A 72089-nucleotide genomic window follows, 5' to 3' on the forward strand; every position below is an offset into this window, starting at 1 on the left:
TTTCCGTATTTTCAGAGGCTTATAGAACCAATATTGGTCAAACGTAGTCATAAAATTCATCCATTCTAACAGTAAACACATGGAAGTAGAACGAAAAAGAGGTTATCTTCTATTTTAATTCATCGAAAGATGTTTCAAACAAGCACACCGTTTTATAGTAACCATCAGACAACACATACGTGCAAAAGAAAAAACTGAAATTCGGGAAACGATTGATAAACTTGATAACAGTAAACCGGGTTGCCTTATTAGGTAACGCGCAGTGTCATTACTGAAAGTACACGTCGTTCACCTGCAAATTTACTCGTGATTTACAGATGTGCTGATTGAATACTGTTTTATGCCACGTAACGCACTTGGGTAACCTTCTTTTGATTATTTGCGAGTTGGGCCAGAACAGAAGCGTGTTAATATTTAAGTAATCGGCGACCCCAAACAAGTTACGGCTCACCAGCTAAATTACGCGTTGAACACACAAATGTATAAACAACAAAGATTTAATAACTTTACAATATTTAAATGATAATATCTTGTATGATAATAGTTCCGTCAAAGTGTTATGTTCACTGCATAGCAGCAGAGACCATAAAATAGAATATATTTTATTGTCTCTGTTGACAGTGAAATATCATGTGTCATGTCACTGAAAATTCAGAAAACTCAGGACCGCCTCCATGGTAATTGTTGTTACCCTGTCTGGCGTTCGGCATTAAGTGGCTTAAACAAGGACTGGTCGGCTCGGAGTCAGTATACTGTGTCTGAGTGGGGTATTCATGTTGAACTGCGACATTGTATCTCAGTGAGCTAGCACTATAAATCGGCATCAGTCCGGACTAGTACAAGCAGCCACACACACCCGTGCATGCACGTCGCTATAGGAGTGCAATAGTCTTGGACCCGACGTTAAACCCCATTTCACCTCATCTCACCTCAGAAAACTCAGTCTTTCACGCTGAAGTATATGATAAACCACGTTTCTTTCTTCATTGTTCTTTGCGATTTATTGCTGAGCTATATCATATTTACATAATATAAATACATTCTCTCTGCAGATTTCTGTGTGCAGAAAACACGATAGAAATCTGCAGAGAGAATGTATTTATTTTTATATTATATTGCTACACATCCTTTGAATAGTGTAGTAACCGCAACTTTGCATTTTGTTGCCTATAAATGTACAGATGTTTTGTTTAATATGCCTACCGACAATGACTGAAACAAATACCATTCTTTGAATATTAGCTTGCGGTGGTGCGGCCGTCAAACCAGCTGTTTGAATCAGGGGGGATTTATTGTGATATATAAGATAGACGAAGCGTGGTATATTATTATTTTTATTATTATTATCATTATTATTATTATTTCACACTAAAACATTGTTCTTTCATGACGTCATTTCTGGAAATTCGAACGTGCGCTCGCAACTTGATGACGTCGTAAATGGACGACGAAATTTTTGCGAGAGAGAAGTGTCTAGTGAGTTCCCCATAGTTACAGCTGGGCAAGGTAGCTAAACGCAATGGCCGAACGATCGCATCCGAAAACGGCAGAGATATGACGCTCGGGATTGGAAGAAGAGGTACAGATAAACGACGTGCAAAATGTGAGGATATGGGGGAAAGAACAAAGTTAAGTTTGTTCATAAAATGAACTTGTCCGACATTTCCGAGGATTCTATTCAGGGAGTCATCATTATGTAAAGACGGGAACATATTTTTGAAGCTTGTACATTTTAATTAATACCCTTTAAGAGGCAGTACATAATATTGATATCTCATATTGTAAATAAACAACTCCCACTCGTTTATTTCTTAAGTAATAGCCTCTGATTGACCAATCAGAATCGAGTAATTTCCATATTTATGGTAGAATGTTGTTACTGACTTCTCAAATAATTTGACTGTATAAATCATGAAGCATTGTTCAAGAGACTTTCGAAACGTGTTGGTAAAGGTAAATTCCTCCACCTTTTCTTGATCATGAACCCATCACTGTGTGCATGCGTGAGCATTGATAATCGCTAATAATTGGATCCGTTCAGACTTAAACCACCAGATTTTCAGCGATGTCATCAGTCAGCTGACTTCAATGTTGGGAGAGGAATATGGAAGAGCTGTTATATGTCTTGTCTTGAAATATTTTATTGATGCGTCTTAATCATTCACCGATGATGCCATCTGTATCTGACACTGTCTTGCAGCATTAAAAGAAAGTTAATGTTTTGAAAACAATTGTAAAGAAACTGGAATTAAGTTTAATCTCATCTAAATAAGTTTGTCGTGAAGAAGACCTCTTCTTCTTCAAAACTCGGCACTCTATCTGAATGTATTTACTATTCTCAGTTCAAATCTCAAAAAAAGGTTGAAACCATTATAACCAGTGTCCTTCTCCTTCATCAACGGTAAGCAACAACCATGTTTCGTTGTAAGGACTAATCGTCTTTAATCTGCGGCTGAATGTGGTCGCCATGCTTTATATAACAAACGCTTTTGATCTGCCATGCTAGAGGCCTTTGCAAAGTGATCAACTCTAACAAGCTACACTCGCTGTAAATAATATAATATCATTGATATACTTCAGCGTGTACAGTAAACGACAACTTCATTATGCTTGTAATATGGACCTATGTTTTAAAGTACAGAATAATTTCTGTCTGTCTGATTTAGTTTAAGTTGTCCTCTTTCTTCAATTAATATGGTTAGAACAGCATAGTTTACATAGTGCAATCCTATAAACCGACACCTTAACTCACCATAAAATATTCCTCCATTTTATTATCTAAATTAACATGATTTAACAAACTTATCATCAATACAAAATATCTAAAAAGGCTAAAAATGGTTCTGCCAAACCCAGACTAAACAAACAATAATTCAATTATAACAATTTACTCGTCAAGTCCATAAACGTAGACGCTCTCTTACATGCAACGTTAACTTGGCGGTTACGTCAGGGAAAACCAGACTGCAAAACTCTCGAAGCCGTTACTAGCTTTCACATTCGTGTTGATATCTTCTTAACGTCTTTTTTCATGGGGTAACATGGTTCTGAATAACGAGACATCACAGTGTGGAAATTCAGCACTCATTGTTAACTAAACCAGGAAGAAAATAGCTTCCCCTTTGGCTATCAGAGTTAAATGACAGGATATATTCACCCTTGTGTAAAACGTGTTAAGTGGAACATTAGGCTTTTGGAAATAAACGTTTGTCAGAGAGATCGGTCTTCGGTCTCTGTTTGCCGAAATACAAACCAACCTACTCTTGTAATACATGGACGTTTCAGCTTAGAGGAACACTTCCCTATGTGGCGGCAGACAGGCCACTTGAAGCAAAGAGACGGTGTTGGAAGAAGAGACTCTCTAGCGGGAACTTGATGTGATGTAGAACAGGAGCGATCATGTAGCGTTTCCGATTCTACTGTGGTCGCGTGGACAGAGGCATAAACGGGGAGTTAAAAGTGATGTTGGGACTGACGGAGGATCGGGGGGTGGGGGGATTCGGTGGGGATGGGGGGAATAAGAAGGAGGGATAAGGAGAGAGTAAGAAAGTAGATCGGATGGAGAGAAAATAAGATCGCAGATAGTGCGAATTATGATTTGTGTCGCTGTTTGGACCTTCTAGATGTATCACGGCGGCCAGTGGTACGATGACACAAACAGTGAGTGAGTGAGTGAATTAGGTTTAACGCCGCTTTTAACAGTATTCCAGTTTTATCGCGGCGTGTCAGCTTAATGTGGGAGGAAAGCCCGAAGTAATGCAGGTCTCATACGTTTACCACTTCGGTGAAACCCACGAGCACGGGTATGGTGCAGACAAACCTAGAAACATAATTGAGTCGAACTGGGATTCGAACTCACAATCATAGGTTTCTGGCGTGCCCAAGGGACGCAAATCTGCACAGCGAATCGCGTCGCCTTAGAGTACAGACTCACCCGTGCCCCGTAGAACTTTAACAGAAAATCGGATTTGCAAGCTATGCGATTTCAGTGATACTGGAGATAAGTATCCAAAAACGGCAGAGATATGACGCTCGGTATTGGAAGAAGAGGTACAGATAATCGACGTGCAAAATGTGAGGATATGGGGGAAAGAACAAAGTTAAGTTTGTTCATAAAATGGACTTGTCGGACATGTCCGAGGTCGGTTTCTTTTCAGGGAGTCATCATTATGTAAAGACGGGAACATATTTTTGAAGCTTGTACATTTTAATTAATACCCTTTAAGAAGCAGTACATAATATTGATATCTCATATTGTAAATAAACAACTCCCACTTGTTTATTTCTTAAGTAATAGCCTCTGATTGACCAATCAGAATCGAGTAATTTCCAAATTTATGACAGAATGTTGTTACTGACTTCTCAAATAATTTGACTGTATAAATCATGAAGCATTGTTCAAGAGACTTTCGAAACGTGTTGGTAAAGGTAAATTCCTCCACCTTTTCTTGATCATGAACCCATCACTGTGTGCATGCGTGAGCACTGATAATCGCTAATAATTGGATCCGTTCAGACTTAAACCACCAGATTTTCAGCGATGTCATCAGTCAGCTGACTTCAATGTTGGGAGAGGAATATGGAAGAGCTGTTATATGTCTTGTCTTGAAATATTTTATTGATGCGTTTTAATCATTCACCGATGATGTCATCTGTATCTGACACTGTCTTGCAGCTTTGAATGTTTTGAAAACAATTGTAAAGAAACTGGAATTAAGTTTAATCTCATCTAAATAAGTCTGTCGTGAAGAGAACCTCTTCTTCTCCTAAACTGGGCATCACTTTCTCGACACTCTATCTGAATGTATTTACTATTCTCAGTTCAAATCTCAATAAAGGTTGAAGCCAGTATAACCAGTGACCCTTTTCTTCATCAACGGTAAGCAACAACCATGTTTCGTTGTAAGGACTTTAATCTGCGGCTGAATGTGGTCGCCATGCTTTATATATCTCCCTCCTCCACCCGTGCCCCGTGGAACTTTAAAAGAAAATCGGATTTGCAAGCTATGCGATTTCAATGATACTGGAGATAAGTATCACATTTTACTTGTTTTTCCATTGTATGTTAATATAAGAAATAATGTATCAATGATCAATCTTTTGGTTTTTTTATTCCAGTGTTCATATATTTTACTTATTAATGTCAACCAGCTGCGGTAGTTTTAGGGAATCTAGCTATGTACAGTTTTCATTCCATTGAAGATAATATTTTTGCAATCTTGATTACTGTCTATACTTGAATGTACCCCGAGTAAAATGGATACTATCTACCACATGCAATAGTTATGAAACGTAGGCTCATGACCTCCTTTGTATCATGAATAAAGATTGATTGATTGATTGAAAAGCGAGGAGTACAGAGAACCTATTCATCCACGGATTCTGATACATATTCTGGATACAACAGCAGTTGTAAAGTCGGAAGACGAGTAGTTATCTAGGAAATGTGTAGCTTTAAACTGTTTATATAACTACATTACCTTCACACGGAGTACAATCATGCTTCCGATGATTTGTAACCATTGTGCAAGATTAGGGAATCCCTTTAATAGCCTACTTGGCTACATTAGTGAGTGAGTGAGTGAGTATGGATTTACGCCGCCTTTAGTGATATTCCAGCAATATCACGGCGGAGGACACCAGAAATGGGCTTCACACATTGTACCCTTTGGCTATATTAAGATGAATTGCGATGCACTATCATATATAATTTTAAAAAAACAATTTACAGAAGTATATCAAACCTGGTCTTTCCTTCGGAAAAGACCCTTAACAAAAACGTATACATTCCTCTATTAAACTTTAGAACTTGTAATCATAGATTTCCGGTAGAAAGCGACAGATGGAATAAAATAGCAAGAGAAGATGGAACATACCACCTATGTACTTCCCCTGTAGTAGCTGATAAAACCATTAATTATTTAAATGTGAATTCTTTTCTTTCCATAAATCTCTATACATCCCTTAATATCATTATGAGTTCCCCAATCATAAATTGGCAAGACTATTTTCCATCAACAGCACTGAACAATTGTGAAACTTATGTAACTTGAAATGTTTATAAATGAGTTCTAATACCCTTCATCCTGATGTTAATTTAAACAAGCAATGTATGCATATAATTTATATTAAATCTAATGCTAATTATATAGTATACTCTTATACCACTGTAGGTGTATTTTCAATAAATGAATGAATCTAACGATCGCAGTGGTTCTTCCACTTTGCTCCAACATTTGCCTATAATGAAAGGAGGCACCCTACTGAGAGATTATGCACTGTGTTTTTCTTATCTACATATGAGCTTGCGCTTGTATGAGAGAGTGATCATCCGAATGATACACTTGTGTCAGTCAGTAACACACAACGCGAGCTGGCAGCCAATGAGGATGGTTTGAATGGTGTCATACACTATCATGTCAAGTGTACTGATCCTCCCATGAGACAACCCATCGCGCGAGTGACACTATATATGGGATATGTAGGAGGAAGCGAACTGTCCTTCACCAAGAAGCTTGGAGACAGGGAAGTAAACAGCAGCTGTCTTTCAGAAGGTATGTTTATGTTCCACTGGTATGTGTCAGTTGAGGTCATGCATGTTGTGCCTTTAAGCAGTAAGAGTGTGCACAAAGTTATTATTTATGTACTTGTGGCATGTAGCATTTGAGGTCATGCATTGAGTGCCTTTAAGCAGTAAGAGTGTCACAAAGTAATGATTTATGTACTTGTGGCGTGTGTCATTTCAAGTCATCCATGGAGTCCCTTTGAGAAGCAGTGGTCTATACAAAGTTATGAATTATGTACTTGTGGCAGGTGTCTTTTAAAGTCATGCATTAGGTGTCTTTACGCAGTAAGCGACTGAACAAGGTTATTATTTATATACTTGTGGCATGTGTCATTTGAGGTCATGCAAAGAGTGCCTTTAAGCAGTAAGAAAGTGTACAAAGTTATGATTTATGTACTTGTGGCATGTGTCATTTGAAGTCATGCATGTAGTGCCTTTAAGCAGTAAGAGTGTGCACAAACTAATAATTTATGTACTTGTGGCATGTGGCTTTTGAGGTCATGCATAGAGTGCCTCTAAGCAGTAAGAGAGTGTACAAAGTTATGATTTATGTACTTGTGGTGTGTGTCAGTTGAAGTCATGCATGTAGTGCCTTTAAGCAGTAAGAGTGTGCACAAACTTATTATTTATGTACTTGTGGCATGTGGCTTTTGAGGTCATGCATAGAGTGCCTCTAAGCAGTAAGAGAGTGTACAAAGTTATGATTTATGTACTTGTGGTGTGTGTCAGTTGAAGTCATGCATGGAGTGCCTATAAGTAGCAGTAGCGTATACAAAGTTATGATTAAAGCTCTGCACGCTAACGTCGAACCCATTCGACAGAGGTGTCTCTTCCCGTGCATCTGATGTCGAACCCATTCGACAGGCGAATAGGATCACGACACCCCAAAATAAAAACTCGCCATATCTATTTACCAAGAAGGCTTATCGTAACATTTAAATTACGCATGACATGCATAAGTGCTCAGCTTGCTCAGTATTAAAACTTTCAGTAGTTTATTTACCTCAAAAAGAAAATATCACGAGTTAAAAACGTTTCGGCCAAACTTCGCGGCACACAACTACCAGAAACGGCCATTGTTGACTTTTGGCACTTCACGGTGAGCGGCATGCAGTCCGATATTTTCTTTATAATTTCATATTTTTTTCTATTCGATCATATTTTTTTGTTTGCTGACGAAAGGAAAACACTCATGATCCTTAATTTCTAAAAATTAGCAACCTTCGGTGTAACTAATTGTAACAAAAACAATCTGGATCGTAACATCATCGATTGGATGGAACTTGTGCGATCATGGCAACAAACAACTCCACATGCATAATTATCCCGTTAGACTATTACAATCACTTTGTTATATCTAACTTAATTTTCTAGAATTATTGACACGCATGTAGAAATCTTTGTAAGAAAATCTTTTTTAAAGAGTTTGCAAATGATTTCGTTTGATAAACTTTCGGACACATTGACAAGCCGACAAACGTCAGTGCCACGTTTGACACTCGCAATTTGTTGAGTTGAACAAAGTCAACAAACACTGCGAAAAATGACAAATATTGGATGATAGGCAAAATCTGAACTGATGTACATTCTAGGTAAACCATTCAATAGCACATGTACAATAGTGCAGATTACGAGAAATAATCAAAATACTTGCAATTTTAGCTATCATTTCTGAAACCGGAAGCACGTACCGCATGTGACGCATGGAAGCAAAATATGCAAAAGTTGGTAAGCTATCATAAAGAAATTCCGAAATAGATTCAAATCAAAAGAAAATACACAATTTACTATTTTTCGTGAACTATTTACTATTTATTGATCTGGAGAGCAGTCTTCACTCATATTTGTTTCATATTTCTTCGTGATTATCGCCATCAAATGTGTCAGTCTAAATCCGAAACCGTAATGGATTTCACGCTCGATGAATTTAATTTAAAATTATTTTCTGAAAACGAACGCAACCGAGAGCGATATAATGTATTGATATGCCATAATAATAACAACAACATAATATTGTTTTTGGTCTAACATTACAAAAAGAACAATTTAGAGTATTAAAGATGTTGTTGAAAACTTTCTGGGACCCCCCCTCCCCGTCCTCTGAACCGATTAAAATTTTGGTACACGACGACTGTATGGAGGTAGTGTAAATATATATAGGCTCCTATATATGTGATTTTGTACCCAAAACAAATTAAATTGTGCCCAAAATACTTTGTGAATTTGTACCTAAGAAAATAAGACAATAGATCTATAATTATATTTACGTGTATGTTTTCATGTAGATGAACGGAACACACAATACAATATTTCATCAAGTTTATAATATATGATTATGACTGTGATCCTTGAAATTGATTGTTTAGTTTTGATAGAAAATTGACATCTTGTCACTGAAGAAGAGGCCAACTAAGTTGGTTAAACCTAAGTTAGAATGTATTGTTTTGATAGTATGTTAAGTTTAAGACACCAAAATTCATGTATATCTTTAAAAAAGTTATAGGTAGATCTACAAAATCACATACCCATTTGGGTACCAAATCACTAGAAATTTTGGGTACAAAAGTCTCTAGATCTAATGTGCATTTCAACTGGTTTTCGGGAAACAATGGGATAAAAAAAACCTTTTGTCTGAATGATTCCTTTTCTCATTTTAAGACAAGAATTTGTTTTACGTAACATAACAGTCAGAACTACACGGCTCACATTTTGTCCTAAAAATATATACAAAATGTGAAAAGTATGGACACCTCAAAAATGAGGGCTTTTAAAGTTATAAGTCTACCTAACTTGTCACATGGTTTGACTTAGGCTTATCTGAGGAAAGTCCTTATGAAAACCTTTTTTTAATTTTTTTTATGACACTGACAATTTCTGGCACTTAGAGAAAGAGTATTCAAAGGAAAGACAGATATGTGTTTAATTGTAAATATGGCTTTCCTTTATAATTCTTGTTTCATGATGACAGGGGAACTTTAACACACCAGCTGAGGAAGTTGTGATAATGTGATTGCATACAAAGGAAATCAGGTTTGCAGCAGTACCTGTATGTGTAAAATAGACCACATAAGCTGAACTAAAGTCATGGGGAGTGCCTTTGAGAAGCAGTAGTGTATACAAAGTTATCTTGGTCTTGGGATTTATATATTAAAATATTATTGCACTATAGATTATTATTGGCAAAAAACAATGTTTCACAATGAACTTGCCTTTGCATGTGATTATCACAGGGCAGGATATGCTCACCTTTTCGCGAAAACTATTTGACAGCAACTCATAAATATGGTGGCCGAGAGGGAACATCGCTTTCTCGCTTTATCGCTTTCTCGCTCTATCGCTTTATCGCTTTATCGCTTTATCGCTTTATCGCTCTATCGCTTTCTCGCTTTCTCGCTTTATCGCTTTCTCGCTCTATCGCTTTCTCGCTCTATCGCTCTATCGCTTTCTCGCTTTATCGCTCTATCGCTTTCTCGCTTTATCGCTCTATCGCTTTCTCGCCCTATTGCTTCTTCTAATGACTAACCATAGTCATATGAAGGAATCGTGTGTTCTTGAAATCTTGAAATTAACGTTAATTATTGATGCAAAAAAATTAGCGTAGACATAATAATCGTATTCGACGTAATAAGTGCCCAGGGCGCTCTCAAGAATAATATTTTGGCGAAAAAAAAGAGTTGAGTTGAAAGATAAATTTCGTGGTTTATGCTGACAGCCTGAAATGTTTATGTACGACAGATATATTTTTCCCGAATTTAATTGCCCATAATTAAGTGTGCATAAAACGCACGAGTGCGTATTATACGCGAATAAATAAGTCTGGTGTACATTAATCAATCGCAAGGGTGCTATTTGGGATTGTTCAATAGCCAATATTTTAGCAAATATCGCCGTGGGCGTTGATTAGAGCGGGGCGCTTATTACTTTCGAATAAGGTTGATTATACTTTGCATTTATGTCTCAGAAATGACTGTTGATAAGACGGCCTCACTGAACACTTTGAATAGCGGAAATACCAACTTGAATATAAAACCAATCAACCATCTATTTCCACATTACGGTTACTGAGAACAATATGTCATCCCAAAACTAGAAATTACATAAAGGACATCCGGTAGTATTAACCATTGCTTGGGTGAGGACTTCCACTTTGATGACATCTACTCCGCAAACAGAATAAACGTTGATATAAGCGTTGTTTTTAGGAAAACACTATTGCTTTTTAGGAAATACGTACTACTCAGCGCTATTGAGCGGTGTTATTTGCTATTTGTTTTGATAACTTGGCCTGGGGGCGGGGGATCCAATAGCTAAATAGGGTCATAAATCAATCAAATTCTTTTTTTTCGCAGACATAAGTGGATTGTTATATAAGCACATATGTCTGTACTGTTAAATTATATTTCAGTAGATAGTGAGAAAATTTCAACATTCCGTTTATGATTAAAACCCACAAGAGGGAATATTGCTATACCGCGAGAAAGCGATAGAGCGAGAAAGCGATAAAGCGATAAAGCGATAGAGCGATAAAGCGATAGAGCGATAAAGCGATAGAGCGAGAAAGCGAGAAAGCGATAGAGCGATAAAGCGATAGAGCGAGAAAGCGATATTTCCCATAATGCCGTACATTAAAACGGTTTTTGCTGATATTTAGTGATCCTGTAATTCTCACCGCTATTTTGCCTCTTATGATTATATTTTTCAAACATCATGTAGTAGATAAATATGTCGTTTAGCTTGCATATTTTCTTGTAGTGTAATAAATAAGCAAGATTCAAAGAATACAGATAGTCACTGTTCATATTTTCATTTTGTTCATAGTACACAATGATAGCTGATTTAATATATGTTATAGATAATCATAGTAATGCATTTCATATTGTTATCAACCTTAACTATGTGGCCACACTAATTATGTCTCTCCATATGTGTAGTTTACACCAGTACACATATCAACTGTGGTGACGCCACAGCGATGGGGGCAGTGGGATAGCCTAGTGGTTAAAGCGTTCGATCGTCAAGCCGAAGACCCAGTTCGATTCCCCACATAGGTACAATGTGTGAAGCCCATTTCTGGTGTTACCCGTGATATAACTGGATTATTGTTAAAAGCGACGTGAAACCATTCTCACTCACTCACAGCGGTGTTTATCAAATTACTATATGCAAGTGCATATATTTGTAGATTTGCACAAGACAAGAAACACAATTTAAGTTAAACATACATCAAATGTCAAAAAGAACATTTACGGACAGCCTTATGACACACTGTAACATCATATCCTACCGAAAACAAGTTATAGAACACCCACAATTTAAGATTGTATTTTTGCAAAACAATCAGCCATGACTAATTAACCATAGTCTTCTTAACTTCTTTTGAAAAGTATATATTGAGATTTTAACCTGATTTATTTAGAGCGTATTGCCATGATTTGCCACGCGCTTTCGGCGTGATGGTCACATACAACTGAATAGGGCCATAAATAAATCAATTACATTTTACGCAAAAATCGGTGGATTGTTTTAAAATTACCTACGTCTGTACAGTTAAATTATGTTTTAAGTAAATAGTGAGAAAAGTTCAACACTACCTCCCAATCGCAGCAGATATCACATGCGGCCCCTGTAGTGGTCAAGAGGGGATACTGCTTAACCGCGAGAAAGCGAGAAAGCGATAAAGCGATAAAGCGATAGAGCGAGAAAGCGAGAAAGCGATAAAGCGAGAAAGCGATAGAGCGAGAAAGCGATGTCCCCTCTCGGCCACCATACATAAACACACGCTCATGATTAAAACCATTATGCTGACGTAACGCGAATGTTCTTCCGTAGATTGTGAACCAGGATCTCACTGGCCCTTTTCAACACGTATAACAGAGGACACTCCATACATAGGTCATAATTCAAAATTGTAAAGAAATTATACACGAACCATAACATGATCAGGGAAATCACTCAAATCTGATTCCTAAGTTATAATTCTATTCTACTTCCGGAATCGACAAATTGTCATGGTTTCTCCATCACGAAAACATACAATGGACTCTGTTTTTAGAAGAGATTTCTTATGATTATGGAATTTCAAAGTATTTTGGTTTTAACTAAAAATGTAGCTATTGTTTCAGACGCTATACTCACGGAATGAGGTGGTCCGGCGTCCTGTTTGGGGTGCTTTTGGCCATGCTACTAGCCACGCTTGCCCACAGCTGCAACAGGAGCAGATCTGTGAGGTACACCAGGAGTTATCGATATCGAGGTAGGCCTTGCCCTTCAGTTGTGTCCATAAGTGACTGAAATTCAAACTCGACAAAAAGCTGCAGTGACATGTACTTAGCCTTTATTCCGCCTTTATCCCGCCTGGCGAAACATTAGTGACTGTGCTTGTGTTTGATTTGAAAAAACCGAACGAACCAAGTGAACCCGTGTTGACCATGGTCCAACCCAAGGATGACCACTGTCAGCTCATGTTCACTGATTTACGTCATATTTCGGTTGACCTAAGTTGCCTGTACCTACTAAACCCCTGGGTGCTGTACTCTTGTTAGAAGCCACCGAGTGACGTCATCGGTGAAGCTTGATAGTTTCAATCTTAAATAAAAGCATTTAGCTGAAAACAATTAACCAGATATTGATTATATGTGTATTCTGATATGCGTCATGGAAATTTTACTTTCGATTGTTGATATATATCTCGTTTGATGTGTTATACGTTTTTTTGAATTTAAGTGTCGTTTTACATGCATTAAATATAATAGTACAATGGCAGCATTGTCATGCAATAAAACCTTTCATAGTTGTGTGTTATAGCAATACACATGGCTGTATTTTTCCTTCTCCTGGCAGCAATTTTGTTTTATTTCTAACTTAAGGTTGTATTTATGCGTATTATTTCTAGTACTGCCCTAAATTATCCTTGTTTAACATGGTCAGCACAGGTTGGATCTAGTCAACCCCGTTTGTAGAAACTTAGTAACCTCAGTTGACTCAGATCACTCAATGTATAATATTCGAACGCACGAAGTGACAGTCAATAGGCGGGTGGAGTAGCAGATGTAGCGTTGTAGAGCTCATAGTGTTCTGCCTCCTTTCCCACTGTAATAAATAGCAATACCTTCTTGATGTTGGAATAAATCCATAAATATATATGATGCACTTTTAAAGGAACTTTTCCGCGATCACGACCTTTTGCCAGAATCTCGTGATATAGCATACTCGCTGGTTTCCAAAGGTCGAAATCGTGTGATCGCGGGATGGCGTGAATGTCCCTTACAGTATTCCATAAATATGTAACGTAAAATACTCTCTATATTGTAGCAAATAGACGCCCAAGGATCAGTTGCGACTACAAAAGCGCTACCTTCACAGCCGCGTATGATGATTCTTCAGTGTACGTCTACTGGCCTACTCCCAGTGTTTCCGATGACCGGACTGGATACACGTGAGTGTGTGTAATGAATGGTGAAGCCCCGTCAGTTCAAACACCTCTTATCCCAGAACCACGATTTCCGGATGATTCCTTTTGGAACTATACATATACAAAGGACATTCAATAGCAGCAATGATTCGTTAATTTGAAATTGTAATCATGTCAATAGATATTGGGAGCAGTATTGTCCGGATTAACAAGGGTTCCTGTACCCACGACCAAAGGCCTAATCAATAAAACCTGAAGCCCGTTAACCTATCATACCAGCTTCTAAATAACACCAGGGCGGTCGGGTAGCCTAGTGGTTAAAGCGTTCGCTCGTCACGCCTAAAGACCCGCGTTCGATTCCCGACATGGGTACAATGTGTGACGCCCATTTCTGGTGTCCCCCGCCGTGATATTGCTGGAATATTGCTAAAAGCGGCGTAAAACCGTACTCACTCACTCACTAAATAACACCACCATGGTAATATTGCTCGCGATATTCGATAGTTTTTTATGCGTTTCATCAGCATTTATTATCTTTTAATCATAAACTTGTCTGCAATCGTACACATCCGCTTCTTCTTTCACCCATTGACATTCAGCATTAAAGAATATCCATTGACAAAACTTCCTGTATTTGAATAGTCCGCAACACACGATTCATGAAAATGAACATTATATATAATCAGCTACTACAACACAGCCATAAACTGTTAAAATCAGTTAAACTAAAACCGTAATTTGTTACAGGGTTAACCGGATTTATGGCCAAGGACCCTACAGCTATTTTCGCGCCGGACGTCACAGGATAACCTACAAGGTGACAGACACCGGAGGACTTACCGACACGTGCAGCTTCTACATCACTATCATTGGTCAGTTCCATTCTCCCTTTGGGTAGCAGTAAGCTAGACATGATGTGGTGTTGGAATGAGGGTAGAAGTATGGTAGGTGTTTTGTGGTGTTGCGATGGGGTAGGAGTAAGGTAGACATGATGTGGTGTTAATATCGGGGTATATGTAGGGCAGGAGTGATGTAGTGATGAGATGGGTTTAGTACTACGGTTGGAGTGAGGTGGTGTTGGAAGGGGTTAGTACTACGGTAGGAGTGATGTGGTGTTGAGATGGGGTTAGTACTACGGTAAGAATGTTGTTATTAGGGTTCATGTGTTGGGATGGGGGTAGAAGTAAGGTAAGAGTAGTTGGGTGATGGGATTGGTGGGGGGGTGGGTGGGGGGGTGGGGTGGGTGGAAGGTAGGAGTAGCGGTGTGTTGGGATTGAGGTAGAAGTAAGGTAGGAGTGATGTGCTTTTGGGATGGAGGTAGAAGTAAGGTAGGAGTGATGTGCTGTTGGGACGGTGGTAGAAGTAAGGTAGGAGTGTTTTGGTGATGGGATGGAGGTAGAAGTAAGGTAGGAGTGATCTGGTGTTGGGATGGAGGTAGAAGTAAGGTAGGAGTGTTTTGGTGTTGGGATGGAGGTAGAAGGAAGGTAGGAGAGATGTGGTGTTGAGATGGGGGCAGAAGTACGGTAGGAGTGTTTTGGTGTTGGAATGGGGGTAGAAGTAAGGTAGGAGTGATGTGCTGTTGGGATGGGGTAGAAGTAAGGTAGGAGTGTTTTGGTGTTGGTATGGAGGTAGAAGTAAGGTAGGAGTGATGTGATGTTTGGTAGGGGGATGGAAGTAAGGTAGGAGGAATGTGGTGTTGGGATGGAGGTAGAAGTAAGGTAGGAGTGTTTTGGTGATGGGATGGAGGTAGAAGTAAGGTAGGAGTGATCTGGTGTTGGGATGGAGGTAGAAGTAAGGTGGGAGTGATGTGGTGTTGGGGTAGGGGTAGAAGTAAGATAGGAGTGATGTGCTTTGGGGATGGAGGTAGAAGTAAGGTAGGAGTGTTTTGGTAATGGGATGGAGGTAGAAGTAAGGTAGGAGTGATCCGGTGTTGGGATGGAGGTAGAAGTAAGGTGGGAGTGATGTGGTGTTGGGATGGGGGTAGATGTAAGGTAGGAGTGATGTGCTTTTGGGATGGAGGTAGAAGTACGGTAGGAGAGATGTGGTTTTGGGAAGGAGGTGGAAGTAAGGTAGGAGAAATGTAATGTTGGGACGGTGGTAGAAGTAAGGTAGGAGTGTTTTGGTGATGGGATGGAGGTAGAAGTAAGGTAGGAGTGATGTGGTGTTGGGATGGAGATAGAAGTAAGGTGGCAGTGATGTGCTGTTGGGAAGAGGGTGGAAGTAAGGTAGGAGTGTTTTGGTGTTGGGATGGAGGTAGAAGGAAGGTAGGAGAGATGTGGTGTTGAGATGGGGGCAGAAGTACGGTAGGAGTGTTTTGGTGTTGGTATGGAGGTAGAAGTAAGGTTTGAGTGATGTGCTGTTTGGAAGGGGGTGGCAGTAAGGTAGGAGGAATGTGGTGTTGGGATGGAGGTAGAGGTAAGGTAGGAGTGATGTGCTGTTGGGATGGAGGTAGAAGTAAGGTAGAAGTGATGTGATGTTGGGATGGGGAGAAAAGTAAGGTAGGAGTGATGTGATGATGGGATGGGAGTAAAAGTAAGGTAGGAGTGCTGTGGTGTTGGGATGGGGAGAAAGGTAAGGTAGGAGTGATGTGCTGTTAAGATGGGGGTAGAAGTAAGGTAAGAGTTCTGTGCTGTTGAGATGGGGTTGGAAGTAAGGTAGGAGTGATATGCTGTTGGGAAGGGGGTGGAAGTAAGGTAGGAGAAATGTGATGTTGGGATGGGGGTAGAAGTAAGGTAGGAGAAATGTGATGTTGGGATGGGGGTAGAAGTAAGGTAGGAGTGATGTGCTGTTGGGATGGGGTAGAAGTAAGGTAGGAGAGTTTTGGTGTTGGGATGGAGGTAGAAGTAAGGTAGGAGTGATGTGCTGTTGGGAAAGGGCGGAAGTAAGGTAGGAGAAATGTGATGTTGGGATGGGGGTAGAAGTAAGGTAGGAGTTCTGTGGTGTTAGGGTAGGGGTAGAAGTAAGATAGGAGTGATGAGGTGTTGGGATGGAGGTAGAAGTACTTTAGGAGTGGTGTGCTGTTGGGATGGAGGGAGAAGTAAGGTAGGAGTGCTGTGGTGTTGGGAATGGGGTAGAAGTAATGTAGGAGTGTTTTGGTGTTGGGATAGGGGTAGAAGTAAGGTAGGAGTGATGTGGTGTTGGGATTGAGGTAGAAGTAAGGTTTGAGTGATGTGCTGTTGGGATAGGGGTAGAAGTAAGGTAGGTGTGATGTGGTGTTGGAATTGGGGTAAAAGTAAGGTAGGAGTGATGTGCTGTTGGGATTGGGGGAGAAGTAAGGTAGGAGGGTTTTGTCGTTGGGATGGAGATAGAAGTAAGGTTTGAGTGATGTGCTGTTGGGAAGGGTTGGAAGTAGGGTAGGAGAAATGTGATGTTGGGATGGAGGTAGAAGTAAGGTAGGAGTGCTGTGGTTTTGGGATGGGTGTAGAAGTAAGGTAGGAGAGATGTGGTGTCGGGATCGGGGTAGAAGTAAGGTAGGAGTGTTTTGGTGTTGGAATGGGGGTAGAAGTTGGGTAGGAGTGTTTTGGTGTTGGGATGGAGGTAGAAGTAAGGTAGAAGTGATGTGCTGTTTGGAAGGGGGTGGAAGTAAGGTACGAGAAATGGGATGTTGGGATGGGGGCTGAAGTAATTTAGGAGTGATGTGCTGTTGGGATGGAGGTAGAAGTAAGGTAGGAGTGCTGTGGTGTTGGGATGGGGGTAGAAGTAATGTTGGAGTGTTTTGGTGTTGGGGTGAAGGTAGAAGTAAGGTAGGAGTTCTGTGGTGTTGGGATAGGGGTAGAAGTAAGGTAGAAGTGATGTGGTGTTGGGATTGAGGTAGAAGTAAGGTTAGAGTGATGTGCTGTTGGGATTGGGGGAGAAGTAAGGTAGGAAGGTTTTGTCGTTGGGATGGAGATAGAAGTAAGGTTTGAGTGATGTGCTGTTGGGAAGGGTTGGAAGTAGGGTAGGAGAAATGTGATGTTGGGATGGAGGTAGAAGTAAGGTAGGAGTGCTTGGTGTCGGGATGGAGGTAGAAGTTAGGTAGGAGTGCTGTGGTGTTGGGATGGGTGTAGAAGTAAGGTAGGAGAGATGTGGTGTTGGGATCGGAGTAGAAGTAAGGTAGGAGTGTTTTGATGTTGGAATGGGGGTAGAAGTTGGGTAGGAGTGTTTTGGTGTTGGGATGGAGGTAGAAGTAAGGTAGGAGTGATGTGCTGTTTGGAAGGGGGTGGAAGTAGGGTAGGAGAAATGGGATGTTGGGATGGGGGTTGAAGTAATGTAGGAGATCTGTGGTGTTGGGATAGGGGTAGAAGTAAGATAGGAGTGATGTTGTGTTGGGATGGAGGTAGAAGTAAGGGAGGAGTGATGTGCTGTTGGGATGGAGGTAGAAGTAAGGTAGGAGTGCTGTGGTTTTGGGATTGGGGTAGAAGTAAGGTAGGAGTGTTTTGGTGTTGGGATGGAGGTAGAAGTAAGGTTTGAGTGCTGTGGTGTTGGGATGGGGTTGGAAGTAAGGTAGGAGTGATATGCTGTTGGGAAGGGGGTGGAAGTAAGGTAGGAGAAATGTGATGTTGGGATGGGGGTAGAAGTAAGATAGGAGTGATGTGCTGTTGGGATGGGGTAGAAGTAAGGTAGGAGTGTTTTGGTGTTGGGATGGAGGTATAAGTAAGGTAGGAGTGATGTGCTGTTGGGAAGGGGGTGGAAGTAAGGTAGGAGAAATGTGATGTTGGGATAGGGGTTGAAGTAAGGTAGGAGTTCTGTGGTGTTTGAAGAGGGGTAGAAGTAAGATAGGAGTGTTTTGGTGTTGGGATGGAGGTAGAAGTAAGGTAGGAGTGATGTGCTGTTGGGATGGAGGTAGAAGTAAGGAAGGAGTGATGTGGTGTTGGGATTGGGGGAGAAGTAAGGCTGGAGTGATGTGGTGTTGGGATGGGGGTAGAAGTAAGGTAGGAGTGCTGTGGTGTTGGGATGGGGAGAAAAGTAAGGTAGGAGTGCTGTGGTGTTGGGATGAAGGTAGAAGTAAGGTATAAGTGATGTGCTGTTGGAATGGAGAAGAAGTAATTTAGGAGTGATGTGGTGTTAAAATGGGGGTAGAAGTAAGGTAGGAGTTCTGTGGTGTTGGGATGGGGTAGAAGTAAGGTAGGAGTGCTGTGGTGTTGGGATGGGGGTAGAGGTAAGGTAGGAGTGATGTGGTGTTGGGATGGTGGGGAGAAGTAAGGTAGGATTGATGTGGTGTTGGGAGGTACTAATTTGGTAGGAATGATGTGTTGTGTTTGATGTAGCAATAAGGTGGGATTGAGTTGTATAGTTATGGACAGTTGTAAGTTAGGAGTGATGTGTTGTAATCGTTGTAGTCGTAATCTAGAACATGTTGAGCTGGGTGAGGAAGGAGTGATGCGGTGTTGAGACTGATGTAGCAGTAAGGTGGAAGTAATGAGTAGAGATGCGGGTTGTACTCTGGTAGGAGGGAGAGAGACATGACGATCTGTTCAGTGGAGTTGGTAGGGAGTTACATGAGCAGGATCACGTACATGAGCATACGTACACTCCTTCTTCGCTCACTTGAATACCTGTGATGCCATCCAATCATCTCTTCGCGATATTTTATTAACTTTCTTTTCACAGTGAAAACATGCAAGTACCGCAGTAGCCCCAGCTATGGATATCAACATTGCGACCATAATGACAGACGACATGGCACCCTTTGTTCGTATTCCTGCTATCACGGTTACCATATGTCCGGAAGCCCCACATCATCGTGTGGAAATTACGGACTCTGGTTATCCAGCGTTCCTTCATGCACAAGTAAGTGATGATTATAAGTAAGTGTTGTCACTGTTGTGTTCCGTACATATGTGCTGGCGGCGAATGTATACTGGGTGCACTCGGTTTGAGAAGACTTGATGTATTGAGCGAGAGAGAGGAGAGAGAGAGAGAGAGAGAGAGAGAGAGAGAGAGAGAGAGAGAGAGAGAGAGAGAGAGAGGGAGGGAGAGGGAGAGAGAGAGAGAGAGGGGCAGAGGGGGAGTGTATGAAAAGGATAGATAGATATGCACAGTGTGTGCGGGAGAGTAGGTATATTATGCATGTGTGCACGTAGGAGAGATTTCGTGTGTTGTAGGGGCGGTCGGGAAGCCTAGTGGTTAAAGCGTTCGCTCGTCACGCCGAAGACCCGGGTTCTATTCCCGACATAGGTACAATGTGTGAAGCCCATTTCTGGTGTCCCCCGTCGTGATATTACTGGAATATTGCTAAAAGCGGCGTAAAACCATACTCACTCACTCACTCACTCGTGTGTTGTACTGAGCTCGTGGGATAGGGATAAAGGACTATGTTTTGGGTGTGTGTGTGTGTGCGTGCGTGCGTGCGTACGTGCGTGCGTGCGTGCGTGCGTGCGTGTGTGTGTGATAGAGATTATCTACTGGGTGTATTGGAGAGACAGAGAGCGATATATTCAGTATTTCTTTATAAATTAGTCTTTTTTCATCTCAAAAGTAGAGAATATATAAGGTTTCCTATTTCCAGGAAATTCCTGTGGCGCTCCGACCATTCCACCCAAAGGCATCAGCATCAACTGCACCAATGGTCAGTACTATGAAAGCAAGTGCATTCTGAACTGTGATTGGACAAAAGGATACTGGGCACGCCATGGAAGCTACATTTCCTGCCTTGGAAACGGAACATGGAATTATAACCGCTGGCAATGTGCTGGTAATAATGATTGAGATTTATATTTTTTATTATTGAAGCTGAAGCGTCTAATTATCTCCTAAAAGGACAAATGTACACGGGTTCTCCTTTGTGTGAACCCAGTATGACCTTAGCAGAACAGGTTCTCAGTAGTGATTCCAGGGCGAAGGGTCGCCGGTACCCCTTCTCTAGTGTCGCTTTCTGTGAATTCCAGGATATATTTGGCAGGCAATACCCTGGCGCCCGGAGTCATAATCGCCATGGGGCCATGTCTTCCCGTAGAGAAAAGATCATGCTTGTTTCACATAGGAAGTCCAGGGCAGATTATTTTGATGTTTGATTGTCTCCCTGTTGAAATTCCAGGGCAGAACAGGTTCCCAAGTCCCCTTTTGTGTGCCCGTTGTTGTTCAAAGTGTGATACTCCAGTACATCAAGCAGGTTGAAAGAACCGATTAGATCTTACCCAAGCTGCCCAATCAAGACTGCTTGCTATCAACAACCGATTTTTCTGGTCCAGATTTGACTAATGGACTTATAATAGGCATGTCGCTGTGATATTGCTGACTGTGGCCTAAAATAATATTCGCCTACTCCCTGCAGATTGTTGCGATGGGATTGGGCGTCAAACCTTTTCAATATACGCTTTCCATGTTCTATTTGTGGAATCAATACTGTATGGACAATGTATCGTGTCTAGGATTACGCGTGCGATACTTTCCTGAAAATGATTCTTGTAATTCTGACTTAAAACATCATTGCACAAAGACAAACAGCTGCAGCAAATGAGGTTTTGAGCTATATATTTCAACACGAGGTATAAAAGTTGAATAACCGATGAATACATTTCACTCAGATATCGAAACCTTTTCAATATACGCTTTCCATGTTCTATTTGTGGAATCAATACTGTATGGACAATGTATCGTGTCTAGGATTACGCGTGCGATACTTTCCTGAAAATGATTCTTGTAATTCTGACTTAAAACATCATTGCACAAAGACAAACAGCTGCAGCAAATGAGGTTTTGAGCTATATATTTCAACACGAGGTACAAAAGTTGAATAACCGATGAATACATTTCACTCAGATATCGAAACCTTTTCAATATCCGCTTTCCATGTTCTATTTGTGGAATCAATACTGTATGGACAATGTATCGTGTCTAGGATTACACGTTCGATACTTTCCTGAAAATGATTCTTGTAATTCTGATTTAAAACATCATTGCACAAAGACAAACAGCTGCAGCAAATGAGGTTTTGAGCTATATATTTCAACACGAGGTATAAAAGTTGAATAACAGATGAATACATTTAACTCAGATATCGAAAAACCAAAGATCTTCAAGTGCCCAGAACAAGTGTTGAGAACGACCGACACTACTTACACATGGCCGACAGTTTGGGCAACAGATAACTCTGGCATAGTCAATCTGACTCAGACAAAAGGTCCACGTTCAGGAACAGAGTTGACTGAAGGATCCCAGCTTATCCAATACCGCGCTGATGATGCATCAGGAAACATCGCCCCGCAATGCGCTTTTGTAGTCAATTATGAAGGTGAGAGTCGTTACTTCCTCCATACGCTTCTAAAATAATAGGGAACACGGGTGTCCCAGTCGTCTAAGGCGCCGAGATTCGCTGTGCAGAGTAGCGTCCCTTGGGCACGCAAGAAACCTATGATTGTGGGTTCGAGTCCCGGTTCGCCCGATTATGTTTCTGGGTTTATCAGCACCATACCTATGCTCGTGGGTTTCACCGAAGTGGTAAACGTCTGAGACCTGTATCACTTCGGGCTTTTCTCCCACATTAAGCTGACACATCGTGATATAACTGGAATACTGTTAAAAGCGGCGTTAAACCAAACTCACTTACTCATATATGTTGGTGTTTACTTACAGAATATAATCATCATTTGCTTTGGACGCTTGAGGCGACGGCACTTTAGTTTGTTGTCTTTAGTTTCAATAAGGTCATGTGTTACATGTACCATTAAAGTTTTGTAAGACACATGTAAACTGTCTGTACTTTCGAGTGTAAAACAGTATTAAAGGGCATTATTTGTTGGAATGTCAACTGTGATCATAATTATCGCTGTATGATATTGTCCCACTATCGTTATACTATTGGTATAATATCATGTGTACATAAAATTGCCTTCTAGAAATTCAAATTTCTGGTTCAGGGTTGACAGGTTGAGGGTCATGAAAACAAATATAAAATTTGGGGTTTCGTCTTGAATATTTTTGCATTTATGTTTAATATTGGTTGTATTTGAGCTGCCTTTATGTAACTGAACATTGTCTCAAACGCAGATACTCACACGAGAACAAGCACATGCCTCTTCAAATGGCAGGACATTTATATTAGTCCTCCTGCAATGCAAAATATGTATATATATATATATATATATATATCTAGTATCTAGACGCGAAATACTCTCTGTTTTAACCCATGAAGTGTTTAAGTAGCATCCATGTCGCTGACTTTTCTTTTCTGTCTGTTTCAGTTCCGCCCTGTACCAGGCCCGCCGTGTCAAGTGGTGGCGACTACGACCCCGTCTTCAACTGCTATTCCAGCAACTACACCGTGGGTTCGTCATGCAGAGCCAACTGTCCACACAGCCTGGTGCTGGGGAACCCGTACATCACGTGTGAGAGGCGCGACAGCTTCATCCCGGCCTCCACGTGGGTTGGCAATGACAGCTCCATTCCGACGTGTCACAGTAGGTAGCTCAACAATAACATGACACAGATAGTGTGTGGGTGATGATGACATGTATATATGTATTGTTACTCTCATCACTTTGCCCTGCTACATACAGCTGGCTTGGTGTGTACCCAGGTGGCTTGTTGTGTACACAGGTGGCTTGGTGTGTACCCAGGTGGCTTGTTGTGTACACATGTGGCTTGTTGTGCACACAGTGGCTTGTTGTGTACCCGGGTGGCTTGATGTGTACACATGTGGCTTGTTGCGTACCCAAGTGGCTTGATATGTACACAGGTTACTTGTGATGTGCCCAGGTGAATTGTTATGTGCCCAGGTGACCTGTTGTGTACACAGGTGACTTGGTATGTACCCAGGTGACTTGTTATGTGCCGAGGTAACTTGTTGTTTACAAAGGTGACTTGTTGTTTACCCAGGTGACTTGGTGTGTACACGGGTGACTTGTTGTGTACACAGGTGACTTGGTGTGTACACGGGTGACTTGTTGTGTACACAGGTGACTTGTTGTGTACACAGGTGACTTGGTGTGTACACAGGTGACTTGTTGTGTACACAGGTGACTTGGTGTGTACACGGGTGACTTCTTGTGTGCCCAGGTGGCTTGTTGTGTGCCCAGGTGACTTCTTGTGTGCCCGGGTGACTTGTTGTGTACCCAGGTGGCTTGTTGTGTACACAGGTGACTTGGTGTGTACACGGGTGACTTGTTGTGTACACAGGTGACTTGTTGTGTGCCCAGGTGGCTTGATGTGTGCCAGGTGACTTGGTGTGTACTCAGTTGACTTGGTGTGAACACAGGTGACATGGTGTGTTCACAGGTGGCTTCATGTGTGCCAGGTGACTTGGTGTGTACACAGGTGACTTGGTGTGTACACAGGTGACCTGGTGTGTTCAGAGGTGGCTTGGTGTGTACCCAGTTGACTTGGTGTGAACACAGGTGACTTGGTGTGTACACAGGTGACTTGGTGTGTACAGAGGTGACTTGTTGTGTGCACAGGTGACTTGGTGTGTACACGGGATACTTGTTGTGTACCCAGGTGACTTGTTATGTGCCCTGGTGACTTGGTGTGTACACAGGTGACTTGTTGTGTACAGAGGTGACTTGTTGTTTACCCTGGTGACTTGGTGTCTACACAGGTGACTTTGTAGAGACACAGGTGGCTTGAAGTGTACACAGGTAACTTGGTATGTACACGGGAGACCTGGTGTGTGCACACTACACAGGTGGCTTGTTGTGTACACACTACACAGGTGGCTTGTTGTGTACACAGGTGACTTGGTGTGTACACAGTACACAGGTGACTTGTTGTGTACCCAGATGGCTTGTTCTGTACCCAGGTGGCTTGTTGTGTACCCAGGTGGCTTGTTGTGTACACAGGTGGCTTGTTGTGTACACAAGTGGCTTCTGGTGTACCCAGGTGGCTTTGCATGTACACAGGTGGCTTGGTATGTACACGGGTGACTTGGTGTGTACCCAGGTGGCTTGGTATGTACACAGGTGACTTGGTGTGTACACAGGCGACTTGGTGTGTACACAGTGCACAGGTGACTTTTTATGTACCCAGGTGGCTTGTTGTGTAACAAGGTGACTCGTTGTGTACTCAGGTGGCTTGTTGTGTAACCAGGTGACTTGTTGTGTACTCAGGTGGCTTGTTGTGTACACAGGTGGCTTGTTGTGTACACATGTGACTTGGTTTGTACACGGATGACTTGGTGTGTACACACTACACAGGTGGCTTGTTGTGTACACATGTGACTTGTTGAGTACCCAGGTGTGCTGGAGCGTACCCAGGTGGCTTGGTATGTACCCAGGTGGATTGTTGTGTACACAGGTGGCTTGGTATTACACAGGTGGCTTGTTGTGTAACCAGGTGACTTGTTATATATACAGGTGACTTTTTGTGTACCCATGTGGCTTGTTGTGTAACCAGATGACTTGTTGTGTACCCAGGTGGCTTCTTGTGTACCCAGGTGGATTGGTATGTACCCAGGTGGGTTGTTGTGTACACAGGTGGATTGGTATGTACACAGGTGACTTTATGTGTACCCATATGGTTCTGTGTACACGGGTAGCTTGGTGTGTACCCAGGTGGATTCTTGTGTACACAGGTGACCTGTTGTGTAGCCATGTGACCTGGTGTGTTCACAGGTGGCTTGCTGTGTACCCAGGTGACTTGGTGTGAACACATGTGACTTGGTGTGTACACTGGTGACCTGGTGTGTACACACTTCACAGGTGGCTTGCTGTGTACCCAGGTGACTTGGTGTGAACACATGTGAGTTGGTGGGTACACAGGTGACCTGGTGTGTTCACAGGTGGCTTGGTGTGTACAAAGTTTGCTTGGTGTGAACCCAGGTGACCTGATGTGTACCTCGGTGGCTTGTTGTGTACCCAGGTGACTTGGTGTGTACCGTTGTGGCTTGTTGTGTAACCAGGTGGCATGATGTGTTGCCAAGTGACTTGGTATGTACACAGGTGACTTGTGTACACAGATGACTTGCTGTGTACACGGGAGACTTGCTGTGTACCCAGGTGGCTTGGTGTGTACCCAGGTTGCTTGATGTGTACACATGTGGCTTGTTGTGTACACAGGTGACTTGGTGTGTACACGGGATACTTGTTGTGTACCCAGGTGACTTGTTATGTGCCCTGGTGAATTGGTGTGTACACAGGTGACTTGTTGTGTACAGAGGTGACTTGTTGTTTACCCTGGTGACTTGGTGTCTACACAGGTGACTTTGTAAAGACACAGGTGGCTTAAAGTGTACACAGGTTACTTGGTATGTACACGGGAGACCTGGTGTGTGCACACTACACAGGTGGCTTGTTGTGTACACACTACACAGGTGGCTTGTTGTGTACACAGGTGACTTGGTGTGTACACAGTACACAGGTGACTTGTTGTGTACCCAGATGGCTTGTTGTGTACCCAGGTGGCTTGTTGTGAACACAGGTAACTTGTTATATACACAGGTGCCTTTTTGTGTACACATGTGACTTGGTAAAGACACAGGTTGCTTTATGTGTACACAGGTGACTTGGTATGTACACGGGTGACTTGGTGTGTACACAGTGCACAGGTGACTTTTTGTGTACCCAGGTGGCTTGTTGTGTACCCAGGTGGCTTGTTGTGTACCCAGGTGGCTTGTTGTGTACCCAGGTGGCTTGTTGTGTACCCAGGTGGCTTGTTGTGTACTCATGTTGCTTGTTGTGTACCCAGGTGGCTTGTTGTGTACACAAGTGGCTTGTGGTGTACACAGGTGGCTTGGTGTGTACACAGGTGACTTGTTGTGTACCCAGGTGGCTTGTTGTGTACACAGGTGGCTCGTTGTGTACCCAGGTGGCTTGGTATGTACACAGGTGGCTGAGTATGTACACGGGTGACTTATTGTGTACACAGGTGACATGTTGTGTACACAGGTGGCTTCTTGTGTACACAGGTGGCTTCTGGTGTACCCAGGTGGCTTTGCATGTACACAGGTGGCTTGGTATGTACACGGGTGACTTGGTGTGTACCCAGGTGGCTTGGTATGTACACAGGTGACTTGGTGTGTACACAGCCGACTTGGTGTGTACACAGTGCACAGGTGACTTTTTGTGTACCCAGGTGGCTTGTTGTGTAACCAGGTAGCTTGTTGTGTACTCAGGTGGCTTGTTGTGTACACAGGTGGCTTGTTGTGTACACAGGTGACTTGTTGAGTACCCAGGTGTGCTGGAGCGTACCCAGGTGGCTTGGTATGTACCCAGGTGGATTGTTGTGTACACAGGTGGCTTGGTATTACACAGGTGGCTTGTTGTGTAACTAGGTGACTTGTTATATACACAGGTGACTTTTTGTGTACCCATGTGGCGTGTTGTGTAACCAGATGACTTGTTGTGTACCCAGGTGGCTTCTTGTGTACCCAGGTGGATTGGTGTGAACACATGTGACTTGGTGTGTACACTGGTGACTTGGTGTGTACACACTTCACAGGTGGCTTGCTGTGTACCCAGGTGACTTGGTGTGAACACATGTGAGTTGGTGGGTACACAGGTGGCCTGGTGTGTTCACAGGTGGCTTGGTGTGTACACAGGTGACTTTATGTGTACCCATATGGTTCTGTGTACACGGGTAGCTTGATGTGTACCCAGGTGGATTCTTGTGTACACAGGTGACCTGTTGTGTAGCCATGTGACCTGGTGTGTTCACAGGTGGCTTGCTGTGTACCCAGGTGACTTGGTGTGAACACATGTGACTTGGTGTGTACACTGGTGGCTTGGTGTGTACACACTTCACAGGTGGCTTGCTGTGTACCCAGGTGACTTGGTGTGAACACATGTGAGTTGGTGGGTACACAGGTGACCTGGTGTGTTCACAGGTGGCTTGGTGTGTACAAAGTTTGCTTGGTGTGAACCCAGGTGACCTGATGTGTACCTCGGTGGTTGTTGTGTACCCAGGTGACTTGGTGTGTACCGTTGTGGCTTGTTGTGTAACCAGGTGGCATGATGTGTTGCCAAGTGACTTGGTATGTACACAGGTGACTTGCTGTGTACACGGGAGACTTGCTGTGTACCCAGGTGGCTTGGTGTGTACCCAGGTTGCTTGATGTGTACACATGTGGCTTGTTGTCTACCCAGGTGACTTGGTGTCTACCCAGGTGGCTCGGTGTGTACCCAGGTTGCTTGTTGTGTACCCAGGTGGCTTGGTGTGTACCCAGGTGACTTGCTGTGTACACAGGTGGCTTGTTGTGTACCCAGATGGCTTGGTGTGTACCCAGGTTGCTTGTTGTGTACACATGTGGCTGGTTGTGTACCCAGGTGACTTGGTGTGTACACAGGTGACTTGGTCTGTACACGGGTGACTTGTTGTGTACCCAGGTGGCTTGTTGTGTAACCAGGTGACTTGTTGTGTAACCAGGTGGATTGTTGTGTACACAGGTGCCTTTTTTTGTAGTCATGTGACCTGGTGTGTTCACAGGTGGTTTGGTGTGTACCCAGTTGACTTGGTGTGAACACATGTGACTTGGTGTGTACACAGGTGACTTGGTGTGTTCACAGGTGGCTTGATGTGTACCCAGGTGACTTGGTGGGTACACAAGTGACATGATGTGTACACAGGTGACTTTGTGTGTATAAAGTTAGCTTGGTGTGAACCCAGGTTACCTGATGTGTCCCCCGGTGGCTTGTTGTGTACCCAGGTGGCATGATGTGTTGCCAAGTGACTTGGTGTGTACCCAGGTGACTTGGTGTGTACCCAGGTGACTTGTTGTGTACCGTTGTGGCTTGTTGTGTACCCAAGTGGCATGATGTGTTGCCAAGTGACTTGGTGTGTACCCAGATGACTTGGTGTGTACCCAGGTGACTTGTTGTGTACCGTTGTGGCTTGTTGTGTACCCAGGCGACTTGTTGTGTACACGGGTGACTTGGTTTGTACCCAGGTGACTTGGTGTGTACCCAGGTGACTTGTTGTGTACCAAGTGACTTGGTTTGTACCCAGGTGACTTGGTGTGTACCAAGTGACTTGGTTTGTACCCAGGTTACTTTGTGTGTACACGGGTGACTTGGTGTGTACCGAGGTGGCTCTGTATAAACAGGTAGCTTGGTGTGTACCCAGGTGGATTGTTACGTACCCAGGTGTTTTGTTGTGTACCCGGGTAACTTGGTGTGTACACATGTGTCTCGACGTCTAGTCCGGTGCCTTGCTGTACATACGTTTTGGGTGCACAGGTGGCGTGTTCTGTACACGTATGGATGTTTACACAGGTAGATGACCGTCTTACTATGTTGCTTGATAAGTACACAGGTGACTTGTGTACAAAGGTGACATAGATAATAAACGCGCTGCCTTTTGTGTAGACAGGTGGCCTGTTGTGCACACATCTGGCCGAAAACAATATCATTGTTGTCAAATGGTTATCATGCAATATATTTTAAAAAAACAAAACTTTTCCGTTGGGTTGCACAATCATCTTTGCATAAATCATTCAAGTTATACATAATGGTCGAGTTCAGTAATCGGTAAATATTCAGGATGGCTCACATGAGCATAACTAAATTGGATCGTTAAATAACTACGTTGGTCATCGCCTGTATTGCCAAAACCACCACAAACCTCCGATTCCTCAACACCCCTTACCCCGATTTAGTTTTTTAACACGAGCAATAAACCAGTCCCAAGAAGTCGTGAAACTCACTTCCCCATTTACACTTTCAGAGCAAGCTTGCCCCGATCTGACCCCGCCAAGTAATGGATCCCTTGCATGTGACAAGATCTTCGCAGGAGAAGTATGCCAGGTGCAATGTCACACCGGTAATGACATTCCTGCCCACAGCGGAGGTCACACTAACTTCAAATGTGGACTAAATGGAGACTGGATGCCTGTGACCCAGGTTCCCGACTGTTCTTGTAAGTTTTGGGGCGGTCGGGTAGCCTAGTAATTAAAGCGTTCGCTCATCACGCCGAAGACCCGGGTTCGATTCCCGACATGGGTACATTGTGTGAAGCCCATTTTTGGTGTCCCCCGCTGGAATTGCTAGAATATTGCTAAAAGCGGCTTAAAACCATACTTACTCACTCATTCTTGTAAGTTTGTCATTGATAACTAATCCATGGAGATTTTGGGGACGAATATGTCCCCAGTGACTGCTGTCACAAGAGCCGGTTAATGAGGATGGAGTGATTACAACGCGTGACTTCGTCTTGTTTCCTGGTGCCCCCACGGTGGCTCGGTGCCTGGTCTATACAGACCCTCGTTACATTGCTAGAATACAACAAACTGAGGCGTAACACAACGTAGTCCACAAGGGTTAAAAGATCGAGGACAGAAGCTGTCCAATACAAAAGCGATTGTCTAAGTTGATTGGTAAGTTGAAGTAATATGGTGTCAAGGCCCGGGTATGGGACACGGTATTAGCGATTGATCATAATTGATAACTTTACGAAAGCAGAAAAAAAGGTTGAAAACAGTGAACTTCGTAATTTGGACATTTCATATATGCTTCTTAAAATACGAATGAGGAACAGTTGGAAAAACCTCTATTTTCTCGTATTTTTTAGAATGTTTTTGGACCCGAGCCTTAGGTTCAGGGCTTGCACCAGCCATTAACACGGAGGAGACCATACTTCCTAGTAGATCGTGATAACCTGCTGTTTTAAAAACAAACATTTAGAAAACTTGAGTACGAAAACTGACGAGGAAATTGAGGAAGAAGTTGAAATATGATACTTGTTTGTATCGGGCCTGGTGTTCGGAATCAAGGGAATTAAATGTGGATTGAACGGCTCGCCGCCAGTTTGCCGTCAGAGTGGGGTATTCATGTTAAACTGCGGCATAGTATCTCAGTGAGCATGTACTATAACGCTGTATGGGGTCATAAGTCCGCACTAGTGAAAACAGCCACACGCGCGCGCACACACACACACATACACAACACACACACACACACACACACACACACACACACACACACACACACACACACACACACACACACACACACACACACACACACACACACACACACACACACGTGCATTCACGTTGCTATATAAGTGTAATAATCTTGAACATGACGTTAAACCCCATTTCACCTCATCGTTATTCCTCGTCGCTTGAAAGATGTTCTCTAAACATTCGTTTGTGTTTATTGTGTTTTCAGTATTGGTATTTCCGGACGCCAATAAGCTTCCGTTCCAACTCTTCTACTTTGGCGGAAACTGCTCTGACAATGAAAGAAGGCTCGGTATCAGCGAGAGGTTTCTGCAGACCATTGAAGAGGCAGCACTCCTCAAATGTGACGATGGTGAATGCATTGTCGACAACGTGGACGTGAAATGTGCTGCCATAGATGAAGATGCACATTTCACCAAAAACGACTACGAATACGAATATGAATATGAACAGGAATACGAATATGAATATGAAAATGATGATGTCCTTGACCTCGACCTGGTTGAAGATTCGGCAGAAAGCAATGATTCTGGTTTGGTGCTTAACAGGAGACGTAGAGATGTTGGCGGCATCTCTTCCCCGCCACGTATTTGGAAAACAACGTCGGCGCCTGATACGGATGACGGACTCGGAAACTCTTCTGGAGAAGGTTCTGGCGCTGTTCGGGTGCTGAAAAAAAGGAAACCATCTTCCCGCATCGATGTGAGCTTCGACTGGACCTTCAAGAACAGATCCAGGTAGAGTGAGTGAGTGAGTGAGTGAGTGGGTGAGTGAGTGAGTGAGTGAGTGAGTGAGTGAGTGAGTGAGTGAGTGATAGAGTGAGTGAGTGAGTGAGTGAGTGTGTGAGTTTGGTGGGTGGATGGGTTTGGGTTTAACGCCGCTTAAAAAAATATTCCAGGTATAAGCAGTCTTCGTGAGTCTTGTGGTGGATCTCTAGCAACTCGCATATAGGTAACTGTTTGGTTGAGTTCAGGAAGGATGTTTTTTTACTGATCGATACCCGACAACGTTAGGTACGTTAGCAAAATAAAGGACTACTAAAGCGAATCTGTTGTGATCATTATGTCGCTTTGCCGTCTCCAAATGTTGAGACTGAGAACAAAATTACTTATCTAGAAAACTATTTATACGCAGTGATATATCCAAAAAGCGCCCGAGCTTTGTATCATGTTGCGGCACAGGATGCTCACAGACGAACATCTGGTAAAGTAGCAGGAGACGGATCATTCCTTCACCACTGTTGTTTTGTCCAATGCGCGGAGCTGGTGGCAAATGATATCCATCAATATCTCTTGATGAACGCATATTATTACTTTCCAGTACTGTGATGAGCAATATGTCAGCCACGAACACCACTTACTCAGTGTGTATTATATGTTTCAGATTACTGTACAGGGAAAATGTGACAGACTTCGTCGGCATCGTCCTCAACTCCACCCGCCTGTCCCTTAACGGCACGAGAGAAGGAAACTTCAGAATTGCAAGTCTTGGAAATCTTACTGTAGCGTGTGGGCCTGGGAAGGTGGTGGCCAACGTGTCAAGGTCTCTCTGTGGTATAGTATGCAATTCTACCTCATGCTCTCCCGACGGAGATATGGTGTTCATCATAATGACTTTTTTTTTAATTTAAATTTCCCGATGATTATTGATTTCTTATTCACTCTTACCTCATTGGAATCCCGGATCACAGGATCTGTTCAAAGTAGTCTGTGATCGTCCTGAAGACCTCTTATTGTAATCTAATGCTGACAAAGTGTGATCCGAGTGGGAGTTTGTCACCGGGCTCCGGCGGCGATGTATCATATTTTCAGCAACCAGCTTTCATGTCACTGGCTTTTCTCATACTGCCAAGCACTGGTTTGTCTGACTTGATATAATAATATTGTCGACAGCGGTTTCAACCTTCACCTAATGCCGATTGTTTTATTTCATTTTCACTTTGGAGTTATTTATGAAGCTACCAATCAGTCTGCATACGGAATTGAAAATGCCAACGATCCCCGTCAAAATTGTTCATATTTATGACGGAATTAGGTCATCTTCCTGTCCGCATGTTCCAAGGTATTTCTTGACATTGTTAAAATGCTGTTATTTAAAAAACGGGTTTGTTCAAAACGTAAACATCCGAGAAATATCTACCGAGGGTGTAAAAGGCAAACTAATTTTGATAACTATATGAATGGATTACAGAATAACAGTGATGTCACCAGGGTTTCTCGAAAATTGTAAGCATTACATATTAAGTGCCAGTGAGTAAGGAGATGTTAAAGGTCACAGAACGGGATAGTATCTCTCCTCATGCTGACAAGCAACGCATAATATTCAATAAATTCCTAAAATATATCCACCATTAAAAAATCTTAAATGACCTAACCACGCCCTTGATGGTGAAACTATGTTGTAAGTAAAACTTGCCTCTCCATTGAATTTGAATAACATGTACATGTATGCTCACATATACCAAAGTCATGGCGAAATATAGATGCCATAAACTGGAGGTAATTGTGAAAATATTTACATGTTTGAATCAGATATGAAGGTTGACCAAGTGTTCAATATTGTTACAGTTCCTTGTCCACGTGGGACGTTCCACAACCAGGAAGTGGACACCTGTGAGGCGTGTCCGGTCCACACCTACTCCGACACCAGTGGTCAGACACAGTGCACTCCGTGTGGTCAGATGACCGGTACCAAGAACAATGGAAGTAAAACTGACCGGGACTGTATCGGTAATTCGCCGTCATGACATGGTAGCTCTTACCAAATTAAATACGAATCGTTGCAATAGAACGACAGGTTACGAGCCAACAGTTGAGTGTACGTGTACATGTTCCTGGACGGAATCTTTCACAAGTGAGTGAGTGAGTTGTGTTTAACGCCGCTTTGAACATTATTCCTGTCACGGCGTGTCAGCTTAATAGGGGAGTAAAGCCCAAAGTGATGCAGGTCTCAGATGTTTACCACTTTGGTGAAACCCACGACCACGGTGCCGAAAAAACTAGAAACATAATCGGGGCGAACCGGGATTCGACCCACGAGCGTAGGTTCTGGCGTACTCTTTCACAAATATAAACGTACGTGGAGGATATGAATGAACAACTTTTATGTATGTTTGCAAATAATTAATTCGCCAATAAAATTAAATTGAATTATGACACCGGATATGCATTAACGTATTGTACCCATGTAGGGATTCGAACCTGAAAGCGGGTCTAAGGAGGACTCTTTAATCATCACGGCCTCGTTCCACAAAGCGATCGCAGCTCTACGACTGTCGAACGTCTGTATTGAAGCATGGGAGTTGCGATCGCCTCAGCGCCCAGGTCGCTTCCTCGAACGAGGCCCAACGCTCTGTTTGTCAGAAGATTTCATGTCGATTTCTGTGAGCAAATGATCTGAATATTTACTGTTATAATTGTTTCTGTCAATAGTCAGATGTTGTTAAATTGTGATTTAAGGCATCATAGCATGTACTATCTCGTTACAAAGTGTCTCAAATTAAATTGAAGTTACCATTCTTGCCTGACAGCTATGTGTCATCCTGGCCACTTTTCTCCAAGTGGACTAACACCCTGCGACCCCTGTCCATTTGGCACATACCAACCGAAGCAAAATAGTCACAACTGTACCCCTTGTTCCTCGGACACGACCACTCTAGAAACAGGGAGTTCCAACCTGAGCCACTGTGTTCGTAAGTTTGTTGTTGTTGTTGTTGTTTCTTGTTTTACGCCGCACTCAGCAATATTCAAGCTATGTGAACCAGACAATCTAGTGATTGATATCATGCGCATCGATCCACGCAATTGGGATACGATGACATGAACCACTATGCCGACCCCGTTAGTCGCCTCTCACGACAAACATAGTCGCCTGTTACGGCAAGCATGGGTTGGTGAAGACCTATAACCTAAACCGGATTTTCACGGGTACATATTTGGGTTGAAGGTTTAAGGTATGCAATTATATATTAGTTCAAGATAAAACCTCTAAAATCCTGGAAGCACCGAAAACATGTGATAATTTATTGTGTACAGAACAGGAAGCGTGTACCAGCAATGTAAATACTGCGATCACTCTGATTATTTATTGATTGTTGAAGTTGAACCAAATAAGTGTAAATCATGTTTCAAAATATTTTATTTTATTCAATCTACGTTAAAGTCATTTTCCTATTAACTTTCAGCGTTTGATGTGCTGGTCAAGGGTCCCGTTCGACTCAACTTCGGTCCTGTTCTTGCGCAGTGGGCGGAAGAGTTATCCATTGCATTCTGGTTCCGAACTCTGCCACAAAGACAGAAACATTCCAACATTTCACTTGTGCTGAGTCACCCTACTAGAGGTCACCAGATGACCTTTGAAATGACACAGCAGACAAGCATCAGGATGAGGGGGTAGGTAATACGTGTATAGTAGAGTGAGTGAGTGAGTTGGGTTTAACGCCACTTTTAACAGTATTCTAGTTATATCGCGGCGTATCAGCTTAATGTGGGAGAAAAGCCCGAAGTGATGCAGGTCTCAGACGTTTACCACTTCGGTGAAACCCACGAGGTATGGTGCTGACAAACCTAGAAACATAATCCTGGCGAAACGGGATTCGAACCCACGATCATAGGTTTCTAGCGTGCCCAAGGGACGCAACTCTGCACAGCGAATCGCGGCGCACGACTGGACCGCCCGTGCTCCCGTATACAGTAAAACATAGAGTCTCGGTCGTTCTGTTTGCTTGCACTTTCTATTAGAAGATATGTCAGTTTCCATATTAAAATATTCTTGGAAAATTGTTTCTAAATGCATTATTTATTCATCGTCTCTTGATAATCAAATAATAAAATTATACATGTAAATCTGCTAAACTATTTTTTTTTAGTTTTGAGTTAATGTTACACATAATAAGATGCTTATTATAAGGATATACAAAAATATAGTCATAGAGACAATGAACATACATATGAGAACAAGAAGTCCTGCTTTGATTTGGCCTAAGATGGATAGTTATATACTAGTATACAATACTCTTCTCTCTCAACCTTCTACTTCATCTTTCCGTCTCTTTCTCTACCAATAACCGCCACTTATACTGCAATAGAAATGTTATTTGTATACTAAAATACATAACATATCTCTTCCTTCAAAAATCTGGGATTCTAACCCATGATCATCAGATTCCGGGACGCCGAAGGGACCCAACTCTCAAGGACATAGTCGCCTTGTCCAACCTTGTCATCTGGTGATTTTGAAACAGGATAGTCTGACGTAATAGTCCGTCTGGACGGTTGTAGTTGTGTTAAACGTCATTTACTATTATGTCAAAACTTCCGCCATGCAGTCTCAAGTAACATTCGACCTTTCAAAATAATTGAATAGCCCTATGTGTTCTCAGACGCCATGTTCCAGTGACCACCCACGTTCCCCAGGACCTGTGGACACACATGGCGGTAGTGTGGAAAGGCTATCCCAGTTTCGTGGACATCTACAGGGCTGGCAGCAGGGTGGCGCATTACGGAAAGAAATCCCCCCTGTGCTTTGTACCGAAGGACACCGAGCTCTCTATCCACGTTGGGGAAGACACAGGTGATACACGTGTACCTCGTTCATTGACGTAACTTTTCTAGCTAGCTATCAGTTTATTAAAAGGCATGTGAGACGGTACCTAGCCTTTTAAAGATGGCCAGGAAACGTATTATTACAATATCATTGTAAATGTTAACATGTGTCAAATACTGTTTTTGATGGATGTGCAAAGGCGCTGGCTCGCCACGCTGAAGACATGGGTGCGATTCCTTGCATAGGTACAATGTGGGCAGTCCATTTCCTCCGTGATATGGATGGAACATTGCTTATAGCGATGTTTAAGTTTTCACACACCGATGTGTATTACAATGTAGTTACTTCTGTAGTGCACGATTGAAATTAAACAGAGCTTGCCAGAAATGTAATTGCCATACTGTCAATCTCCTGTTTCGGGACAATGTAACATCGAGATGTTCGTGAACACTTTGTTAACAGATTTCAGTTTGAGGGAGATCTACGTGATGCCGCGAAGCAACGTCTCGGGGACTATAGCTCACATGGCCAGGTCCTGCTCACCTGGAGATGTTGGGTTCGATTCTCTCATCAACAAAATCAAGGCATCGGATCCGTCGAAGATCAGCATGGTGGTACCCAGTGTCTGTTCAGGTGAGCTATGATATGTTCAGGTGAGCTATGTCATGTTAAGGTGCGATGTGGCGTGTTCAGGTGAGCTATGACGTGTTCATGAAAAATTAGAAACATGTTTTACGTGGTTGATGTGCACCTGTGAAGCTTCTGGAAACACGTACGAACACATTATTGCAATTATATCACGGCCGCCAAGTAATTGGGTAGAGGACAGGAAAAGCCAGTGGTTGGTTGCATGAGAACCGATTCCCCTTGTCAGTCAGTTCACGTTCACGCATGGGTACTGGGGACCTACAATAATTTTACCTGGGTATTTCCATGGCGTACCCATTTCACAATATGATCAGCACCCAAAGTAATATCGATTGCCAAATAATGGTTAACTTGGATGAGATAAATGTAGTGTGCGGTAAATCCCTCCACAGCAATCGTCTTATTGCTTCGAGCTGTAAGTGATAGTCAGGATCGATTGTCGCTCAAAATGACAACTGGAAGTCGCAATTTCAATGATATCAATGACTGGTTATGATAACAGCGTTGCGCCCCTTCGTTGTGTCAGGATCCGCTGAACATGAAACATTGTCAGCCCCATGCTTATTCTCATTGGTTTCACCGGGGATAAACTGACGCCCGTCAGTTCAAACGTCGTTAGTCCACCGCACGAATCCATTTTTTATTTTCCGACAGAGATCGACTGGTGTTCACCTAGCCCCTGTCCCGAGCACCACTGTCGATCATTCAAGTATGGCTTCCAGTGCACGTGTAAAGGAGGCTTCTCTGGCCGGACGTGCGAGATACCGCCGGACTACTGTGTCGTGGACAACAAGTGTGAACATGGCGCTATGTGTGAGAATATCAAGGGAGGGGTAGCCTGTACCTGCACTGACGACTACAAGGGGCGATACTGCGAAATACCAATAGGTAAGACTACAGTGGGCGGTACTGTGAGACATAACTAGGTAAGAATAAAAGGGGCGGTACTGTGAGGCACCAATAGGTAAGACTACACGGGGCGGTACTGTGAGGCACCAATAGGTAAGACTACACGGGGCGGTACTGTGAGGCACCAATAGGTAAGACTACAAGGGGCGGTACTGTGAGACTCCAATAGGTAAGACTACAGTGGGCGGTACTGTGAGACATAACTAGGTAAGAATAAAAGGGGCGGTACTGTGAGGCACCAATAGGTAAGACTACACGAGGCGGTACTGTGAGGCACCAATAGGTAAGACTACACGGGGCGGTACTGTGAGGCACCAATAGGTAAGACTACAAGGGGCGGTACTGTGAGACTCCAATAGGTAAGACTACAAGGGGCGGTACTGTGAGGCACCAATAGGTAAAACTACACGGGGCGGTACTGTGAGACTCCAATAGGTAAGACTACAAGGGGCGTTACTGTGAGGCACCAATAGGTAAAACTACAAGGGGCGGTACTGTGAGGCACCAATAAGTTAGACTACAAGGGGCTGTCTGTGAGACATAACTAGATAAGACTACAAGGGACGGTACTGTGAGACTCCAATAGGTAAGACTACAAGGGGCGGTACTGTGAGGCACCAATAGGTAAGACTACAAGGGGCGGTACTGTGAGGCACCAATAGGTAAGACTACAAGAGACGGTACTGTGAGGCACCAATAGATAAGACTACAAGGGGCGGTAATGTGAGGCTCCAATAGGTAAGACTACAAGGGGCGGTACTGTGAGGCACCAATAGGTAAGACTACACGGGACGGTACTGTGAGGCACCAATAGGTAAGACTACAAGGGGCGGTACTGTGAGACTCCAATAGGTAAGACTACAAGGGGCGGTACTGTGAGGCACCAATAGGTAAGACTACAAGGGACGGTACTGTGAGGCACCAATAGGTAAAACTACAAGGGGCGGTACTGTGAGACTCCAATAGGTAAGACTACAAGGGCGGTACTGTGAGGCACCAATAGGTAAAACTACAAGGGGCGGTACTGTGAGGCACCAATAAGTTAGACTACAAGGGGCGGTACTGTGAGGCACCAATAAGTTAGACTACGAGGGGCGGTAATGTGAGACATAACTAGATAAGACTACAAGGGACGGTACTGTGAGACTCCAATAAGTTAGACTACAAGGGGCGGTACTGTGAGGCACCAATAGGTAAGACTACAAGAGACGGTACTGTGAGGCACCAATAGGTAAGACTACAAGAGACGGTACTGTGAGGCACCAATAGGTAAGACTACAAGGGGCGGTACTGTGAGGCACCAATAGGTAAGACTACAAGGGACGGTACTGTGAGACATAACTAGGTAAGACTACAAGGGGCGGTGCTGTGAGACTCCAATAGGTAAGACTACACGGGGCGGTACTGTGAGGCACCAATAGGTAAGACTACACGGGGCGGTACTGTGAGGCACCAATAAGTTAGACTACAAGGGGCGGTACTGTGAGACTCCAATAGGTAAGACTACAAGGGGCGGTACTGTGAGGCACCAATAGGTAAGACTACAAGAGACGGTACCGTGAGGCACCAATAGGTAAGACTACAAGGGGCGGTACTGTGAGGCATCAATAGGTAAGACTACAAGGGACGGTACTGTGAGGCATCAATAGGTAAGTCTACAAGGGACGGTACTGTGAGGCACCAATAGGTAAGACTACAAGGGGCGGTACTGTGAGACATAACTAGATAAGACTACAAGGGGCGGCACTGTGAGGCATAAATAGGTAAGACTACAAGGGACGGTACTGTGAGCCTCCAATAGGTAAGACTACAAGGGGCGGTACTGTGAGACATAACTAGGTAAGACTACAAGGGACGGTACTGTGAGGCACCAATAGGGTAGACTACAAGGGACGGTACTGTGAGGCACCAATAGGTTAGACTACAAGGGGTGGTCCTGTGAGGCACCAATAGGCAAGACTACAAGGGACGGTACTGTGAGGCACCAATAAGGATAGCTACAAGGGGCGGTACTGTGAGACTCCAATAGGTAAGTCTACAAGGGACGGTACTGAAAGACATAACTACGATGGGCAGTGCGGCGACATACTAATATGTAAGACTACTGTGGGCGGTAATGTGAGACAGTAATAGGTAAGACTAGAATGGGCGGGATTGTGAGCCACCAATAGCAAAAGTACAAGGTTCTGTGCTGTGAGACATCATTAGATGGGACTTCAAAGGGCAGTAATTTGAGAAACCAATTGTCAAGACTAAAAGGGGAGGTCATGCGGTGAGACACCAATAGGTAAAACTACCACGGATGATATTGTAAGACACCAGCAGGTAAGACTACAAGGGATGGTATTGTGAGACACCAAAGGGCAGGGCAACATGGGGCGGTACTGCGAATTACAAATAGGTAAGACTAAAATTGGCGGGTTTGTAAGCAACAAATAGACTACAAGGGGCAGTAAGTAACTTGAGAAACCAAAAGGCAAGACTACAAGGGATAGTATTGTGAAACACCAATAGGTCATCTTCCCGAGGCAAGGGAGTAAACTGACTTTAAATGTTTCTAGGCCACAAATGGCTATTACGAGTTAGGTCCTTCCTAATAACAATATTCCACCTCTCATATCACTTGCATTTGATCCAAACAAAATGGCGGCGCTCAGTGAATATGATGTGGTAGATGATCAGAATCTACATTGTGTTAAAACGGGTCTTACTTCGGATCAAATCACTTGAGCACCTTGATAAAAAACACGAAAAGATTGGGAAAAGGTCTGTCGAAGCCGAGTTGGCGGTACACATGTTTTGCAAATCCTGCAATCGACCGAAAACTGCCCGGCAGTTTACGAACCGGATGTGGTTTTCGTTCCGCGATTTTGATTGAACTGTTCATAATTCCATAATTCCAGCCTATTTTAGGAATGGTGGAAAGTGGACTTTTATGGTCAGTTAACTCTTGCCTCGGTACGATGCCAATAGGTAAGACTACAAAGGGTGTTGCGTTGAGACACCAATAGGCAATACATGGAGTGGTGGTATGAGGTAAGGTGTGTGATGAATCTACACTTGTATTGCAACTGTTTCAGTTCATGGTAAATGGAGTGTTTGGAATCCATGGTCCCTTTGCTCTGTGACCTGTGGCGGGGGTAAAATGTCAAGGTCACGATATTGTGACGCTCCTGCCCCTGAGCCTGACTTTGGAAAACCATGTGAAGGATATGCTGTTGAAACATCAACTTGTAATGAGAACAAATGCCCAGGTAATGATAATATTCATTATGCATGGTGATGTTCAATGATATTTAAACCTCGCACACCTATTTTATGAACCATACGAATTTGTTTTATTGGTTTTATAAGTTATCGGGTACTCTAAAAGTAAACAGAGAACAAAACTATGACTAGCTCATTTGGTAACATATTTTCAACAAAATTACATGATAAATAAACTTGTATTGCCAAATTTCAAAATGATTCCTCCTATGAACAATTAGCACTTGAAGACACAGTTGTGTCAGTTCCTGGTCATGTAAGCGACAAGCTAGATTGGACACCTCTACAAGGATGAGTTGTTTCGTGTTGACATCAGTGAGTGGGTGAGTTAGGTTTAACGCCGCTTTTAACAGACAGTTATATCGCGGCGTGTCAGCTTAATGTGGGAGGAAAGCCCGAAGTGATTCAGGTCTCAGACGTTTACCAATCATAGGTTTCTGGCGTAACCAAGGGACGCAACTCTGCACAGCGAATCGCGGCGCCTTAGACGACTGGGCCACCCGTGCCCAACACCATCGTGCTTTTAGACTTTTTAAAACTTGGTATACGAAACCGCCCACTCCAAATGACTGAAATGTGAAAAATTAATAAGAAGCAGTGGTTTGTTGTTATTCTGACGACCAGAAATAAATAAAATGTTTAAAAAACTCATTTCGATCGCTATCGGTATAAATAAAATATATATATTACCAAATAATTAAAACCTGCTGAAAATTTATCTTAAAAACCTCAAAACAAAACAAATTAGGACGAATTCCTATTGTTTCCGCTCCCACTTGTTCTCCATGCCAACTTAACAATTTTAGGATATCAATACATATTAAAACTTGTTGTTTTTTTACTTTTCGACCTGTCAAAACCTGATGTCTTTGGGCCCCCAACCCTTAATCCCCCTTAGACCAAAGAAGAATAGATTTTCAATTCAGAGCTCCGTGATGTTTAACCAGGCATGCCAACGACCCGTGTCCTATTACTTTCAGAATGCAAGACGTCACAGTTGACATTGGGCAAAGGCGTCAGCGTAAACTGCTCCAGAAAGTCGGAAGCGGCCATGAACTGTTCCGTGTCATGTGTTGGTGGTTTGGTGTTCCAAGAGGATCCGCCAGTGTATACGTGCTATGAAGAGACATGGGTTCCAGGCGAAAAGACCCTTTCATGTGTCGGTAGGTACACCTTTTCTGTAACATTTACGGTGTAAGGACCGACTTTTCTGTCATGTGACGTGTGATTGAACCGAAAACACTTCCATGTTTGCAACTGCTTCAGAATTCAAGATCCCCGACAACGTGGCGTTTAACTACACCGTCCCCTACAAGACACGGGTCGGAATCAACATGGCTGCCGATCTCGCCATTATCCAAAACACGGCGTCTGTCTGTGCGTCCCGGACTTCCTGTGTTCATAACGCGGCCTGTACGGTCGTGGTTGACGTGGAGACGTGTCTGAGGGAGGCTGGGGGATGTGCTCAGTTTCCAGAAGGATACAATGCGAAGCTGAGGTTCGAGGGCATCGTTGTTGTCAGTAACGTGAGTGGTAGGTAACCGTCGACTGTGTATATAAACTGTATAGAACTTTAGATCATCAAATGAATTCCTAAACCCTGAATCGCATCACAGATCTACAGCATTAAGATTACACCAAATCCATACTTGTTTAGTATGATGCTTTTTTTCCTTACTGAACGTTTCCAATTTTGGAAATGACAGTTCGTCCTTATTTCTCCATATTAATGTGTACATCTGATACTTACTCCGGGTCTCCAATCTCCTCTAGAGTAACGAGAGTTATCAAACTACATAAACATTAAACACTTAGATTCGGGCTCATATTGTACCAACTGCCTTCGTGGTCTGGAGGATAGAGCGCCCGCTCGGAGAGCAGGTGGTTGATGGTTCCATTCCGAGTCGCGTCATACCAAACGACATCAAAAGACCTGTTGCTCTGCCTGGCTCTCGGCATTAAGGGGATAAAACAAGGACAGTAATCGGGAACGCCACGTTAAACCTCATTACAGCTCACCTATTGTCCCAGATCCTACTGAACAATGTGAATATCATATATGCATATAGAGTCACTAGTGGTCCAGTCTCGCAGGGCTGTAATTCCACATCAATGCACCATACGCATAAGCTTCACTGGCAGTAGTATATGAGCTTTTATCTGACTTAAGCTGTAACGCCGTTATATAACAAAACTACCATTGAGTAAGGCAGTATCAGATTCCCTCAATCATAAAATCAGGCTTCTTTTTGATTTTGTAGAACCAATAGAAAACGAAGCTAAATAATTGCACTTGCTTTATGTGACGCGTTGTTCGACGTCTTGGATTTGCAACTGTGTTGGATGTTCAGAAAGTAATTAATGATATATTTCTTGAATTTACACTGAAAATGACCTTTACAGTTAAGAGAGTCTGTGTATGTCGTTGGTGGCTTTATTTATTACTTTTCAGCCATTGTAACAAGGCAGAACCTAGCACAAGCCTACTCGTCCTTGAACGCAAGTTACAATGACCTTGAGAAGATGTACAAGGAGTGCTTCCTGGTGACGCTGACAGATGGTCCAGTCACGCCAGGAACGTCCATTGCGGACAGTGACATAACATGTCCAGTAGGATCAGTCCCAGACCAGGGCTACTGTAGTGAGTACTTTTGGCTCCTAGTTGGATTTTATTCATTGACTATTATAGGGTTTCAGTATGTTTGGCTAAGTTTGGACCCTTAATGGTTTCAGCCTAAGTGTTTTTAGCTAGTTTCTGACAGTTCTGGTGGACAGATGCCTGTTGGTCAGCCATTTTCCTTTCAGAGCTTTGCTCGTGGCAAAGGGTTGTCGCCCTGTCTTTCAGTACAGTTGTCTTACGGGCTTGCCCTGGTCGTGTCTGTCGGTGTTTTCTTACGAGTTTGCTGGCGACAGTATGGTCATACCCAAGTTGGACGTTTTGCTGATGACACTATGGTCATAGCCAAGTTGACGTCCAATTGTTCTGTATGCAATACCTATGTCATACATGACAATGAATAACCAACGGAGTGCCTCTGACAACCTCCTGCGTGCCATGGTTACATGTGCTGACTAAACTCGGATAATAGACATTTTATGTACTCTTACTTGCATTGACACCAGAGTGCTTTTGCTAAAACTCGAGTGTATCATGCTTCATGTTCATATGTCTGTGTATTTGAGCGACACAGTCAGTTATTGCCATGACTATACTCGAAATCGACAGCCATTCTATGAAAGAGTATCATGAACATTGATGTTTTATAAACGGGTATATCACTGTCCTTTATTTTGTCAGGGGCGCATATTTAATTTAAGTATGAAGATGATGTAGATACGAGGTAGGCCTAAGTATAATACATCTTGCCTTTTAGTCTTGAGTAGAGTGTTAACATTTTGGACACACAAATTCCTAATGGAAGGAATCACCAAGTGTATAGGTACTATATACATTTTGTGTAAATATGTATGTGTTGGGGTATTGTTGGTGTGAAGGAACCTCACCCACAAACACACTGTTCCTAACCACCCAACCCGCACCGCACGCACACACGCACACTATTTATAATATAGAGCTGTTTTCATGAAGACATGTAGATCCATGAGATGTTTCCACGTGTTCCTGGCTTTCATCAGATCTTCTTACCAATATAAATTCAATTGTCCGTAAAACCGATATTCTGAACATCCATATCGCATTAATCTTATTATCCAGTACTGTCTTCAAGAAGGATGTATACACAGCAGTGTATGTTTGAACTCTCCGTTTGGAGATATTTATATTGAAATTAGTTGTCTAATTGATTTTTCAGATCACAGATTGGTATATTGAGGGGTCCCGTTCCTCAAAGCGATCGTAGCGCTACGACTGTCGTAAGCCTATGTTAAGGTATGGGAGTTACGATCATCTTAGCGCTCCTATCGCTTTGTGGAACAGGGCCCCGGGCGTTAGCGTAAGATCCGTGCATACAATGGTTAGAGTCTCCATGTTGACGTTCTCAGTGGTATTTGTCCGGTAGGACATTTCTGGATGACAGGACCGGTGTTAACGGAAGTTCTCTGCTTTGTATATTTCAGCTACTTGTGCCCCGGGCATGTATTACAACAACGGCACATGTTCCCAGTGTGAGCGAGGATGGTACCAGGTGGACAATGGAGCTTTAGAATGCGACACGTGTCCAACTGCCTTCAACACCAAATACACGGGGTCGAGTTTCAAGTCGGAATGTATTGGTATGAAACACATTAGATTCGGCGCATCAACACCAGATCATATAACCTGTATAAATATGCATGCATGAGAGACGAGCCTTACCATAATTTTTCTTATGTATCAAAATAACTCTTTGTGCAACAGTCTTCCGTTTCACCTATGTTACCCACAGTTGTCTTTTACATATACCATATCGTTCATAAAGGTCACCTCATAGGGGGGCACGGGTGGCCGAGTCGTCTTAGTCGCCGTGATTCGCTGTGCAGGGTTGCGTCCCTTGGGTACGTCAGAAACCTAAGATTGTAGGTGCGAATGTCGGTTCGGCCCGATTATGTTTCTAGGTTTGTCAGAGCCATACCCGTGCTCGTTGGTTTCACAGAAGTGCTAAACGTCTGAGACCTGAATCAATTCGGGCGTTCCTCCCACAGTAAGCTGTTACGCCGTGATATAACTGGAATACTGTTAAAAGCGGCGTTAAACCCAACTCACTCACTCACTCACTCACTCACTCACTCTCATCATCATCTGATCCCATCACTGGTCACATCTACTGACCTCTCACCATTGCAGCTCCCCCTGCTGATGCCTTTATGCTTCTCACTGACCCCATCACTGGTCACATCTGGTCAGTCACCATGTCCGACTTCAGACTCAAGCCTGTATCTCTGCCCGACAACGTGAGACTGGCCTCATCTGGATACGACCCGGTCACGAACCACATCTTCTATGCTGACAAATACAGACCTGCCATACACAGTGTTGGGCCCAAGAAGAGCACGACGTACGTCACGCTCAACTGGGGTGAGTGATGTCAGCGATTCCGATACACAGTATATAACTCACTAATATATGCACCAAATCAATGATGTCCTTATTATTCAACTGGAATTGAAAAAAATGAAAACATGTAAATGACAATATGTGAATGAGTATCTGCGTCGCTCCTTAACTGTTGTCATGATAAACATTAATTTGCCATGTCGTTTTGCGCCGTTACAGCTGCCTCTGTGGATGGTATAGCCATAGATCCTATCTCAAGACTCATATTCTACACTGACAAAGGAAACGACGTCATCGGTGTGGTAACCATGGTAACAAAATATCACAAGATTGTAATCAATTCTGCTACCTACATGCCAAGACATATTGAGGTGGACCCCATACACGGGTAAGCATGTCTCAAGATGGTGATGCTAACGGTCTCGATGACTCGATACTTCTGACTCTCAAACTGGCTTCTTTTCCTTCAACAGTGTAATGTACTGGACAGACTGGGGCGAGGGCAACAAGATAGAGCGGGCCAACTATGACGGGTCAGGCCGAAAGGTGTTGGTCAGCTCAATATGGCCGGAGGGACTAACACTGGACAGAGATGGTGAGAAGAAGCCCCCGTGCTCTCTGTCTCAGGAAATCAAGGCTTGTGATTGATACTGAGAGCGCGATGCGATGACATGCAGTCAATCAAGTCACTAAGTCTCCAAACGATCCATTAAATCGTTTCTTGCGACAAGCACAGGTTGCTGTGGACCAATTCTAACCCGGAATTCCTTATTTATTTTAACTAGGCCCATGGAACCTGCTTTTAGGGTTTGACTGACTGACCGTTGTTGGTCATGCTCAACTACATGTACCATGCACTTTGTACGTAGACGTTTTCCATATGTCCCAGGGGAATCGTTTTGCAAAAGCCATGAGAAGGTCAAATGCCAAGGTCCCAAAATTGCCAAATCCTACAGAAATATCTGTGTTTACACTCAATCATAAATTATTTTATGTCCAAATTACGTATACACCTTCTAAATGATCGGGTCTTACTTTGCATTCACGTATAAATCTTTTACACACGCGTTTTATATTCAGCCGGGAAGCTGTACTGGAGTGACACCGAGTCCAAGACCTTACAAATGATTGACTTGGATAAAGGAAATAGAACAACTCTCCTGACGACGGGCAACTACCCCTCCGCCATCGCCGTCTTCAACGACTTCCTCTTCTACTCCGCCATGTTACCCAATATCAGGTATTTATTTATATATAACTTCACCACTCAACCATACACCTTAATGTCCGGTAGTTATATATTATTTTATCCCTCCATCGTACACCTTAATGCCAGTTAGTTATATATAATTGTACCCCTCCATCATACACACTTAAATGTCAGGTAAGAAATATAATTCTACCCCTTCATCATACACATCTTAATGCCAGGTAGTTATATATAATTGTACCCCTTCATCATACACATCTTAATGCCAGGTAGTTATATATAATTGTACCCCTTCATCATACACATCTTAATGCCAGGTAGTTATATATAATTGTACCCCTTCATCATACACACCTTAATGTCAGGTAGTTATGTATAATTCTACCCCTTCATCATACACGCCTTAATGTCAGGTAGTTATATATAATTCTACCCCTTCATCATACACATCTTAATGCCAGGTAGTTATGTATAATTCTACCCCTTCATCATACACCTAAATGTCAGGTAGTTATATATAATTTTACCCCTCCATCATACACCTTAATGTCAGGTAGTTATATATAATTGTACCCCTCCATCATACACCTTTATGTCAGGTAGTTATGTATAATTGTACCCCTTCATCATACACACCTTAATGTCAGGCAGTTATATATAATTTTACCTCTCATCCATACACCTTAATGTCAGGTAGTTATATATAATTTTACCCCTCCGACATACATCTTTAATGTCAGGTAGTTATATATAACTATATCCCCCAATCATACACCTTAATGTCAGGTAGTTATATATAATTTTACCACTCCATCATACACCTTAATGTCAGGTAGTTGTATATAATTGTACCTCTCCATCACACACCTTAATGTCAGGTAGTTATATATAATTTTACCTCTCAACCATACACCTTAATGTCAGGTAGTTATATCTAATTTTACCTCTCAACCATACACCTAAATGTCAGGTAGTTATATATAACTATATCCCCCCATCATACACCTTAATGTCAGGTAGTTATATATAATTGTACCCCTCCATCACACACCTTAATGTCAGGTAGTTATATATAATTTTACCTCTCAACCATACACCTTAATGTCAGGTAGTTATATATAATGTTACCTCTCAACCATACACCTTAATGTCTGGTAGTTATATATAAGTTTACCCCTCCATCATACATCTTAATGTCAGGTAAATATATAAGTTTACCCCTCCATCAATCTCATTAAAATCAAATCTAAGTTCTCATGGGATGATGTCCTCAGATCTTTGTTTAGCGATAGCGAGAACTAAGATCTGATTTTAATGAGAGTGACCCCTCCATTATACACCACACCGCCAGTTAATATCTATCATTGCATCACACAAACATCAACTCCGCCAACACCAATATACATCTCAAGATGTACCATACATTTTTGTGAATCCTTTTTTTCATTTCAGTAGCGTAATGATGAGGGTCAACGTGGACGGAACAGGATTCACCATGACAAAGTTACCTCCCTTTAGCTACCTTTCTGACATCCATGTCTTTCGAAAGAGTGCTTTTAAAAATGGTATTTCCGTCGAACAGTTTGTCTACAAAACATATTGAATAGTATATATAAAAATTATATTAAATATAAAAAATAATATCTGAAATTATCTTTAAATGTCAGGGGTAATTTGATATAAAATCATGAAAGGCATATCAAATTAAGCGTAAAATATAATTGATTTCGTATTATATCCAATTGAATTATATTATACTTTTCAATGCAATGTTGTATTTTTACTGAGGGGTGTACTTCAATTATTGACGTGACATTAAATGTTGTTTTGATCCTTTCTGATTATGGTTCAATTTCACGTTCCAGTTACAAATGGCTGCACTAACAACAATGGCGGCTGTTCACACCTCTGCTTTCCTCGGTCAAACGGATCTAACGTCTGCGCATGTCCCGATGGCTACACACTGAATGCAAATAAGGTTGATTGTACCAAAAGTGAGTTTTAGCAAAACATTGATATTAGTGATTGTGTTTATCACATCGACCCTATCGTATGCATAGCGACTCACATAGAAGTGACTGAGTGTTGATTTACGTCGAATTTAGCAATATTCCAGCTATATCCCGGCGGCCTTAAATAATCGAGTCTGGACGAGGCAGACCAGACGTCGATTGATTCAGCGAAGATCGATGTCGTTGGTAAATGATGACATCATCTGTAGTTGAATCTGTGATTCTCATTTTTGCACAACTTCGGGTACTGCATGGGTTGGGGGCCTGTTCTGACCCCACAGGAACATCTTGATCACACAATTGGTGTATATCTTTGAATATATAACTGTGATGGGGTATTTGTGTTACAACTGTAATGGGATATCTGTGTTAAAACTGTGATTGGGTATTTGAGTTAAAACTGTTATTGGGTATTTGTGTTACAACTGTGATGGGATATATGTGTTACAACTGTAATGGGATATTTGTGTTACAGCTGCAATGGGATATTTAGGTTACAAATGTAATCGGATACTAGTATTTAGGTTACAACTGGAATTGGTTATTAAGGTTACAACTGTGATGGGGTATTTCTGTTACAGCTGTGATTGGGTATTTGTGTCACAACTGTAATGAGAGAGTGAGTGAGCATGGTTTTACGCCACTGTTAGCAATATTCCAGCAATATCAGGGCTTAATATCAATACCAGAAATGGGCTTCACATTACAACTGTTTTTGGATATTTACGTTACAACTGCAATTGGATATTTGTGTTACAACTGTAACGGGATATTTGTGTTACTTGTATTATTTGCAGTATTTGGCATTGTAAACCCAATGGAACATGCTTCGAGGGATATATATTATTCTCAGGTGTTGACGTTTGATGTCCATCTCCAATTTGAACAGTATTTTATATAGAATCCGCTTCATTGTTGGAGGAGACCGTATCCCCGGCCGCGTCATACCAAAAGACATTAAAAGATGGTACTTGTTGTTACCCTGTCTTGCGCTCGGCATGAAGGGGCTAAAACAAGGATTGGTCGGCTCGGAGTCAGTATACTGCGTCTGAGTGGGGTATTTATTTTAAACTGCGGCATGGTATCTCAGTGAGCTAGCACTATAAATCGGCATTCGCCCGGACTAGTACAAGCAGCCACACAAACACACGCTATATAAGTGCAATAATCTTGGTCGCGACGTTAACCCCATCACCTCATGTTAGAGGTGAGGTGAAATTGGGTTTAACGTCGCGTCCAAGATTATTGCACTTATATAGCGACGTGCATGCACGTGTGTGTGTGTGTGGCTGCTTGTACTAGACCGGACTGATGCCGATTTATAGTGCTAGCCCACTGAGATACCATGTCGCAGTTTAACATGAATACCCCACTCAGACACAGTATACTGACTCCGAGCCGACCAGTCCTTGCTTTAACCCCTTAATGCCAAGCGCCAGACAGGGTAACAACAAGTACCATCTTTTAACGTCGTTTGGTATGACGCGGCCGGGGATCGAACCGCGGACCTTCCGCTCTCCGGGCGGACGCTCTACCACTAGACCACGGAGGCAGTCACCTCATGTTAGAGGAAAGCCCAAAGTGGGGATGTCGAATTAAGGCGGACCATGCAAGGCGAAATTCGGCGTCTCACAGGGGCCTTCCGTCCCGCCTGATAATGGAAGAACATGCATGCATTTACGCATTCCTGCATATCATTTCAGAGATCATCAAGTCTTGGTGGTTGGATGTGTGGATGCGGCATCGAGGACGGAGAGAGAGGAGACATCAAATGCGACCACGTGGAAGGAATTAGAAACACGGAGTTATTTCTTCGCGTCCTTGTTTAGCTCATCCTCGGTTATCCAGGATTTTTGTTATCTTCATTCTATACGATAAATGACTTGGAACCATTCGTGACGATACTTTCGTTTTAAGACCGATTTGAATGACACGAGGTGGCTAAACATAGCTTCCTTTCGAAGGTGATGTTACTGTCTCTCCCTCTCCTTTCTCTAACTGAGCGCACGATTTCTCTCGCTCATTACAATAATCCGATTGGACGATTCATTCGTCACCACTCGCCCCTTTCCGTAGCCTGCAAGATGACTCGTCCCCCTATCGATGAATGTTATGTGCGAAAATACGATAAACCAATCAGAATGCGCGTATGATTTCAAGTTCTTCGTCAAAGAATCCCTCAGAAATAACTTTTGATTTTACATATGTCTTGCATCTAAAAATATACCCAAGACACAGTTAAATGTGTTCAATCATAATGTATAATTCCGCGTGTCCCGATGCGCTTTAAATTGCATCTGAAATATATATTATATATGGGGAAATATATGTGAACCATTAGGCAACGAGTTGACAATTGTTTAAGGTATGCCCGATTGCGCCAAGACGGAACCCGGTCGCAAAAATGACCACGAGAGGGGCACGAGTCGCTGTTCGGCTTGACCCGGAATAACACGAGTTGGTCACGAATGTGGACGATTATGCAAACATCGTGCCTTACGAATCGGGCTCAAATAAAGCCTTGTGGTTAACGCGTGCGCTCACACCGAAGACCTGGGTTCGATTCCCCACATGGATACAACGGTTGACGCTCATTGCTGGTGTCGCACGCCGTAATATTGCTGGATTATTGCTAAACGCGGCGTAAAACAATACTCACTCACGCACCTTTTTGGTAATTTGTTTAAGACTAATTTATTGTTTATTCGTTGTGATCTTATTCACATGCACCTCGTATTTCATAGTTATTATGCATGTATAGAGAAAGCTTATTGCCACCTCGAACAGCGGCTGGAAATAGATGCATGATCCCATCTAACTCAGCTTCTAATTAACCTGGATCCCGCGAACCATTTTAAAGCTCATAATCTACTTCTAACAACGGATTTCCATGATGGCGCGTTCTCTTGGCGTGATCAATACCGAGATGTCGAAAATTCATTTTTTGTTAGTATGTAATGAAGAAATTATTTCAGAAAATAAAAAAGCTTTACTTTCGGAAAAAGATATGTGTTTATGTCATCGTCCTTTATATAGTTACGCAAAACACAGGGGAAGAAGGCACCAAGATCCCAGGAGGTGTTGTAGGACCGCAAACACCACAGTAAATGGTTCTGAATCCTCGGTCTTACCTCTTCGGCCAAAGTAATGGGTGTTTGGAATGGCCCAAAAGTCGATCGTCCTTAGACGTCTGAAGTCAGCAACGTGTGAATGAATAGATTTTTACTGTTCCCCTATATCACGATCGGGAACAGCAGACATGGGAATCACATTGTTCCCATTGTATTCATCTCGGGCTTTCCGTCCACAATAAGCTGACATGCCATGGTATAACTAAAATATTTTTAAAAACGCCGACAAATTAACCCAACTCGCTCACTCACAACTCCATAGACTGCGTTAACGTTGACGACAGCGCAATGCCGCATCTTTGTATGGCCTTGTATTGATTTGTAAGCTAAATCTCAGCCTCTAATATCCCTATATTGATCAATGTTATTTGTTTGGCGCATAGGCAACACAATGAACAATGTTTTGACAAGTACAGCTCCAATCGACACCTTGTATGTCTTACATCACAAGAATAACCGTCTCATGAAAAAAGACATGATTATCGGATGAACATTTTTTTTATTCAGAAATGTAAGGATAACGTTTATTACGTTTCATTTTTTTACTATTATAGATCTACTTTTTCTTAGTTTTTGAACATCAACATGAAGTACAGTAAATAGGTGGCAAAGTGACGTGCAAGTGTTAGGAACTGGGATATATTCATATTTACAACAACAAGAATTCCTCCCTGATAAAATATCATACAGACAGACCACCCCTGTGGTCTAGTGGTAGAGCGTCCGCCCGGAGAGCGGAAGGTCCGGGGGTTGATCCCCGGCCGCGTCATACCAAAAGACGTTAAAAGATGGTACTTGTTGTTACCCTGTCTGGCACTCGGCATTAAGGGGCTAAAACAAGGACTGGTCGGCTCGGAGTCAGCATACTGTGTCTGAGTGGGGTATTCATGTTAAACTGCGACATGGTATCTCAGTGGGCTAGCACTATAAATCGGCATCAGTCCGGACAAGTACAAGCAGCCACACAAACACACACACGTACATGCACGTCGCTATATAAGTGCAATAATCTTGGACGCGACGTTAAACCCAATTTCACCTCACCTCACCATACAGACGGGGTTTTCTGAATAAAACATTTAGTTATGCTATTCGTTGTCACATGGTTTATATGCTTGCGCAAAAATAAAATGGACAAAAGGCTCCGGCTTCTTCCCGGCTGTCTTACCCGGCCCGCTTCGGTTCATCGAGTCGAATTGCTGACCAACGCAACTGTGCGTGACAAGAAACTGGGCTACCGTCTGCAAAGACAGCGGAAATAAACCTTCAATACGCCTCGTGGAACACTGATTGGTTACCCGTCATCTATGAAGCTTCCGATGTTACAAAAGCCGCATATTATTTAATTTCTTCAACCACAACAAACAAACAAAACGTATGCTATTATTTAATAATATTCTTGATGGTTATAGTTTAATAAAAACAGGGTATCCCAGCAGTGAAGGCTTCTTCCGATTTCGGATTTCGTGGATGGTAAAATGGCTGAGAATGATTTGGATTCCACTTCTGTGTTTCACAGCTTGAGAGTTAATCATGTCATGTATTAATGTCATTCCACTATAAATCACTCAGAAGATGAGTTATCCCCCGATCCCCATACATTCGAAAAAACAAACCATCTGACTGTTCCATAAAGTCCAAATAGATGAGATAATTGTTATCTAATCTATCTGTCCGTATACAAGAGTACATATAGTTTTGAGCTATCAAAACAAGATAATGGAACTGGGGTTCGTACGTTTGTATTTCTATGTCAGATGCACACCGATATGAACAGGGTCAAAGTCAAACTTGTTACCATGGAAACAGGAAAATATATTTTCTAAAAATCCCTAAATAGTAAAAGGCATCAGTTAACATCCTGGTCGGTGTGTGTGCACAGTTTCAATAAAGAGTACCTATTAGTTTTAGAAATGGAATCGAAACAAACACTATGAACAGTCAAAGTCAGACCTGTTGCAATGGAAACGGAAAAAAATATAAATTCATACACCCGTAAATAACCACTTGACAACCTGGACTTTGTGTGTGCAAAGTGTCATGAAAGAATACATATAAGATGTAGAGATATGAACCGGAAAAAAGCAACAGGCACCAATTCAGCCCCTGGTAAACGTATCAAGGTTGGATGAAAAATCTTTCACGGTTTTCAAGTTATGCTCCGGCAACAAAATACGGATGGGCGGATAGACAGACAGGCGGCCGGTCGGCCAAGATAATGACTATATCCCCCCCGCATTATATCCCGGGGGATAAAAATAAACATTTTTTTATTTGAGGCTGTAAATGGAGTCCAATTTTGCCATTGCATATGGAAATTGTATACTATCGACTATCGGGTGTAAACTGAACAAGAAGATAAGGTCATCAATATCCACCGCCCTTTAGAATATGTGTATAAATAAAAGAAAGTGTATGTCATATACCTCATTCGACCCAAAACATGTGTGAGTACAACTGAGTTGACTAATCCCTCATTTAAACCTTAGTTCAACTTGTTAACGCGAAGTCTAAAAAAGACGCCTCAATAGTAAACGTTAGGTTAGGTTTGTTGTTTAACGCCGCACTCAGCAATATTCCAGCTATATGACGGCGGTCTGTAATTAATCGAGTCTGGATCAGACAATTCAGTGATCGATATCATGAGCATCGATCCATGCAATTGGGATCGATGACATGTATCAACCAAGTCAGCGAGTCTGACCACCCGATCCCGTTAGTCGCCTCTTACGACAAGCATAGTCGCCTTTTAAGGCAAACATTGGTTGCTGAAGATCTATTCTACCCCCGATCTTCACGGGTCCTCAATAGTAAAACCAACCAGTTCAGCACTTGCCTGATATCAAAATATGAGAAACATTTGATGAGATAAGATCTGGAAACGATCCATACCGTCGTATGAAGTCCAACTTTTGGCCATGGAAACGCAATATTCCCGAATAGCACAAGCCACCAGTTCAGTGTATGCCTGAAGTGTCTACACAATTGCATAAGGAAATGGTGAATGGTATATGAGTTATGCTCCGCAAACGAACGTGACGAACGAAACAGGTTTCTTCATCCCCTGCCAAACTTCATTTCGTCAAGGCATATTACAAACAAACCATTAAAGTAAATGTGTTTGTACAATTATGTACTAGTATGTCTCACAGACCCTGATACAAGTATATCAACTACAGCCCATGCAAGTCTATAAAGTTTGGCAAGTCTAGACTACTGCAGTATCAGGATAAAGAGAATCACTGGGCTCCCTTTTTATTATATTTTTATTAAGATAGCTGAACAACTGTTTTTTCTGTACGATATGTTCATTTCAGAGGCTATATGTTAGTCTAAATTATGTACTTTCGTATATAACACATACGTGCACGCATTATGTTTGCAACAATGACGTTAAGTCCACATACTCAAAACAGCAACGATTCTTATTTTATAGGAACAGAAGTTGCATATGATACAATAACTACTCCCTTGTTGTCATCCATGTTTAATGCCCCTACACCAGTGCAGTTGTCATTCACTTCATGCTCAGTTATTGAATTTAATACCGGTATAATTAGTGGAAGCACCACTGACAAAGGTTCCCATTTAGCATGTTCGTGCCTACGCGATTCTATCTAAGATCGGCTTAAATTCCAGGTTGGATGTGGTGATAGTATTACATCATGTGATATGCACATGACAGCGCGGCAGGAAGGAATGGTCAGTCGAGTTACCATAAAAACATCGATCAAAGGATCAACCGATAATACGTCACTGGATTTATCACTGTTATCTTGCACAATGGATGTGTCAAATGTAAGTGTTTGTATGTTATTGATTACTAAAGCAGACGGAATACACCCATATATGGGCTTGAAGTGCCTATGTCAAAACACAACAAGTCATACTTTCTTCAAAGGGTTAGTCGATAATACTTTGATTGATTGTTCATTGTTATCTAACTCAAAGTGTTTTTAAAGAACGGTGGACATCGCGAACACAGTTGGCGAACACCAACGTGAAACACATAAAATAAAAAATCGACAAAATCATTTCCATATTCATAAAAAAATCTCTGCCCAAAACAGTCGATAGTACACTTCCGACTATATCATGAGCATCCGGGGTAGAATAGGTCTTAAGCAACCCATGCTTGCCGAAAAAGGCGACTATGCTTGTCGTAAGAGGCGACTAACGGGATAGGGTGGCCAGGCTGGTTTGAACCTGGTTCTTTCCTGAGATTGTAAAACGTCAAGTAAATCCTTTGATGTTTTGAGAATCCGCATGGTATTAATTGACATCATGATGATGTCTTCAGGTTTAGAGGCAAGTAAAACAAATGAAATTATTAAGACGTTTTATATATTGCCCAAGTAAAGATTTCAGCCAGTTTACACACTGCCTGTGACATATACACAAGATATGATTGGTCATGCTCTGGTGACATAATTACAAGTCGTAATAGTATAAACGAAAATCGCAGAATAATAAGCTGGTGGCTTATCAAAACTTCGCCATCATTACCAATCCGATCCGCCCAAGGGTTACGTTTCCTTATTATCATTTCCAAGACAAAACTGGTTTTTCGTTCTCGTTGATCAATATGGCCTTCCACTATCAATTAAGGCGACAAATGCGCTTACGGTTGGCGCAGCATAGGTCGCGATCTAGTCGGGAATTATGGCATGTCATCCGGGTATCCACGAGAAAAAAGCAACAACAAATTCAATAGCCCGTCCAGGGGAATTGTCATAGATCAGTACCCCTTCAAGATACGAGACCCAACTCTCCCTGGAAGGCAGTTGTCAAGGAAGTAATCGGGCTCTGTGATACACTGGAGTTCAGCTGCGTCACACAAGTGCTCGTTTTGTTTCATTTCCTGACAGCATTTACGTTCTTAACCTGTAGACATAGGTACACGGACCCTACTGTCGCAGCTAAAGCAAAACAATATAGCTGGGTGAAGAAAACTTATCATCGTTTCATGATCTTCCATTGGTCATTAAATGGGAAGTGAACGGAATTCAGTATGAATTGAAATCTCCTATGATAAAAAATATCGTTATATATTTCTGTGACGAGCTCATTAATGAAAAAAATAAACAAAACTGGACTTAATATACATCCCTGGCGTACACCACTAGATGTTAAAAAGTATTGGGTTCTACCAGATTGTATTTTAATACAAGCCTTTACCGATAAATACATATTCCTTAGAACAAGAAACAATTTACCATGACATCCATTCGTAAGAAGTAAATATAACATTTTGTCTCTATCTACATAATCGAGATTTTTTTTTTAAATCTACAAATTCACAATATAAGCGACCTCTAGGTTTACATAAATATTTGGAACATAAATCTTGCAATATAAATAAACTGTCAACCGTGAAATAGTTTGGGCGAAAGCAGCAAGCCTGAGATTCAGATAGAAGATTATTCACACCCAAACAAACTCTAAGACGCTTTTCTATATTAAAAGTAAACAGCTTTCCCGTTACATTTAAAACAGAAATACCCCTGTAATTACTGGGCTCAGACCTTGTTCCCGATTTGTACAATGGTAATATCATACCAACGTTCCACGACTCCGGAAACACTCCAGTATTCATAATTTTATTAAATAATTATTTTAAATATGGTATACGAATTGTGCCCGATAATCTAAAACATTCAGATGGTATTCCATCGTCAACGGCAGATTTACCAGCTTTCAGATTTTGTAAAGCCCACTCAATCTCTCTCTGATATTTCACCTGATAAGAGGTCATCTGTAAATGGTAACCCGTCACAATCTTGACATGAATGGGAATTTACAAACTGCGTTACATAACAATCAAAGGGTTTAGATTCCAAGTTATTAAAAAGACGTTAAAAGATGGTACTTGTTGTTAGCCTGTCTGGCGCTCGGCATAAAGGGGCTAAAACAAGGACTGGTCGGCTCAGAGTCAGAACACTGTGTCTGAGTGGGGTATTCATGTTAAACTGCGGCATGGTATCTCAGTGAGCTAGCACTATAAATCGGCATTCGTCCGGACTAGCACAAGCTGCCACACACACACACGTGCATGCACGTCGCTATATAAGTGCAATAATCTTGGACCCGACGTTAAACCCGATTTCACCTCACCTCACCTCACCTCACCTGCCACCTTTATATTATCTCACAGTTTAGCATCGAAAGCATTCTTCTTCTTTTTACAGCACTTCTTGTACTCAGATTTCGCATTAAGATAAAGGTGTAAATTAACATCACACTCATACTTTCTAAACTTGTTGAGCAATCTATATTTTCTAGATTTTAGTTTACACTCCACATCACTCTATTACAAACCTGGTTGGTTGTTGCTTATCGTGCTCTGTAGCTACAGTTTTACATTTTACCACAGTGGCTTAAAATATCACAAAATATTCCGACAACAATATCAACATTATCTTCTAATAATAGTGCAAAGTCATTAAACATTTCCATACTAGCACTGCTGCATAAATCAATTTGATACGAAGTGACCTTATCTTCAGGGAGTCTGTATCTTACTGTAGGATTTATTACCAAATGAGTAGTTGCTGGCCTCTTATTGGGTTGACAAGCTAAAGGTAATTTGTTCTTCAGAGTACATAGTATTGTCAAATGGTCAGATTCAGTTTGCTGAGGTTTCGACATATCTATTATATTTGTACGAATAACAGTAGAAATGATAAAATAGTCAACAACGCTGCACCTAGAATGTGATACATAAGTCATATTGCCTGTGATGTCTGATCTAAATCTTCCATTAACTATATGCCAAGTATCTTACACATGTCTAATAAATTTAAGCCGTAGTTTATGTCTTTATCTGGAGAAGTTATCGGTTTTATAGTCATTGTCACTAGGTAAATAATCAACATCATCATTTAATATACAATCTACCTGATTTCCAGTCCTGGCATTGAAATCTCCACATAATATATATTCACACGAATCGCCATAATCATAATCATCATACGTTCCCGATCAAGCATGTCAATTCCACTCTCTCTCGCAGTTTGCATATGCAAGTGAACCTTCAGGGTTGATGGAAACAAACACAAGGCAAATATGTAAGGGCGACAACACATTCTTCACCCTGAAAACTAGAGCATTATCGGACTGGCCGTAAAACAATCCCTCAAGAAAGGGGGATATACTGTGTTTAATACATACTGACATTCCTCCTGAGACCATTCCATGGGATTTATAACGTTTGGGATTACAACAAAAGATATAATAGTCGTTAAATAGACTTTGCAAAACATCATGCGCATTTATAAACGTTGTCTCTATTAATGTCATAATTTTTACAAAAGGCAGAAAACAATCCCAATACTCAATTTTTTATATCAAGCCGTTAATATTCCATTAACATTTTGTGGTAATCACATTTTGTATAACTAATGCACTGTTCACACTCATAATATCAGTTATATTCATGTCTGATATTGAGTCAGTGTTTACACAAGGTTTTGCCTGACAAAAGTATTGAGTACTATCTTCATGACTTGTAAACGTTGGTTGAATCTGCTATTAGATGATCTAATATCTGTTCAGTAGCACTGCAATTTGTAGTATCAAGGTTAGTATCTACATTGATAAACACACCACCACATGTATGTGCTGGTTCCATAAGCTGTTGTGTCGAGATCAGGTTATCCAATCACAATGTGTGAAATCTGTATTAGAATTCAGATTTGAGTGCATATATACATAACGGTTTGTCCAGAAAATTTGTCTGTGACAATGTAATCGTCAGCGCTAATTGTACTGTCACTGTAACCATTGCCATATCCCTATCCTGATGACTGACTTGGGTCAGCTGGTGACTCCTTAGTCTCACGGACAGAACTGGCCCAGTTGCGACGTCTTCCTACCTGGCGAAAATATGAGAGATACCGTTGTCGTATATAAACAGCGTGCCATCGATAACCAACTTGTCATAGCTCATATAGGAGACTTTTTTGTCACTCCTCGCTGCCATCAACAAGGGAATTAATTTCGATCTAATATCTGTCGCGCTCGCTACATAAAATCCTCCGACACTCTACATTGATCATTTCCTTTTAAATATTTCCTTGCAGTATCAAATATTTCAGATTTGTCCTTAAAGAAGATAAACGTGAGGTCTGTTACCTCTGCGTGAATGCAGCCCGTGTGCACGTTCAATACTAACTGTTCTGGCGGAGCTTTTGTTCAGTGACGAACTCATAAACTCCCTTGTCGTGTCCTCTGTTTCACTCCATGTTTCACCCCTTCTTTCTTACAGCCCATGTAAAGTCAAGTTGCAGCCCCGGACGGAGCCTCTAGATTATCAGTTTTTATTTCCAAGTCTGATACGTGTTTTCTCAACTTGCCGTTTTCATCCTGTAGTGAATCCAGTCTCCTACTAACTGATGATCGAACTTCGTATTGAGTGATGTCATTTGTGATTGTATACAGTCCAGCGTTTTAGCGAGGTCATTAAGTGAGTGAGTGAGTGAGTTGGGTTTAACGCCGCTTTTAACAGTATTCCAGTTATATCGCGGCGTGTCAGTGGGAGGAAAGCCCGAAGTGATGCAGGTCTCAGACGTTTACCACTTCGGTGAAACCCACGGGCACGGGTATGGTGCTGACAAACCTAGAAACATAATCGGGGCGAACCGGGATTCGAACCCACAATCATAGGTTTCTGGCGTGTCCAAGGGACGCAACTCTGCACAGCGAATCGCGGCGCCATAAGTGTATGAACGACACAATTTGACGTTCATACGTTTTTCACGAGACCGTGTTCTTGAAATGAGGTAAACATTGACGGACAACTTCCGCATTCCTGGGGGAAACCCTGGGAATTCCCTAGCACGAAAACATGCATATGCGTTCTTTCTGATCATATAAACCTTTATTCTCGGTCTCGGCGTTTCATTACACATTGAGAAATGTCAGAGAGCGTGACTGCATGATTGTTCACGAATATCCTCGCTACGGCCCATCATAATGAACAAACGAAGAAATGCACATCTAAACTATCGTAGTATCGTGTCTAGGCTGACATTGACCGTCTCCAGCAATCTATGAATTTACCTTTGTGTCTGTTTGACGCATCTTTATTCACCTTTCACAAGATCTAAACACAATTTTATTTAGTACGTGTGACTTCATGTTTAAACTAACAGCCATACAACAACCAGCTATATTACGGAATAAAATAGTTCCTCAAAAAGAGAGGTGATATGAGCGTATGGATGCATAACTTGCTCTTCAGAAACATCTTACACAACACGTGTTCAGATAATATTACCATTAGATGAGAAACTACCTCACTAAGTCAGTCACAATGACAGAACGTCGTAATTTACATCACGACACGATAAACGTTACGGGAGAGATTTCCGAAGTTGTTAATGAACCTGTGGCGGTAACATGCGTTAGGTATCATTGATCGACTAGCCGATCATTGAAAGGTGATTAAAGACACAAACGTAAATTCATAGATTCCTGAAGACGGTCACTGTCAGCCTAGACACAGATCGAGTTTGGATGTGTATTTCTTCGTTTGCTCATTAGGATGGAGTTAAAAATTATGTATATATAAAGAAAAGGCCAGTGGTGCCAGTTTGTATGAATACCAGGTTGTTGGAGTACTAAGTTGTTGAAGAACCAGGTTGTTGGAGTGCCAAGTTGTTGGAGTACCAAATTGTTGGAGTACCAAGTTGTTGAAGTGCCAAGTTGTTGAAGTACCTGGTTATTGGAGGACCAGGTTGTTGGAGTATCAAGTTGTTGAAGAACTGGTTTGTTGGTAGTACAAGGTTGTTGAAGTACCAGGTTGTTGGAGTACCAAGTTGTTGAAGAACTAGGTTGTTGGTAGTACCAAGTCGATGAAGTACCAAGTCGTTGAAGTACCAGGTTGTTGGAGTACCAGGTTGTTGGAGTGCTAGGTTGTTGAAGTACCAGGTTGTTGAAGTACCAGGTTGTTGGAGTACCAAGCTGATGAAGTACCAAGTTGTTGAAGTACAAGGTTGTTGGAGTACCAGGTTGTTGAAGTACCAGGTAGTTGAAGTACCAGGTTGTTGGAGTACCAAGTTGTTGAAGAACTAGGTTGTTGGTAGTACCAAGTCGATGAAGTACCAAGTCGTTGAAGTACCAGGTTGTTGGAGTACCAGGTTGTTGGAGTGCTAGGTTGTTGAAGTACCAGGTTGTTGAAGTACCAGGTTGTTGGAGTACCAAGCTGATGAAGTACCAAATTGTTGAAGTACAAGGTTGTTGGAGTACCAGGTTGTTGAAGTACCAGGTAGTTGAAGTACCAGGTTGTTGGAGTACCAAGTCGTCGAAGTACCAGGTTGTTGGAGTACCAAGTCGTTGAAGTACCAGATTGTTGGTAGTACCAGGTTGTTGATGTACCAGGTTGTTGGAGTTCCAGGTTGTTGGAGTACCAGGTTGTTGAAGTACCAAGTCGTTGAAGTACCAGGTTGTTGAAGTACCAGGTAGTTGAAGTACCAGGTTGTTGGAGTACCAAGTCGTCGAAGTACCAGGTTGTTGGAGTACCAAGTCGTTGAAGTACCAGGTTGTTGGTAGTACCAGGTTGTTGAGGTACCAGGTCGTTGGAGTACCAAGTTGTTGGAGTATCAAGTCTTTGGCGTATCAAGTACCACAATGGTGCAGTGCCAGGTTGTTGGTAGTACCAAGTTGTTTGAGTACCAAGTCGTTGAAGTACCAAATTGTTGAAGTACCAAGTTGTTGGAGTACCAAGTTGCTGGAGTGACAAGCTGTCGAAGTACTAAGTCGTTGGAGTACCAAGTCGTTGGAGTACCAGCAATGATGAATGCTACCAATGTCACAGCATCTGATGAAGATGGTCTGAAATCGTCCAGTGAAAAAATCAATTTAACATTGTTCACCATTGTTTCTTGGATCACGACAGACATAGTAAATATCTTCGGCAATGTCATCATTGTCGCTCTGATCTACAAGAAAAACAAACTGAAATCCACCAAAAGCAAATTGCTTGTAAACCAGGCTGTGGCTGATGGCTCAGTAGGCATTACCAGCACAAGCTTGATGCTGTATGTGGTTTTGTTTCAACCAGATAAGGCCACATTTGCAATCCCCATGACATGTTTCCGTGTGATCCTAATAGTCATGATGAGCGAATCTCTTCAGACTCTAGGTGGGAACGCTATATCTTTGTACGTGGCAATTTGTCATCCAATTAAATACAGAATCTACAATCAGCAGACTCGGGTACTCGTCTTTATAACGGCAACTTGGGTCATCAACATAGTCGTTGGGGGTCTTTGCTTCGTGGTGGGCGGCTCTTTGATCAACAGTGATTTCGTTTTCTTTAATTTTCGCAAACCCGAATTTCTGTGGTATGAGGTCATGAAGATTGCTGTCATGTTCACACCAGCTCTTCTGAGTTGTGTTTGCTCATGTCGCGTGTGGATGTACAAGAGGTCCCGTCTCGCAACCAATAATCAACAGAACGAACAAAACTTTATCTCTCAATCTCAAGGACTTCTCGTCATCACCTCGGTCTTTGCCATTTCTTGCCTGGCACCCTGTATTGTTGAAAATATAATGCCTGCATCTTATGACAACATAGGAGGTAGTGAATCAGTGATTACATGGTCAATAGTTTACCTATACTTCATCCTTAAGCTGCCGATCTTCCTCCTTGTCTTCAAACCTTTCCGCCAGTTGGCCAGGTCCATGTGCTGCCCATGTTTACAACAGAACCAGGTCCATCCTGCTGCTGCCGGGAGACAAGGATCTGCTGGATCAAGTCGTCAACGGTAAATATTGTTCTTGGTATTTGTTGAAGGAAAAACACGTCTGTGGGGTTTTCACCTCACCTGACTAACTAGATAATATAACTGATGTTCCCTGAACAAAGATTAAGACAAACCACGAGTTTACATTCTTAGGCATAATTTGAACACATACATATCACGAGTTCTAATACGATTACACAGACATGGCCATTAATACCATATATTTGTTTTTCGCTGATAATTCAAACCTTAAAGCGGTACCAAGGTCTCTGTCATGCCAATAGTCCGTATGAGAGTACCCGCTTCTAACTCCGACCTTTGGCGTGTCGAGCAGATAATCGAGGCGTTGACGTTGTATATTTACTTGAACTGGGTCGATGTTTCTGCTGGTGGACAGAAGACTTCGAGTTTCATCATCAGCAAGTATTAAATTGTGCTGACTCAACTACAGAAGGAATGCTTTGGCCGAAACTTTAAAAAAATGCCTTTACTTTTTAAAGTTTTCCAGTTAAAACAGCTTATATGTTCTTCTTCATTGACAGCTCCGACATTTACAGTATATTTTGAAGCGATCTTCTTCTATCTATGGGAATAAGTTGTGTTGACATATTGTTCAAAACGTAGTTGGTGGTTAAAATTTCAGAAAACACGCTCGGTCTTCTCTCCCATGATTCCCAACTTGTCAGTGACCACTGACGAATGTTGTCGGTGTTCTAGCATGCGTTGACGTCGACACCAAAGTCGAACTGTTTCCATGTAGAGTCTCAGTTTGGCGTCTTGCCATCCCTTGTCGACTCGAACAACTGGGTAACACGTATTTCTTGATACTCCAAGAAAGATACGGCATGCTCTGTTTTGAATTGAATATGCCTCTTTATATTTAGATGCACCTTCATGCCTGAACGATATAAAAACACAGGCTGTACAATACTTTCATACAATATGGTACAAACATTCAGATGCATGTCACCATATGAATAGTACTAATGGTTAAGAAGACCCAGTGCTCGTTATGCAGATTTGACCAGTTCCTTGACTGCGTAGCGCATTTCACGAAGACCATATGACGTGACGCAGGTGAGAGCAATGTGAGGGTTAATTGGCGGTATCACACAATTAAAGTCAATTGGATGGAAATCCCCTGTCAGTAGTGTTAGGGCATTTCTATTCTTTCATAACTGTGTCTGATAACTGTAATGATACAGAAAGTCGTGATACGACAACATCCCAATATTACACCAGTTATACTGTGCGATATAATGGCAGGTCGCTCTCTGAAAATCAAAATTGGGTCTTACATTTTCTTTGCTTGGTTTACCTTAAAAGTAGAAATTTCAGAGGACAAATTCGAATCGACAAGGTATTGTTACAGCGCTAACGTTAAAGATCGCATTGACAACAACACTGACAATGAAATGCTGCTCTCAGAATTTAGATAAATATTATTTTAAGGACCCAAATAAGGCTATCACGGAGCTACACGATAGATAACGACACAAACACGTAATAAAAAATATAAATGAAATATTCATATTGTTACGTTACATTGTCAGCGGAATATGTTTTCTAATCATGCAACTTCTTAAGCTCAACACAAAACAACTGTTACGGACTGTATGACCTTTTGATAATACTTCAAAAAGCAAAGTCTGGAATGGAAGTCGCAAGTTTGAAACTGGTATCGCAAAGCTTAAGAAAGCTATTTCCTAAGCGGCTAACGTTGACTTCCTGTTAGTCATTTCATTGGTCGGTCATAGTTCGCGAAAGGTTGTTCTGACGTCACCTGTAATGGGATGACCTCGTCGAGAGCGAGAACTTGTATCTGATTTTAATGAGATTGAGGTACTCTAAGCATGTGATTAATCCTGTTTTCTTTATTCAAAGCATTAATTGTTTATTGTTGAGAAAGTTTATCTCTGCAGCTGTTGTAATATGCAGCAATCAGCGGACTCGTCTTGCATCATAACACGGCTGTGTACTCGCGGGCAGATGACCATGCAGTACGCTGATAACTGTGTCGGATTAACGAGACTGATTATTGAGTGATTTCGGTAATTCGTTGCAATTAGTAGTGTCGGAGTGCGAGACTGTCGGATTAACGGGTCTAAATAGCACTGATGTAATCGGTTCCAATCATTAGTTTCGGATAAAGCCGATTGTCGGATTAACGGGTGTCGGATCAACGAGACTTGACTGTACAATGATCACTGATAAATCAACAATTATCGCAAAATCGCAACTGTACGCCAGCTATTATAAACAATGGCTAAAACCACACACTAACAAGACACATAGACAACCAATTAAACCGACTATGTACAAGAAATTTCAAAATCAAACTTACTAAAACATTTTTATATGTGAATAAGCTTGCAAACACACATGAGACAAAATACATCAAATCGACACGTGATAAGAACATAAGAATCCAATGCTAGAGAATAAAATATACAGACAACAAATTATGTTTATCACTTACCGATCAAGACAAAGTTTATGGTGATTGAATAAGAAATCCCTGTACAATGCATCTTATTTATTTTTGCCCTTCCGACCAAGTGTTTCACTATCAAAATTGTTAAACCCAAAGCTAATGTCTGGCCTTGTTTGCACGTTAGTCCATAACCCACTCTCAAACGAATCTGTGGTTTCAATACACAAAATGATTACCCTGTAAAAATATCATTGTCTCAGTAACTCGGCTTAGAAATAGTTGTAGCATAATACTTTATGTTTTCAAGACCAGGTTTGTGAGGAGTATCGTCGCTGATACGATTAAAATGGGAAAATTTGGAAACGAAAGAACACAGAAAAAAACATCAGAAAACATTATGTTCTGGTTTACCAATACTTTAATAGTGAAACATTTGGTTGTTGGGGGAAAAAAAGATGCATTGAAGAGGATTTTTTTTCAATCACCATAAAGTATGATTTGGATCGTTAGGGGATAAAAAGAATCTGTGTCACAGGGTCGTAAAACCACGCTCGTCACGGTCCAGTGATTGTAGCGCCTCCCTACTCGTCGGTTCTGGGCCGGGAGAGCGAAACCCAGCCATAATGAACTCTAAAATCTCTTCGCTTTCGTGAAGCTACAGTAAGACTGGTCACGCTACAGTAAACACCGGATATTGCTGTACAGGGACTCTCAAATTACAAGAAAAACACAGAAATGCGTATACCGTATTTACAGTAGTAATTTATTAGATGCTGAAGTATAGTATAGTTGCACAAAAGTACTTTACATTTAACAAATTTAATAACTCTAATACTTTAATATTTCATAGATGTACATTATAATTTCTACAAAAACAACAATAACTTATATCTTAAAATATAATGGTAAATACATAAATACATTCTATAATAAATTTGCGGTTGCACTGGTATACACGTTGTGTTCAGGTCATTCACTCCAAGTGGATCAGGTCACCAACGTGATCTGTGTACTCAACGTCGCCGATGACGTTGTTGACGAGATTGTCTTTCAGAGCCTGAACAAGTGTTAACCACCTCGCACGGTATCCACCATGGTCACTCGAACTTGTGCGTTAGCCATTTCGGACATAGTTAACTTACTTATCCCTATGGAGATGTTCATGCACGACGGGTCCGTGACACTGTGTTGGATCACTGGAAAACCTGACTTGCTTGCTTGCTTGCTTTGGAGATTTAACGTGCGCTTTCCGACTGATGCGTATTTCGCACACGGCCCGGCCAGGCCATTTAATTTGTTTCCGAAAGGGGCGAAAGTGGTGTGTGCAACCCAAGAGGGGGCTTTAGGGGTTGCTTATATAAAATTTGGGAATTTTGTGATTTGGAATAGATGCCGATGGGGTTGGGGAGGAGAATTAAGCTTATTTTTGGGATTTTGAGGGATAGTTTAGCTGCTTTATATTACCGTATATTCCTACGTGGGCGGGTATCCACAAGAATGTTATTTGTTTGCCTGCCTTAGTTAGGTTGTTGGAGCTTTTAAGTATTTGATTTATTAATTTAGGTCGGTTTTGGGTATTTTTGTTTTGGAGGGCTTGCAGTCCACTTTGGGAGTCGGTTAGTATTAGGATTTTTGTGTTTTTTGGATTCTTGATTATGGAGGGCTGGGGCCATGCCCATTAGTTCTGCCGTGAATATTGATTGGTTGTTTGGGAGTCGGAAGGATTGTGTGGTTTTAGTTGGTTGTGTGGTATGGACTCCCAAACCTGTGTTTGGAGGTCGGATCTGAAGATCCGTCCGTGTATATGTGACACCACATGGATAAATAATAAACTACGGTAATCCGGTGTTTTTATAGCAATTACTAATTTTTCGCCTTCGTAGGACAAATACCCCAACTTGGGTTTTCGCTTTACTGATACTAGGGAAAATTGGATTTTCACTAACCCGGCACGATACCCATTGTCACTGTGCTCGTCAGACTATCGCTATCAAATTTGTTGCAGGTAGATTAGATTTTATTCTCAAGCATTTGTTTCTTGGTTTCTTATCACCTTTCGTTTTGATATATGTTATCTCATATGTGTTGCAAGCTTATTCACAAATTGAAAATGTTTTAGTTAGTTTGATTTTCACGCCGTAGCGACATTATGTAGTACTGTGTAAATATTTCTCATGTATATATAGTCATTTTTGCCACTTTATTGATTGTACACATCTGGTTGAAAATGTTTAATGGTACCTATAGGTGGCTTATGCTTAGGTCTTTATTGTCTATACCTATATCTGCTATTGCTAGACCTTTACGGGTCGTTCTGTTACTGGGGGGTCAAATTGAAATTTTGTCTCGCAAGTAGGTACTTATGGGCCATTTTTAATCTTATACTGACTTGCTTCTGGCTTTACAGTGGTATTGACAAGGGTATAATATTTTATTCCCCAATTTTTCTAGAGATCCGTGAATAACTAAAATTATCTGGCTTATCTAGCTTAGTAGATAAGTACCATTTTATTTTTAGAAGTCAAGAACTTATGATTGTCCAGTACCTGTATATTCCTGAATACACAATGTAATTTAGAAAGTGGTCAAATGTAACTAATGTTATATTTGGGATAACACTTTCTTAGTAAAGTACAGATTCTAGTACTTTTTTGGGGTTGAGTCCCGTCCGGGATTCGAACCCACACCTGCCAGGGTGAGGCACCTAATCGCCAGCACACAAAGTCAGCGATCTAACCCACTCAGCCACCGAGGCTTCCAAAAGTCCGACAACTGGTAGTCTAGATCACGTACTTTGAGTACCCCACTGACAATTGGCACGGCTCCCATGGCCGAAAGCTATGAATACATAATGCCATTTAGAAAGTGGTCAAATGTAACCAATGTTATATTTGGGATAACACTTTCTTAGTAAAGTACAGATTCTAGTACTTTTGGGGGGTACTCAAAGTACGTGATCTAGACTACCAGTTGTCGGACTTTCATTTTTGTGGAAGCCTCGGTGGCTGAGTGGGTTAGATCGCTGACTTTGTGTGCTGGCGATTAGGTGCCTCACCCTGGCAGGTGTGGGTTTGAATCCCGGATGGGACTCAACCCCCAAAAAGTACTAGAATCTGTACTTTACTAAGAAAGTGTTATCCCAAATATAACAATAGTTACATATATTCCTGAAGTCAAGAATTCTCTCTCTTTTTGTCCATGCGACTTCCGTCTATAAGGCTAAGTTGTCAGTTAGGCGTATTCGTCTAATTTTAGTGTCAAAGGAACATATTGTAATTATAGGCTCTCAGTGTCCATTTCTCCCCATCTAGCAAAGTTGGGCTTATTCACTCATTAGAGTTCGGAGTTAATTAACTCCTATGTATTTATTGGCCAGAGCCGGCTTAATTGGCTGTCTATATGTCTTGCGAGAGTGTGGTTTTAGCCATCTTTTATAATAGCTGGTATACAGCATCTTCATTAACGAGTTTGTATATTCGTTCTTTGTTGATTTATCAGTGATCATTGTATGTGAAAATTGGGGTCGTGACTCTTTAGATTGCCTCCCTTTAATTACACATGAAAATAATGAAACTGTGAACTTTTACCACCTTATCTATTACTCGTTTATTTCTTTCATTAACACCCTTGTCTCAGGAACACAGCTCCGTGATAGCCTGATTTGGATTCGCCAATTAAGAGTCATATTGCTCACACCTGCGTCACGTCACATGGTGATATGCGCAGAACTGGTCAAATCTGCACCACGAGCACTGGGTCTTCTTAACCATAGGTACTGTTCATATGGTGACATGCATCTTAATGTTTTTAGAAGAGTGTATTTTAGTATTGTGCAGCCTGTGTTATTATATTGTTCAGGCATAAGGTTCCCTCCCATCAGTCAGACAGGCCATTTGTCATACATCTTCTTATTGCCAATCGTCATACAGTTGAGTAGGGGGTAACTCACCTTAAGCTGTAATGGTATGACCCAACACTCTGAGTTAAGGTCTTTGTTACAACAACAATGTTAAATTCATAAAGGGTGAGTTGTTGTGAGCTGGTTATCTTGTGAGAAGAGGGTATTAAAATGATCAAAGTCACTGTCAGTTCTTTTACTAACAAATAATTAATATGTTGTTTTAATAAATGCTTTGCCCTTTGAGGTTAATAAATGTAATTCATGTAATCCCATGAAAGGAGACTAGAGATGTTTGAGATGAGAAACTGTTTAACTGATGAGATGTATTTTGTGATCACACACATATGTATAAATACTGTATCAATTGCTTTTACATCTGGGCTGACAAATGGGGCTCCTCCCTTAACTCATAGAAAAACAACAGGAATAGTATTCAAACATAAAAACATGAAACCCGCCTCTCCAATCCTCCAGCTAAACAACCAAACAATCAAATTTCAAAAACAAACCAAATTCTTAGGACTTAGTTTCGATGAACATCTCACCTGGGATGCTCACATCCAAAACCTAACAACTAAATGCAGTAAAGACCTAAACACCCTAAGATGCCTAACTGGCTCTAATTGGGGAGCCTCCAAAGATACCCTCCTCTCTCTCTACATATCACTAGTTAGATCAAAACTAGACTACGGCTGCGCCATATACAATACCCTAAACAACTCTCTATCTAAAAAACCTGACTCAATACAATATCAGGCTCTCAAACTAATTACACGCACCCAACATGGCACCTACACTTCACTTCAGGCCTTAACAGGAGAAATGCCACTAAGACTACGCAGGGAACAGCTAAGCTTAAATTTCTGGGCCGCGTCCCAATCAAACCCTCTCATCCAAAACTCAGCCCCAAAAACCAAGCTCTAGCTCGTAAACACCCCTTACTTACCCCAATATCCCAAAGAATAACAAACTACCTAAATGAACACCAAATTAAAAATCTTAAACAAAACTGCAAACAATCAAATATCTTCACCCCTAAACTTAAAATACCCAAAATAGACACAACACTAGCTAGCCAAATAAATAAACAAAAAAGACCCAAACATAGCTAAAACCACCACACTAGCATACATACACAAAAATTGGCCAAATTGGTGTCACATTTACACGGACGGATCTTCAGATCCGACCTCCAAACACACAGGTTTCGGAGTCCATACCACACAACCAACTAAAACCACACAATCATTCCGACTCCCAAACAACCAATCAATATTCACGGCAGAACTAATGGGCATGGCCTCAGCCCTCCATAATCAAGAATCCAAAAAAAATTAAAAAATCCTAATACTTACCGACTCCCTAAGTGGACTGCAAGCCCTCCAAAACAAAAATACCAAAAACCGACCTAAATTAATAAATCAAATACTTAAAAGCTCCAACGACTTAACTAAGGCAGGCAAACAAATAACCTTCTTGTGGATACCCGCCCACGTAGGAATATACGGTA

The 72089-nt window shown here is 41.9% G+C and overlaps 1 protein-coding gene across 1 annotated transcript; it reads left to right on the forward strand.

Moving 5' to 3' along the window:
- The first annotated feature begins 6491 nt into the window (after positions 1-6491).
- Positions 6492-51559, forward strand: LOC124112963. The gene is made up of 29 exons (XM_046473177.2): positions 6492-6554; positions 12688-12818; positions 13877-14000; positions 14724-14848; positions 19566-19745; positions 20464-20649; positions 21952-22188; positions 23138-23353; positions 29547-29738; positions 30992-31520; positions 32167-32336; positions 33351-33512; positions 34313-34474; positions 34967-35174; positions 36164-36354; positions 36790-36960; positions 37630-37863; positions 40965-41138; positions 42132-42314; positions 42418-42684; positions 43604-43792; positions 45229-45384; positions 45935-46165; positions 46364-46532; positions 46618-46739; positions 47225-47384; positions 48807-48919; positions 49220-49348; positions 51070-51559. The coding sequence occupies exons 2-29, from the start codon at positions 12704-12706 to the stop codon at positions 51159-51161; spliced, it is 5187 nt and encodes a 1728-aa protein (XP_046329133.2). The 5' UTR covers positions 6492-6554; positions 12688-12703; the 3' UTR covers positions 51162-51559.
- Positions 51560-72089: the final 20530 nt, after the last annotated feature.

The sequence above is a fragment of the Haliotis rufescens genome, unplaced genomic scaffold (assembly GCF_023055435.1).
Source record: "Haliotis rufescens isolate VD_foot unplaced genomic scaffold, xgHalRufe1.0.p SCAF_7, whole genome shotgun sequence".
Taxonomy (NCBI): Eukaryota; Metazoa; Mollusca; class Gastropoda; order Lepetellida; family Haliotidae; genus Haliotis; species Haliotis rufescens.

Excerpts from the sequence above, each read along its gene's own strand:
- LOC124112963 (XM_046473177.2), top strand. The coding sequence starts at position 12,704 with ATGAGGTGGTCCGGCGTCCTGTTTGGGGTGCTTTTGGCCATGCTACTA. Across the intron at positions 42,315-42,417 it reads AAAGACCCTTTCATGTGTCG|AATTCAAGATCCCCGACAAC; the intron begins GTAGGTACACCT and ends CAACTGCTTCAG. Across the intron at positions 42,685-43,603 it reads TGTTGTCAGTAACGTGAGTG|CCATTGTAACAAGGCAGAAC; the intron begins GTAGGTAACCGT and ends ATTACTTTTCAG.